At 45.7% G+C, this 72,089-nt stretch overlaps 1 protein-coding gene across 1 annotated transcript; it reads left to right on the top strand.

Annotated features, from left to right (window-relative positions):
• The first annotated feature begins 38,717 nt into the window (after positions 1-38,717).
• Positions 38,718-70,710, top strand: LOC141173161 (uncharacterized). The gene is made up of 4 exons (XM_073657796.1): positions 38,718-39,075; positions 46,375-46,850; positions 52,850-53,023; positions 67,400-70,710. Exons 2-4 carry the CDS (start codon positions 46,379-46,381, stop codon positions 67,603-67,605), a joined length of 852 nt encoding a protein of 283 aa, XP_073513897.1. The 5' UTR covers positions 38,718-39,075; positions 46,375-46,378; the 3' UTR covers positions 67,606-70,710.
• The last annotated feature ends 1,379 nt before the right edge of the window (positions 70,711-72,089 follow it).

The following is a 72,089-nucleotide window of genomic DNA, read 5'->3' as shown; positions in this document are numbered from 1 at the left end:
TTTAGTGTATCTACAGCCCACTATATGGCTGAACAGTTTTCTCTACTATTGCGTAGTTCTTCTCGCAGGACGAAACTTTACGGCTCAGATAGAGAATGGGATGCTCTTCCTCATTTATCTCTTGAGAGAGTACGGCTCCTAGAAGCGTCCGTCTAGACCACGAGTTCTTTCTTAAAGTCTGGTGCGACCAGGACCGGCTGCTTACACAGTGCTATCTTCAACTGTTGAAACGCGGTCTCTGTTTCCTCCATCCATTTCACCATGGTTGATCTGGTGCCTTTTAGGAGATCTGTCAGTGGCACGGCCATCATGGCAAAATTTGGGATAAACCTGCCGGTAATATCCCACCATTCATAAGAACGCTCTCACCTGCTTCTTGGAAAGTGGTTGCAGCCAGGTCTGGATTGCCTCCACTTTCTTGACTTGTGGCTTTATTTTGCCTCTCCCGATGACATAGCCTAAGTACTTGGCCTCCTCTTTTCCAACAGCACATTTTTTTGGCTTTATAGTAAATCCTGCCTTCCTCAGAGCATCCAGAACGGCCTGTAGTTTAGGTAGATGACTAGCCCAGTCTGGGATAAAGACTACAATGTCGTCAAGGTAGGCGGCAGCATACTTCTTATGTTGGGCTAGGATCCCATCCATAGCCCTCTTCAAGGTGGCTGGGGCCCCCTGTAGCCCAAACGGCATCCGATTGTATTGAAAGCTCCCATCAGGTGTCAAAAAAGCCATCTTCTCCTTGGTCATCTGGGACATGGGGATCTGCAATAGACCTTCGTCAGGTCAAGGGTGGTGATATATCTCGCTGGTCCCAGCCTCTTGATGAGCTCATCAACGCGGGGCATCGGTTATGCGTCGCACTTGGACTCCTCATTCAGCCAGCGGTAGTCGTTGCAAAACCTCCACTCTCCATTGGGTTTTGGCACGAGTACGATTGAGCTCGACCACCCACTCTTTGACTCCTCTATCACATCGAGGTCTAACATCCTCTTCACCTCAGCCGAGATCACCTCCCGGCGTGCTTCAGGAATCTGCTATGGCTTCAGGTTCACCCTTACATGCGGCTCTGTTAGCACGTCATGTTCTACTACCTGGATATGCCCCGGCAACTCTGAGAAGAGGTCCTGATTCTGCTGGAGAAGTTCCCGACACTGTTGCTTCTGGGCTGGCGAAAGGGTCTCCGCTATCGTGACATCTTCCACCTGGCCTTCAGGAGTGGCTCCTAGGCAAGGCGTTCCAATGGGTTCCCGATCTCGCTACGGCTTGAGCAGGTTTACATGGTACACCTGGTGTGGCTTTCTTTGGCCAGGCTGATGGACTCTGTAGATTACTTCACTGAGTTTCTCCACCATCTCATATGGGCCTTGCCACTTGGCCAGGAACTTACTTTCCACGGTGGGAATGAGAACCAGAATGCGATCCCCAGGCTGGAACTGTCTTAGTCTTGCTGACTAGTTATACACCCTCGCCTGGGCTTTCTGCACCTGGAGGAGATGTTTCTTCTCGATGGGCATCACCTTTAACATTCTCTCCTGTAACTGGGAGACATGTTCGATGATGCTCCAGTGGGGTGTGACCTCAGCCTCCCAAGTTTCCTTGGCGATGTCTAGGAGACCTCTTGGATGCCGTCCATATAGGAGCTCAAACGGAGAGAAGCCAGTGGAAGCTTGAGAAACTTCTCTGAAGGAGAAAAGTAGAAATGGGAGCAGATAGTCCCAGTCTCGCCCATCCTTTTCAACAACCTTCCTGAGCATCGCCTTTAAGGTCTTGTTGAAGTGTTCCACTAGGCCGTCCATCTGCGGATGGTAAACCGATGTCCGAATCTGGGCTATCTGAAGGACTCTGCAAAGCTCCTTCATCACCTTACTCATGAAGTGGTTTCCTTGGTCTGTCAAAATCTCTTTTGGCAGACCTGTCCGAGCAAAAATATGAACCAGCTCTCGGGCTATATTTTTACTGGACGAGTTCCTTAGGGGTACCGCTTCGGGGTACCGGGTCGCATAGTCCATGACCACCAGGATATATTTGTGGCCCCAAGCTGATTTAACTAAGGGACCCATGAGGTCCATGGCAATCTTCTCAAAGGGAACCTCTATCACAGGTAGTGGAACAAAGGGACTATGGAAATGGGAGGTGGGCGCGGTTATCAGGCAGTTGGGGCAGGACCTACAATAGTTTAAGATTTCCCGGTAACATCCTGGTCAATAGAACCTCCTCATTGCTCTCTCCTGGGTTTTCTCAACCCCTAGGTGTCCCCCCATAATATGTGAGTGGGCCATGTGTAATACCCTCCGACGGTATGGACCTGGAACTAACAGCTGTTACACTACCTCTTCACCTTTCAGTCTAGTCACCTGGTATAACAGCTCCCCCTGACCTGCAAAGTGTGCGTACCTGGTGTCCGCCCCCGCCTCTTGGGCAACACCATTACAAACAGTAACATTGTCCCACACCCCTTTCAAGGTCAAGTCCCGAACTTGAGCTGACACAAAGTTCTCTCCAGGCACCTTTAATTCAGGGAGGTCGGCCACTTCGGTCACAGTCTCATCCTCGTCGCCACGGACACACAGTGGGAACTCATCCCCTTCCGATGTGGACCTGGATATTTCTCTTGGCTCCTGGCTTTTGTCCACGTGACTCAGTCTGGATTCCTTCCCTTACAAGTCCCAGAACAAGGGAAAATCGCGCCCCAATATGATGTGATTTATCAGGTCCTTGACCACCCCGACCTCGTGGGATTGGGCGTCACAGTCTGTTCCAACTGTCACTCTGGCCACTGGGTAGTTCTTGGTGTCCCCATGTATGCAGCGGATGCCCACAGATATGGTAGGGATCATCTGGTGGGGAAGAGTTGCACTAATTAAGGTTACAAGGCTCCCAGAGTCCATCAGCGCCAGGACTCTCACTCCATTAATGGATTCTGCACACGCCTGTGGCCCCTCGCTAGATTGACAGTCCACACTGCAGGCTGGGAAGGTATAATACGAACATCGTCTGCCTAGGTTGCAGTCTATTGGCTCAGCAGATATGTGACACTGGGCGGCTACGTGTCCTGGATTGTGACACCGCCAACAGATCACCTCCTTAACAATAGTCCTTGCGGCACCTTCAGTGGAAGAGGGACGCTCCCCAGTTGTGGCTCTGAACCCCCTCCATGGTGAACCCCCCCAGTAAGAGGAGGTGACTATGTCGGGTTTCCCTTGGGATTTTTCGACTACTTGGTACCTCTCTACCAGACCCACGAGGTCATCTGCATTCCAAAGGGTCGCCCTAGGCAACCCAGGTCAGCACCGGCCTAGGTACGGAATGGATGAACCTGTCCATCACCACATGCTGAACCATCTGGGCAGGAGAGGAAGACTCTGGCTGCAGCCACTTCTGGACCAAATGCAACAAGTCGAACATCTGTGAGCATGGAGGTTTGTCACCAGCATACGCCCAGTGGTGGACACTTTGCGCCATAACAGACATAGTCACTCCTGAGTGTGCCAATATCTCAGTTTTTAATTTTGCATATTCCTGTGTGTCCTGTAAAGTCAGATCGTAATAGGCCTTCTGCAGCTCCCCAGTCAAATATGGCCCCAGAACCTCCGCCCACTACTCCTGCAGCAATCTCTCCTGTTCCGCCACCCTCTCAAAGACAGTCAGGAATGCCTCAACATCATCACCTAGGGTCATCTTTTGCATAGCTCTCCTTACCACCTTCCGGACATATGAGACATCACCTGGGGTTGCGGGAGGGTCGGCCTCTCTGCTGCAAACTTCCCCTGCTAGAAGTTCCATCTGCCTTTGTTGCTGCTGAATCTGCTGCAACAGGAGTTTATTAGTCTCTTGCTGCATCTGTTGCTGCTCCCGGTGCTGCCGTTGCAGGCTCTGCTGGGTCTGTAAGTGCTGCTGTTGTTGGCTCTGCAGCAGGTGTTTAAGGAGATCCGCCATACTGCCGGACATCTCTGGCTGGCTGATGGCCTTTACCCAGGATATTCACCGTTCTTTATAGCAGGCACATGCTTTTCTGGAATCTTGCTCACACTCTCACACCAACTGTAGTAAGACAACTCTCTCAGCCTCTGAGTAAACTCAGGAACCCCGGTTTTCTCTGCAGGCTTTATTATACGGCATAAAGCTCTGCTGCTCCAGCAAAATAAACACGGCATTACTGGCAAAACGACAAAACAAAAGATAAACTATAGCACAGTCCATATGCATGTGGGATTGTAGTCCCAGCCTTAGCTCCATCCTGAGCTGAAGCTTTCCCAGTCTGGAGACCTTGCCTCTCCAGACCACAACAACCGACAAACAAATATAGTGACTGAGCTTTTAAGCTTATTCAGCCACACCATGAGGGGAGATAGGGGAATGGCCTCCCACCCTCTTTGCCATTCCCATAAAACCTCACCCTTTAAGAGAGTTAACCCCCAGCATATAACATGCTGGCAGAAAATTAGTAGGTTTCAGTTCACACAGGAGAGCAACCTGAGTGACACATACCTCCCCTCGTACATCACACCAGTGGAGAAATTCTTCATTTTCTGGAATAATTTCAAGGATGCCAACACTTTCGTCCATGACTGTATATTTCAAATAAATGGCAGCACAGCATCTGTGGATGCTAGATTCTCAAAGGGTAACCGGCTTAGCAATCTCTCAGGTAATATCTAAGACAGAGCTGAGGCAGCAATTGGTACAATTTTTCCAATTGGTTAAAAATTGAAAAGGATTCATTATTTATCTACCCATTGTAAGACTGATGCCGACATCCCTGCATGCTCCACCTCGCTCCTCCCAGCAAGGACGCTGGCATGCTCACCGCCATGGCTGCTCAGCGGCGTCTCCCTGTTCTTCCCATCGTGCGCACGCATGCTCCCTGCTTCTTAAAGGGGCAGTGCGCACTCTGAATCTGCCCCCTGCCAATAGCTGGAAGGCATCTACTACTTAAGGAATCTTCCCCTGTAGGGAGGTGCCTGTACAACACCCTCTTTAGTGTTAATTTGAGTTTGTCTCTGTTAGTTATTTGTCAGGTCCCTGAACCTATGTCCACTTGGAGTTGCAGTCCAAGACAGTGTAGCATAAGATTCACCAATGTCTGCTGCTGTGAATGTCTGTGTAATCCCAGCAATTCCATTCTCTGTACACACAGATCTCACTACAGGTGTTACATGTATGCAAATGGAGAAAAATCAAGACCATTATTACCCTCCCCAGTAGTGGTCGATCAACAAAGATCACTCCAAGAATAAGGTGGACAATAGTCCACCGGGTCACAAAGGAACCCAAGGTAATCTCTAAGCAACTAAAGTCCTCTCTCAAATTAGGTAATATAAATATCTGTCCACCATAAAAAAAACTGAACAGCAATGATGCGCATGGCAGGATTGCTTGGAGAAAGCAACTGCTCTCCAAAAAGAACATTGCTGTCAGTCTGCAGTTTATTAAAAATCATTTGGAAAAGCCAGAAGACTATTGGAACAATGTTTTGTGGAAACATTACATTAAAATAGAACTTTTTGGTTTAAATGAGAATTATGATTGGAGAAAGAAAAAGACTGAATAACAGCATAAAAACCTCATACAAACAACGAATCATAGTCATGATCGTATCATGTTTTGAGGCAACTGGGCCAGCATGACTGTCATCATTGATAGAACAATGAATACTGAATTTTATCAACAAATTCTAACCAAAATGACAGGATATCTGTCCATGAGCGGAATCTCAAGAGAACATGGGTCATGCAGCAAGACAACAATTCAAATCACACAAATCATTTTACAAAATAAACAATTGTTAAATAAGAATAAAGGTAACATTTTAGAATGGTGAAGTCAAAGTCCTGACCTTAATCCTATAGAAATGTTGTAGAAGGACCTGAAGCGAGCAGTTCATTGGAGAAACCCACCTTCACAACAGAGTTGAAGCTGTTTTGTAGGGAGGAATGAGCTAAAATTCCTCCAAACTGATGTGCAGGACTCATCAACAATTACCGGAAATGTTTAGATGTAATTAAATTACTGCTGCACAAGGAGGTCACACCAGATACTGAAAGCAAAGGTTCATATACTTTGGCACTCACAGATATGTGATAGTGGATTATTTTCTTCAATAAAAAAATACAAAGTCTAATATTTTTTACTCTTTTGTTTGTTTTAATTCTCTTTATGTGCTCTTAAGATTTGTGTGAAAATTTGATGTAGTTTGTGGAGAAATATGGAAAATTATGAAAGTTTCACAAACCTTTGAGCACCACATGCAGTAGGGAAAATATGTATTTGATACTCTGCCAATTTTGCAAGTTTTCCCACCTACAAAGAATGGAGAGTTCTGTAATTTTTATTGTAGGTACACTTCACCTGTGAGAGACAGAATCTTGAAAAAATTCCAGAAAATCACATTGTATGATTTTTACATAATTAATTTGCATTTTATTGCATGAAATAAGTATTTGTTACAATAGAAAAACAGAACTTAATATTTGGTACAGAAACCTTTGTTTTCAATTACAGAGGTCAGACGTTTCCTGTAGTTCTAGACCAAGTTTGCACACACTGCAGCAGAGATTATGGCCCCCTCCTCCATACAGATCTTCTCCATAGCTTTCAGGTTTCGGGGCTGTCGTTGGGCAACATTGAGTTTCAGCTCCATGCAAAGATTTTCTATTGGGTTCAGGTCTGGAAAATGGCAAGGCCAATCCTGGACCTTGAAATGCTTCTTACGGAGCCACTCCTTAGTTGCCTGGCTGTGTGTTTCGGGTCATTATCATGCTGGAAAATTCAGCCACGACCCATGTTCAATGCTCTTACTGATGGAAGGAGGTTGTTGGCCAAAATGTCGCGGTACATGACCCCATCCATCCTACCTTCAATATGGTGCTGTCATCCTGTTCCCTTTGCAGAAAAGCATCCCCAAAGTATGATGTTTCCCCCACCATGCTTCACAGTTGGGATCGTGTTCTTGTATTCACCCTTCTTCTTCCTCCAAACACTGTGAGTGGAGTTGACACCAAAAAGTTCTATTTTGGTCTTATCTGACCATATCAAGAAAGAAAGAATTATGCGGTGTTAGGGAAGCGCTAGAACAACTAGACAGGGAGGGGATTAAGGTTATAATACACAAACCTTTTATTATTTAATACGCTCTCTAACGCCACGATGCGTTTTGATAGCAGAAGCTATCTTCCTCAGGTTGATTAGAGAGCAAATGAAAGATCAACCATTATATAGGGTAGGTGCACCAATCAAAAGACGCTAACAATTATGACTAGTGTTGAGCGATACCTTCCGATATCAGGAAATATCGTATCGGATTGGATCGGGCCGATACCCAAAAAGTATCGGATATCGCCGATTCCGATACCGGAAACCAATGCAAGTCAATGGGACACAAATATCGGAATGAAAATAAACCCTTTCTTTCCTTGTAGGTTAATTCTACATGAAGTAAAACAACTAAGAATAATGTAGAATGACATGAAAAGCCGGCAATTCATCAGTGGCATTCACCGGTACCCTGATACCTCAGCTGTTCATTTGAAATAACCGGCGGGAAAGCGCAGCACAGAACGGGAAAGCCGGCGGTGAAGTCTTTTCACTGCCGGCTTCCCCGCCCGGGTCCTTCGCTCCTTGGTGCTGCGCTCCCCGCCCGGTCCTAATTTACGATTGGGATTGGAGGTGGCGAGGGGAGCGGAGGATCGGGGTGGGAGGCTGCGGGGAAGCAGTATGGGGCTGTGTGATTGTTTAAAAGCCGGCGGCTTTTTACCGCGCGCCGGCTTTTAAACAATCAGGAGAATTCTCCCCCGCTGGGATGGCATTCTGATGACAGGCTGGATCGCGCTGCCATCCAACTTGTCATCCTTCACAGACACTGCAGAGCGCAGGCATTATGGGAACTTCCGATTCCGGTATCCGATATTGTAAAAGTATCGGAATTAAGTATCGGAATTCCGATACCGCGAATATCGGCCGATACCCGATATTACAGTATCGGAATGCTCAACACTAGTATTCACTGAAGACAGATTTTACCCGTGAATTGAGAATTTTAAGAATCAAAGTTTAGAGAAAAAAAAGAGGATTTCTCTGATAAGATATATTATGATTTTTTTTTTTCACATGCACTATTGATTTATGAAAATAAAAATAAATGAAGGTAACACTTTAAAAACTGTACAATAAGAATGTACAATCATTTAAAGAGGATCTTATACTTGTAATGGATGAGTTCCGTGCACCACTCTGTTCTTCATGCACACTTGGTGCAACCCTCCACATGGTTGTAACAATACAAAGAAATCCAGGAACCACGGCACCAAACGTCCTCCTTGTGGTAACTTTATTAGTACAGAAAAATCACAACGTTTCGGCTGTGCGTGGCTTTTACCAAGCCATGCATACCTCTCTCATTTTTAGGGCTTGCTAAAGACTCTGCTTGGTTAAAATGTTGTGATTTTACCCATGAATTGAGAGTAAAAGATCAGTCTGGTGCCCTGTTCCTGGATTTCTTCTATTTAAAGAGGACTTGTCACTTGCTAAAAAAATGAGTTGAAAACTCCCTGAGCTCCCCTGATACTGCTGTTCTTTTCCATTTTGTGCTGCGTCATTTAATTACAGAGATATTCACATTTGTTTCTTTTGGAGCGCAGTATGTGAAATCTCTGTTTGTCACCCACCTAGGTGTTTCTTCAGAGTCTTCTATGGAAGCGTGCGTTTTCAAACCTCCATCCCACATGCTGCCAATCACAGCTCAGCAGATAATTTAACAGTCTCAGAGACTGCTGAGCTATGATTGGCAGCGTCTGGGAGGGAGGGGCAAAGCACATACCCCCAGTGAAGACTCTGAAGAAATGTGCAGTTGCACTACCAGAAGAGTTTGCACATACTGCGCTCCAAAAGCAACAAATGTGAATATCTCTGCAATGGAGCGACGCAGCGCAAAATGGAAAAAAGCAGCAGAATCAGGGGATGTCAGGGATTTTTAAAAAAGTATTTTTTAGCAAGTGACAGGTTCTTTTTAGATATACCATAAACTAATTAAAATGAATTGCCAGATTTTACAGTTTCGAAGTTGAAACTTCACTTTATAGCACTCTTTTTTGTTATGAGACAGTTTATCTATGTTTTCACAATGATCGGCCTAACGGCAGGTGACCATTGACGTCCTTAAATTTATGTATAAATAGGAATAATTTGTAAGGCAATCAGGCAGCAGGATTAACGAGCCAGCTAATTTGCAGAGAGATATTTCTTTTCTATATATATGTTATTGCTTGTTAGTTACTGTGGCCTATGGCTTTCTTTATTAGGAAATCTAACATTTCACACTGTCCTCAGCCTATTTATGGCACATTATTTATAGCCATGTAGATCAACTGAGCCTAAAATAGACTAAATATACAGGATATTCTTTCATGATCCCTACACTTGACTGTCATTGATCAGTTGAGGGCCTGCAGCATAAAATATAGAGGTCATTGGTGTGACATTTCTGGCACATCTCAAATGTTCAAGTCTAGAGCAGCTTCACTAATCACTGTCCTTCTTCTCTTGTAATGGGTATCCGGGTGCTGCCTATCAGCTGCTGTGGAACTACAATTACCTACATGCTCTGACAAAAGCATATGCTGTTGGCCATGATGTTGAGCTTTTTGACAGCTGTAAAGCCAGGACTGTAACTTCATTAACCTCAGATGAGTGATAATGATGATCCATGCGCCCGATTTAAATTCTGCTTCATCAGTGTTGCGAAAGTTAGGCAGCTGATAAGAAGTAAGAGAGTGTTTGAGCTGGTTGAATACTTAGGCTAGGGCTAAACAAACCACAAAGAAGTCACAGGCAAGTCACAATGATGGAAAAGTTGTGTCACGGTACTGTTGCAAGATTTCTAGAGGCAAGGGGCTCCTTTCCTATCCTTCATGCTGGGGGGCACCCTAGTCTATCCCTGTCCCCCGGATTACCCCAGAAGGTGAAGATGCCGGGGTCACGTGCCTTGCTATGCTCTTGATTTACCCTTATCTGCTCCCTCCCCCACCCAGGAAGCTGTGAGGCCGAAGTATATAGGATTATACTAACCTGACAGATCAGGGAAGTCAGAGTGAGATAAATGAAAATTGCAATCATTTAAAATTCACTCACCAAACAACAGAGTAGAATACAGAGGTGGGTAAGGTAGGTGAAACCAAATAGGAGAGGATGAGGATGAGCACGCTAATAAACTTCAAGCAGAAATCTCCAGAACAACTCTCTAACCACCAACTCCAAACACAGAACTCCTCCAACTCCAAACCAGGCAGAATGAACTATCACTGGCAATTCCCAAATGCCAGTGACAAGCATATATACCAGAGGGGAGTGTCCAACACAGAACAGCTGAGGCAATCCATGATGGAGAGCTCCAGGAGATCAAATGAACTGATTAACCCTAGCAATGAGAGGATTAAGAAAACCTGCACTGTTAAGTATAATGGTGAAGCAGTTCTCTAACCAGTACAGGAGTTCGGGTAAACAGTGTAATCTTCTGGCCCCTCTCTGTCGCGGTATCCCGGTGACAAGTTGCTACCAAAAAAGCCAAAAAGTTTGGATTTTTTGTGACTGCTATGTTACAGGTCCCTATGCAACCCCATTGACAATTATTAGGTTGGATATTGCAATGCAACATTGTAATCGTACTGCCATCTGTCACAGGTAATAATTTTAGCCTAAAGAAACAGTTACAGGCTGTATTGTTTATTTTTATATCAGTGGAACAAAAAAACGTTGTGGTTGCAATTCTCATGGAGGGCACAGGAGCTTGATGGTTGCAGTTCCGTATAGAAGGCACTATGCGTAAACATTACCAGACATATCTTGCACATACATCAAAATACAACTGTTGTACAGTTATATCACTGTTGACATCACCCAGATCTCTGCACAGTGTTGATATCACACAGACCATTGCAGAGTGTTGACATCACACGGACCTCTGGAAAGTGTTGACATCACACAGACCTCTGCACAGTGTTGACATCACACAGAACTCTGCACACTGTTGACATCACACAGACCTCTGCACAGTGCTGACATCACACAGACCTCTGCACAGTGTTGACATCACACAGAACTCTGCACACTGTTGACATCACACAGAACTCTGCACACTGTTGACATCACACAGACCTCTGCACAGTGTTGACATCACACAGACCTCTGCACAGTGTTGACATCACACAGACCTCTGCACAGTGCTGACATCACACAGACCTCTGCACAGTGTTGATATCACACAGACCATTGCAGAGTGTTGACATCACACGGACCTCTGGAAAGTGTTGACATCACACAGACCTCTGCACACTGTTGACATCACACAGACCTCTGCACACTGTTGACATCACACAGACCTCTGCACAGTGTTGATATCACACAGACCTCTGCACAGTGTTGATATCACACAGACCTCTGCACAGTGTTGATATCACACAGAACTCTGGAAAGTGTTGACATCACACAGACCTCTGCACACTGTTGACATGACACAGACCTCTGCACACTGTTGACATCACACAGACCTCTGCACACTGTTGACATCACACAGACCTCTGCACAGTGTTGACATCACACAGAACTCTGCACACTGTTGACATCACACAGACCTCTGCACACTGTTGACATCACACAGACCTCTGCACAGTGTTGACATCACACAGACTTCTGCACAGTGCTGACATCACACAGAACTCTGCACACTGTTGACATCACACAGACCTCTGCACAGTGCTGACATCACACAGACCATTGCACATTGTTGACATCACACAGACCTCTGCACAGTGCTGACATCACACAGACCTCTGCACACTGTTGACATCACACAGACCATTGCACATTGTTGCCATCATATAGACATATGAACAGTGCTAACATCACACAGACCTCCGGAAAGTGTTTGCTTCATATATTTTTAGAACTCGCCTTAGCAAAAACTGATGATTCAACTTTACAGCACAACTTTCTGAAAGCAAGTAGGAAGATGGTCACTACTCTTCCTACCCATAATCTTAAGAGCCCTTGCTGGTCTGACCTTTCCTTCCATAATATGTTCAGTCTAGTAAACCAAAAGACCAAAACAACCAGACCCAACTCTAAGGATGAGTGCACACGTAGCGTTTTTGATGCGTTTTCACGGCAGTTTTTCCGGGCGGAAACACATCAAAAACGCTTGGCAATCGGTCTGCCAGCTAATGCAATGGCAATCCTGATGTGCTGTGCATATGATGCGGAAAGTTACGCTCAGGATTGCCATTGCGTTTTAAAATGCAGTATTTCCTTTCTATGCAGTGTTTCCGCAGCGTTTCCTGTTATTGACTTTAACTGAACCGCAGCAAATCCGCAGGTATAATATTTATACCTGTAGATTTGCTGTAGTTCAATTAAAGTCAATGGGCAGAAAACGCTGCAGAAACACACATAGAGGTGGTACCCGGGTCGGCTGGGGAGGACTACTACTTCCATCTTCTGACCGCCGCTCCCACTGATAGCAGTGAGAGCGGGCGGCTGAGGGAAGTAGTAGTGTCCTCAGCCGAGCCGGGGCTGTGTAAAAAAAAAAAAAAAGTAAAAAAAAAAACCACTGTCCTCAACTGTCCAGCGTCCCCTGCTGTCTTCCTGGTCCTTGCGATGTCTTCAGCCCGGCGCCCGGCGGTACACTGCTGGGAGCGTGCTCACTCCCAGCAGTGTACATCGCTGCGCAGCCAGGATGTGAGGTCACGTGAGCTCTCAGCTGAAGATCAGCTGAGCACTCACGTGACCTCACTTTACGGCACCGGTGCGGCGTGGGAACATTCTCCAAACTCACCTGCAGCATGTCAATTTCTTTAGTGGACACGCTAGTCTCCGCTGCAGATTTTGACCAATTGAACACAGAGTAAATACTTTATTTGAAATACAACAGACACATTTTTAAATTAACCAATATACTCACCCCAGTTCTGATTTTAATCCAAGGGCTAAAGCAATGCCCCACGTTCCTTTTCAAATAACTTTATTTGGCTCCAAAAAGCATTCATTGATGTGCAAAAATGCTTCAAAAAACGCATTAAAAAGTGCTTAAAAAAAGCTTCAAAAAATGCATAAAAAAAGCATCAAAAACGTGACTAAAATGCTTCAAAACGCAAGTTTTTTCAGCAGTGTTTTTCTTGCCATAGAAATGCAGAAACGTTGAAGAAATTTCTGCTTCAAATCCTGAACGTGCGCACATAGCCTAAATATTTTGGGCAGCCTAACTTCTGCAATATGATACTATCTAGTCTCTCCCAGGCTGATGTTCCACACCATTCTTTTTTCAAGTGTAACCTTCGGTTTGTATGAGTCTAGCCTGAACCAACCCTCCTTGGCTCCCTCCTAAGCCGATATCTCTCACAGCTCCTGCACACTTCTTCCCAACCCCTCAGCTTGTTGTCATCATGCTCAACCCACAATGCTTCAGCATCAGCCAGCACAAAGTTCTGCAAACTGCTCTCTTCCTTTGGTAGATGAATTCAGCCCATTACTTCCAAATGGTAATGAATTTCCAGGTCAGCTCACTATCTGGTCTATGTCTTCTAGCCTTGCTCAGCAAAATCAAGATGTCAGACCTAATGGGTCTCCCAAAGGTATGCCAGGTGACCATCATGCCTCAACTTCAACCGCCCCATATTACACACTGGGCCCAGTGGTCTATCAGCTCTCTTATAATGAGCAAACCACTCAAGCCTCTAGCTTATCAATGCCTCCCCAATGAACAGGCCCCAAGTTTTACAGCCTACATTGGCCACCTGTAAGTCTACTTCAAACCGCAAATAGTCTGTAAACTTTCCATTTCATGCAAACAAAAAATATCCTTTTATCAGCATTAGCATTGTTTTAGATCTGCACGGATGTTGGTACCTCCTCCTGTTCACTCCTAGCATCAAGCTATTATAATAGCCCATGAGCCAATATTAAACAATGCTCACACAACACATCACCTGTATACATTAACCATACATATATACTCTTCATGTATAGCCCAGGCAAGGGCAAAAATAAAAGGCAAGAAAAATAAAAAATAAACCAAACAACTACAGTGCCTACAAGTAGTATTCAACCCCCTGCAGATTTAGCTGGTTTGATAAGATGCAAATAAGTTAGAGCCTTCAAACTGCAAACGAGAGTAGGTTTTATGAACAGAAGCATAAATCTTACAAACCAAAAAGTTATGTTGCTCAGTTGAATTTTATTAAATTTTAAACATAAAAGTGTGGGTCAATTATTATACAACCCCTATGTTTAATATTTTGTGGAATAACCCTTGTTTGCAATTACAGCTAATAATCGTCTTTTATAAGACCTGATCAGGCCGGCACAGGTCTGTGGAGTTATCTTGGCCCACTCCTCCATGCAGATCTTCTCCAAGTTATCTAGGTTCTTTGGGTGTCTCATGTGGACTTTAATCTTGAGCTCCTTCCACAAGTTTTCAATTGGGTTAAGGTCAGGAGACTGACTAGGCCACTCCAACACCTTGACTTTTTCCCTCTTGAACCAGGCCTTGGTTTTCTTGGCTGTGTGCTTTGTGTCGTTGTCTTGTTGGAAGATGAAATTACGACCCATCTTAAGATCCTTGATGGAGGAGCGGAGGTTCTTGGCCAAAATCTCCAGGTAGGCCGTGCTATCCATCTTCCCATGGATGCGGACCAGATGGCCAGGCCCCTTGGCATAGAAACAGCCCCACAGCATGATGCTGCCACCACCATGCTTGACTGTAGGGATGGTATTCTTGGGGTCGTATGCAGTGCCATCCAGTCTCCAAACGTCACGTGTGTGGTTGGCACCAAAGATCTCGATCTTGGTCTCATCAGACCATAGAACCTTGAACCAGTCTGTCTCAGAGTCCTCCAAGTGATCATGAGCAAACTGTAGACGAGCCTTGACATGACGCTTTGAAAGTAAAGGTACCTTACGGGCTTGTCTGGAACGGAGACCATTGCGGTGGAGTACGTTACTTATGGTATTGACTGAAACCAATGTCCCCACTGCCATGAGATCTTCCCGGAGCTCCTTCCTTGTTGTCCTTGGGTTAGCCTTGACTCTTCGGACAAGCCTGGCCTCGGCACGGGAGGACACTTTCAAAGGCTGTCCTGGCCGTGGAAGGCTAACAGTAGTTCCATAAGCCTTCCACTTACGGATGATGCTCCCAACAGTGGAGACAGGTAGGCCCAACTCCTTGGAAAGGGTTTTGTACCCCTTGCCAGCCTTGTGACCCTCCACGATCTTGTCTCTGATGGCCTTGGAATGCTCCTTTGTCTTTTCCATGTTGACCATGTCTGAGTGCTGTTCACAAGTTTGGGGAGGGTCTTAAATAGTCAGAAAAGGCTGGCAAAAGAGATCTTTAATCCACACATGTGAAGCTCATTATTCTTGGTGCCTGAACTACTTCTTAATACTTTTGGGGGACCAAACAGAATTCTTGTGGTTTGAGGGGTTGAATAATAAATGACACTCTGAATTAACTTTTAACGTTTTAAAAAAATAAATAAATAAATAAATAATAATAAAAAAAATTTGCTGCAGTGCATTTCCCACTTCCAGGCTGATCTACAGTACAAATGTCACAATGCCAAGTTAATTCCGCATGTGTCAACCAGCTAAATCTGCAGGGGGTTGAATACTACTTGTAGGCACTGTATAAAGTATTTTATAATGAGACACGTAGAGCCAAATGTATCATTAGCAGTTTTTTAAGCCCCTTTTTTTTGGGGGGGTTCTGTTATTCATTAGTGTTTCTTGCGATAAATTCTTCAAAATGAAACACGTGGTTCACGAATTTCACGTAAAATCAAAAATGCTCTTTTTCTTATATGACAACACAGCTTTTCTTCTTAATTATGCCACACATACATTCAGTAGGCCAAGCGCCATACACCTTTATGTTGACTTTTGAATTTGTGTTCTTCTTTGGTTGATCAACACAGACTATTATTTGTATAAACCTGAATTTGATCATTTGAGTTAATATTTGTTAACTGATGAATGGCTGTTATTTACATCTTATATTAGCTCCTACAACGTATGTCTGCCAGTTTTGCAATACAGGGACTCAGGGTCTTTGAACAATGGATGTTTGCTAGATATGTTAAATACCATTGTAGGGTGTTTGCCAGTCAATATTGGGGGATGAGCTGTAAATACTGGAGCCCTATGGAATAATATCATTCCTTATCCTTGAACTGTGGATGTGTGCTTGAAAGGACAATTGTGAACTATTTAAGGGGCATAAGCCTCTGTATCAGAAAGCTTTACAAAAAGACAACCAAGAGAGACTCTTGAGGACAGCAACCAGGACACATGGCTCCGTGAAGAGGAATGCAGATCTGCTCCGTTGACTCCTCACTGAACTCTCAGAGACGTTATGAGGAAATCCAGGTTGGGACAATCAGGTCTCCTGGCCACATACCTCACTGCTCTATTCCTGGCAGGCCAACAGAAGGGTGAGACTCTGTAACTTGCACCATCTTGTGTATTTGCTGGGACTATTCTATACATTTATTGTCTGTTTGGTGGTTCAATAAAGTATTGCAACAACGTTTTACCCTAAAAAAAAAATGTTGACTGGCAAACACCCTACAATGGTCTTCAACATTCAGGTTTAGGCCACGGCCCCACTATCAATATTCAGTCAGTATTTTTTCTCAGGCATTGGAGCCAAAACCAGCTGTGGAACAATCAGAGAAAAGGTATAACAGAAACAAGTCACCAATTCTGGATTTATCACACACTCCTGGTTTTGTCTCCCACTCCTGAGAAAAAATACTGACCGAATACTGAACAAATACTGATAGTGGGGCCGTGGCCTGATACAAATAATACACTATGTTGATCAAACAAAGAAGAACACAAATTCAAAAGTCAACATTAAGGTGTATGTCTCCTGGCCTACTGAATGTATGTCTGGTACAATTAAGAAGAAAAGCTGTGTTGTCACATCTTATTTTTATCCTTTTTCAGCAACTTTTTAGCGCGTGTTACGCTAAAGTGACGCGAAATTTGTGCAAAAAGTTCAGACGTTCATACAATCATTCTAAGGCCACGACCCCACTATCAGTATTTGGTCAGTATTCGGTCAGTATTTTTTCTCAGGAGTGGGAGACAAAACCAGGTGAGGCACAATCAGAGAAAAGGTATAATAGAAACCAGGGCTGGGGCCCTGAGCAGGCGGGGGGGCCCACTTGCCGTCGGGCACCCCATCGCACTATGGGACCCGTGAGCGGTGCCATGCCGGTGTCAGCTCCCTCCCCCCCGCTTGCTCAGGGCCCCGGCAGCCGGTGCAATACTTACCTCTCCCCGTACCTCCGCAGCAAGTCCTGTCTCTTCCGCGGCTGCTGCACTGTGACGTCTCAGATCAGAGGGCGCGGTGACGTCTTTACATCGCGCTCTCTCCTGAGCCGTCACAGCGCAGAGCGGAAAGACGCCGGCGCCCGTGAGGAGTCCGGAGCAGCGGCAGCAGGTGAGAAGTGAGGTGAGTATTTGATTTTTTTTATTTATCGTATGGAGGCATGGGGCATTATAAGGGGGGTGTGACATCCTGCATGAGGCATTATAAGGGAGGGGGGGTGACATCCTGCATGGGGCATTATAAGGGACGGGGGTGTGACATCCTGCATGGGGCATTAAAAGGGCTGGAAGTGACATCCTGCATGGGGTATTATATGGGGGGAAGTGACATCTTGCATGGGGCATTATAAGGTGGGGGGACATCCTGCATGGGGCATTATAAGGGAGAGGGGGAACAGCCTGCATGGGGCATTATGTGGGGGGAACAGCCAGTGTGGGGCATTATGTGGAGGGAACAGCCTGCATGAGGCATTATGTGGGGGGAACAGCCAGCATGGAGCATTATGTGGGGGCACAGCCTGCATGGAGTGTTATTGGGGCCAGTATTCTGTATGGAGCGTTATATGGGGGCCAGTATCCTGTATGGAGCGTTATATGGGGGCCAGTATCCTGTATGGAGCGTTATATGGGGGCCAGTATCCTGTATGGAGCGTTATATGGGGGCCAGTATCCTGCATGGAGCATTTTATGGGGGCCAGTATCCCGTATGGAGCGTTATATGGGGGCCAGTATACTATATGGAGCGATATATGGGGGCCAGTATCCTGTATGGAGCATTTTATGGGGGCCAGTATTCTGTACGGAGCGTTATATGGGGGCCAGTATTCTGTATGGAGCGTTATATGGGGGCCAGTATCCTGTATGGAGCGTTATATGGGGACAAGTATCCTGGATGGAGCATTTTATTGGGGCCAGTATTCTGTATGGAGCGATTCGCCGGTTTCTGAGCTATTGTAGAATTTACAATAGATATCACTCATGTAATGTAAGAAGTGAAATCTTTGATCTTATACTATATATATATTTCTCTGCGGTATCTGTGCATCATGAATCGTGGTATGTGTTAAAGGGGCCCATGGAGACTCTTTCACCCGGGGCCCAGAAAAACCTGGAGCCGGCCCTGATAGAAACAAGTCACCAATTCTGCATTTATCACCCACTCCTGGTTTTGGCTCCCACTCCTGAGAAAAAATACTGACCGAATAGTGACCGAATACTGACCAAATATTGATAGTGGGGCCGTGGCCTTAGAACCAATAATGGACAGAGTTAATTAGCCCAAATAGTACATTAAAAATACCAACTTTACTGAAATAAAATTTTACACAAAAAATGATACAGTATATGAATGTAAAAAGTCAGAAACTCATTCATACATATAGCATAACCTCGAAAATAACCTTTTTTGCAACTTTTTAGAACAAAAAGTTGCATATTCTGCTAAAATGATGCAACATTTCTGCAAAAAATACAGCCAGGGGGGGCACTGAAGGATTTTTCTTTTTTTCTGTGTCCTTCTGTTCCAACCTTAAGCCCCCTTGTAACAAAGAGCATCCAATATGCATCCAATTCTGCAAAAGTCTCTTCCTGTTATTAGAGAGCCCAAACATAGGAGAGTAGTAGTGCTGGAGAGTAGGAGCACAGGAAAACAGCAGCATTGGAGAGCTAGAGCACAGTAGAGCCTCAGCTCTGGAAAGACGGAACATAGGAGAACATGAGTGCTGAAGATCCGGAGCACTGAAGAGCAGCAGCGATGAAGAGCTGGAGCACAGGAGAGCAGCAGCGCAGGAAAACAGCAGAGCTGGAGAGCTGGAGCGCAGGAAAGCAGCAATGCAGGAGAGCAGCAGAGCTGGAGATCAGCAGCGCTGGAGAGCTGGAGCGCAGGAGAACAGCAGCGCTGGAGAGCTAGCGCACAGGAGAGCAACAATGCAGGAGAGCAGCAGAGCTGGAGAGCTGGAGCACAGGAGAGCAGCAGCGCTGGAGAGCTGGAGCGCAGGAGAGCAGCAGAGCTGGAGAGCTTGAGTACAGGAGAGCAGCAATGCAGGAGAGCAGCAGCGCTGGAGCGCAGGTGAACAGCAGCGCTGGAGACCGGGAGCACAGGAGAGCAGCAATGCTGGAGAGCAGCAGCGCTTGAGAGCTGGAGCGCAGGAGAGCAGCAGCGCTTGAGAGCTGGAGCGCAGGAGAGCAGCAGCGCTGGAGAGCTGGAGCGCAGGAGAGCAGCAGCGCTGGAGAGCTGGAGTGCAGGAGATCAGCAGCTCAGAAGAGCAGCAGCACTGGAGAGCTGGAGCGCAGGAGAACAGCAGTGCTGGAGAGCCGGAGCATAATAGAGCAACAGCGCTGAAGAGTTGGAGAACAGGAAAAATATAAATATTTGTGGGGGGCACTGTGGAGGCATCATGCTGTGGGTTGATACATTGAAGGGAGCTGTGTGGAAGGGGCACTGTAGGGGCATCAAAATGTTTGTGTGCGGGGCTTAGGGGGCATCATACTATGAGTATAAGGGAGTAGTATAGGGGCATCACTGTCTGTGGGAGGCATCTTTAGGGCAGTATACTGTGTGGAGGGGCATTAAAAGTGTACTAAACTGTGTGGGACACTAAGAGGTTTTATGAATGGTACTATTTATGTGAGGGTGCAGAAAAAAGACTGGGTGGGGTAGGGTTGTGGCTTAGACGAAAAAAATAAATTTCTTTCCTGATCTTAAAAGTTGCAAAGTATGGAATAATATTTTTCAATTCTATCCAGTGACTCTGGAGCTCTTTCTCAGAAAACGAAAACTCTGACCACTGTAAAGACTTATGAAGAAATATTTTCAACTTCAGATCTAAAAACGACATGGCTGACAATATTATTTCCCATGTAAAGTAGTGATTTCTATCTTATCCACTAAGTGTCAGACTGATGACTATTTGCTCTTTCCTCCTGTTACTCTATATACTATATACAGCAATAATACCATGGCTGGTGTGGTTTGTATTCATTGCAGCCAGTAATGGATGGGCTGTAGGATCTAACCAACCATACTTGGAATTTTAGAGTCACGGATCTGTTTTTAAAACGGATTTGTGTTCTGATCAATGCAATTCTATGGGTTCGTGTGCTGTCTGTTTAAAAATTGGATGTATACAAAGATGGATGTGTGAATGCAGCCTTAGGGACTGAATCATCAAGTCCTTATAACTAGTGTTGAGCCACCCCCGTAGTGTTCGGGTTCGGTTCGGTTCGTCGAACACCGGGATGTTCGAGGAACTGTTCGTCGAACTGTTCGTCGAACACCTTAGAACACCGTCCAACACCGTTAAAACCAATGGCAGGCAAACAAAAACACATAGAAACACATAGAAAACACCTGCAAAGGTGTCCAAAAGCTGACAAACTGCTCAGAAGACACTCTGTTTAAAAAAGCCGGCCGGCAAATTCAGCAGCGGCATACACCGGTACCCGACAATTTAGACAAGAAGGAATAGAGCATCACACATAGATTAGATAGATAGAAACATGTCAGTCACACATATAAGAAGCACAGTGACAGTGTTGATTACTGCATTTGTCATTTAGTGTAAAGGATTTATTAAAAAAAATATTAGTGTTTTCATGCACCGTCTCTTTAAAAAAGCCGGCCGGCAATTCAGCATCTGTACCCGACAATTTAGAACAGAAAGAATAGAGCTTCACACATAGATTAGATAGATAGAAACATGTCAGTCACATATATATGAAGTACAGTGACAGTGTTGCTTACTGTACTTGTCATTTAGTGTAAAGGATTTATTTAAAAAAATAATAGTGTTTTCATGCACTGTCTCTTTAAAAAAGCCGGCCGGCAATTCAGCAGCGGTACCCGACAATTTAGAACAGAAAGATAGAGCATCACACATAGATTAGATAGATAGAAACATGTCAGTCACATATATATGAAGTACAGTGATAGTGTTGGTTACTGTACTTGTCATTTAGTATTAAAATAAAGGATTTATTATTAAAAAAATTGGCGTGGGGTTCCCCTTAATTTTAGGCTCTAGCGGAGGTTAAGCAGACGGCTGGGGCAGATGTTTGAAGCCTGGGAAGGGGGTAATACCCACGGAGCTTCCCAGGCTACTAATATCAGCCCCCAGCTGAATACCTAGCCTTTACTAGCTATTAAAATGGGGGACCCCCCAAAAAAAATGACGTGGGGTCCCCCCTAATTTAATAGCTAGCAAAGGCTAGGCAGACAGCTGGGGGCTGATATTAATAGCCCAGGAAGGGAGCCATGAATATTGGCCCCCTCCCAGGCTAGAAACACCAGCCGTCAGCCGCCCCAGAAATGGCGCATTCATAGGATGCGCCAATTCTGGCACTTAGCGTCGCTCTTCCACGCTGCCCTGGTGCGGTGGCAGGGGGTAATAGGGTTGGGGTTGATGTCAGCTTATAATGCCAGCTGACATCAAGCCCAGGTTAGTAATGGAGAGGCGTCTATAAGACACCCCCATTACTAACCCCATAGTCAAAGTTAAAAAAAACACAAACACCCAGAATAAAGTCCTTTAATTGAAATAAAGACACAATCCTTTATTGTTCTAAATTAAACCATACCTACCATCACGCCCATTCCAGCTGAAGCCAACGATCTCCTGAAATAAAAGAAAAATAATAAAGCAACCTCATCCTTACCTTTCCATGGTTCCCACGACAGCTTCAGCTCTGCTACATCGAGATGACAGGCTGGACCGCAGCAGAACGCTGCCATCCAGCCTGTCATCCCGCAGACACTGAGAAGCGCAGGCTTGCTTGCGCTGCTCAGCGTCTCTCTGTGACGACATCCAGATGAGCCGAGTTCATGTCCAATGAACTCGGCTCACCTCATGCACGTCACTGACAGCGTGGGAAAATTCTCACGCTGAAGCGCTGATTGCAGGAGAATTTTCCCACGCTGTCAGTGACGTGCAGGAGGTGAGCTGAGTTCATTGGACATGAGCTCACCTCATGCACATCACTGACAGCGTGGGAGAATTCTCCTGCACTCAGCACTTCAGCGTGAGAATTTTCCCACGCTGTCAGTAACGTGCATGAGGTGAGCCGAGTTCATTGGACATGACCTCGGCTCATCTGGATGCCGTCACAGCGAGACAGTGAGGAGCGCAAGCATGCCTGCGCTTCTCAGTGTCTGCGGGATGACAGACTGGATGGCAGCGTTCTGCTGCGGTCCAGCCAGTCATCTCGATGTAGCAGAGCTGAAGCTGTCGTGGGAACCATGGAAAGGTAAGGATGAGGTTGGTTTATTATTTTTCTTTTATTGCAGGAGATCGTTGGCTTCAGCTGGAATGGGTGTGATGGTAAGTATGGTTTAATTTAGAACAATAAAGAATTGTGTCTTTATTTCAATTAAAGGACTTTATTCTGGGTGTTGTGTTTTTTTTAAATACTTTACTAGAAATTCATGGCGGTCATGTCTAATACTGGCGTGACCCCATGAATTTTGGGCTTGGGGCCAGCTGATAATACCAAGCTGGCCCTAACCCCTTTATTACCCAGTGAGCCACCGCACCAGGGCCCTGGATGAGTTGGGTACAGCGCCAGAAGATGGCGCTTCTATGAACGCGCCATTTTCCGGGGTGGCTGCGGACTGCAATTTGTAGCGGGGGGGGGCCCAGAAAGCTTGGGCCTCCCTGCGCTGCAGATTCCAGCCCCCAGCTGCCTAGTTGTACCTGGCTGGACACAAAAATAGGGCGAAGCCCCACGTACTTTTTTTTTAATTATTTCATGAATTTCATGAAATAATTAAGAAAAAAAGGCCTTCCCTATATTGTTGTGTCCGGCCAGGTACAAATAGGCAGCTGGTGGTTGGGGGCAGCCCGTTCCTGCCTGCTGTACCTGGCTGGACACAAATATAGTGCGAAGCTCCACTTCAATTTTTTTTAATTATTTCATGAAATTCATGAAATAATTAAGAAAAAAAGGGCTTCCCTATATTGTTGTGTCCGGCCAGGTACAAATAGGCAGCTGGTGGATGGGGGCAGCCCGTTCCTGCCTGCTGTACCTGGCTGGACACAAATATAGTGCGAAGCCCCACTTCAATTTTTTTAAATTATTTCAGGAAATTCATGAAATAATTAAAAAAAAAGTACGTGGGGCTTCGCCCTATTTTTGTGTCCAGCCAGGTACAACTAGGCAGCTGGGGGCTGGAATCTGCAGCGCAGGGAGGCCCAAGCTTTCTGGGCCCCCCCCCCGCTACAAATTGCAGTCCGCAGCCACCCCGGAAAATGGCGCGTTCATAGAAGCGCCATCTTCTGGCGCTGTACCCAACTCATCCAGGGCCCTGGTGCGGTGGCTCACTGGGTAATAAAGGGGTTAGGGCCAGCTTGGCATTATCAGCTGGCCCTAAGCCCGAAATTCATGGGGTCACGCCAATATTAGACATTACCACCATGAATTTCTAGTAAAGTATTTAAAAAAAACACAACACCCAGAAAAAAGTCCTTTAATTGAAATAAACACACAATTCTTTATTGTTCTAAATTAAACCATACTTACCATCACGCCCATTCCAGCTGAAGCCAACGATCTCCTGAAATAAAAGAAAAATAATAAAGCAACCTCATCCTTACCTTTCCATGGTTCCCAGGACAGCTTCAGCTCTGCTACATCGAGATGACAGGCTGGACCGCAGCAGAACGCTGCCATCCAGCCTCTCATCCCGCAGACACTGAGAAGCGCAGGCTTGCTTGCGCTCCACAGTGTCTCTCTGTGACGGCATCCAGATGAGCCGAGTTAATGTCCAATGAACTCGGCTCACCTCATGCACGTCACTGACAGCGTGGGAAAATTCTCCTGCACTCAGCGCTTCAGCGTGGGAGAATTCTCACGCTGAAGCGCTGAGTGCAGGAGAATTCTCCCACGCTGTCAGTGAAGTGCAGGAGGTGAGCTGAGTTCATTGGACATGAGCTCACCTTATGCACGTCACTGACAGCGTGGGAGAATTCTCCTGCACTCACCGCTTCAGCGTGAGAATTTTCCCACGCTGTCAGTGACGTGCATGAGGTGAGCCGAGTTCATTGGACATGAACTCGGCTCATCTGGATGTCGTCACAGAGAGACGCTGAGCAGCGCAAGCAAGCCTGCGCTTCTCAGTGTCTGCGGGATGAGAGGCTGGATGGCAGCGTTCTGCTGCGGTCCAGCCTGTCATCTCGATGTAGCAGAGCTGAAGCTGTCGTGGGAACCATGGAAAGGTAAGGATGAGGTTGCTTTATTATTTTTCTTTTATTGCAGGAGATCGTTGGCTTCAGCTGGAATGGGCGTGACAGTAAGTATGGTTTAATTTAGAACAATAAAGGATTGTGTCTTTATTTCAATTAAAGGACTTTATTCTGGGTGTTTGTGTTTTTTTTAACTTTGACTATGGGGTTAGTAATGGGGGTGTCTTATAGACGCCTCTCCATTACTAACCTGGGCTTGATGTCAGCTGGCATTATAAGCTGACATCAACCCCAACCCTATTACCCCCTGCCACCGCACCAGGGCAGCGTGGAAGAGCGAGGCTAAGTGCCAGAATTGGCGCATCCTATGAATGCGCCATTTCTGGGGCGGCTGACGGCTGGTGTTTCTAGCCTGGGAGGGGGCCAATATTCATGGCTCCCTTCCTGGGCTATTAATATCAGCCCCCAGCTGTCTGCCTAGCCTTTGCTAGCTATTAAATTAGGGGGGACCCACGTCATTTTTTTGGGGGGGTCCCCCATTTTAATAGCTAGTAAAGGCTATGTATTCAGCTGGGGGCTGATATTAGTAGCCTGGGAAGCTCCGTGGGTATTACCCCCTTCCCAGGCTTCAAACATCTGCCCCAGCCGTCTGCTTAACCTCCGCTAGAGCCTAAAATTAAGGGGAACCCCACGCCAATTTTTTTAATAATAAATCCTTTATTTTAATACTAAATGACAAGTACAGTAACCAACACTATCACTGTACTTCATATATATGTGACTGACGTGTTTCTATCTATCTAATCTATGTGTGAAGCTCTATTCTGTCTGTTATAAATTGTCGGGTACCGCTGCTGAATTGCCGGCCGGCTTTTTTAAAGAGACAGTGCATGAAAACACTATTATTTTTTTTGATAAATCCTTTACGCTAAATGACAAGTACAGTAAGCAACACTTTCACTGTACTTCGTATATATGTGACTGACATGTTTCTATCTATCTAATCTATGTGTGAAGCTCTATTCTTTCGGTTCTAAATTGTCGGGTACAGGTGTATGCCGCTGCTGAATTGCCGGCTTTTCATGTTTCACTGTGAGCACTGTTCCCATCGATTTGGGCAACCACTGTAATGCCACAACCACCATGGCTGTGGCATTACAGTGAGTGGCAGACAATCCCTGCATGATTGGTGCTCTAAATAGCGCCAGACATGCAGGACACGCTTTTGGTGCACGAACAGTTATCGAACATAACCTCGAACAGCCGAATTTTTTGCAAATCGTTCGGGTTCGTGGAACAACTCGAACACCGCCCAAAACAGCTCGAATTTGAGATTGGCGAACAGTTCTAGTCGAACACCGCTCATCTCTACTTATAACCAGATAACTGGCATTGGAAAAATCTCAAATTCTTGCACGTTAGTTGATCAAACATGTTTCAACTTTTGGCATTTTTACGCCAGCTCCGATGAGTTCGTAAAAAGTGTGGTGGGGCACAAAAAAAAAATCAGATCGCATGCGGATCAATGGTATAGCGCCAAATTTGTATGGATACATTACAAATATTCACAGGGAAACCGTGTTTGCTCTTGCAAATTTTATTCCCTGCCGATGTCTAAAAATGAATGTCATACGGATGATGATAAAGATGAAAAATTGTTCGTTTTTCCTGGACGAGTTTTTATACGCTCGGGTCACCTTAGCCTTTGATGAATAAAAATTACTTTCGGTTGCAGAAATTTTTGCAGCTGAACCAAACCTGCCGTGTGTGAATCCACCCGTATGAGTGTGGGTGTGTAGACCAGATCAACAAGTCATCAACTTGACCAAGCGTATTAATTAGCAATCTAAGGAATTGAGAACAATCCCAGACACTTGGTTCCTGGTAACTCGGCAGAGCTGGGCCGTTCTTCTGGAGAAATGAGATCCATATCGTGGAGGAGTTTACTCAACGTCTTATTTCTTACAAGATGTGTGATCAGTCAGCAGGCGGCTTTACTTCTGGACAGTAAGATTCTTCTCCGCTTTATGTCTAGAATTAGCTTTTTAATTTAATGCTATATCAAATATGCTTGGAAGGAGAAGCCCAGCAAAGGGTGTACTCGTATATACTGCAGTGCGGACACATACATACTAGCATGTGCGATCAGCCACTTTCATGCTTGTGCACTTTAGTCTGTATTTCTAATGCAAAGTCAGGGTCGTCTGCACTACAAAAAAAATATAAAAGGAAGATGTGATTGCCTTACGTAATTTTCAAGTTTTGACTACTGCAAAAATTTATGTAAGTGTGAATGATGCCTAAGGGTGTGCTTGCATGGGGTGAATGCATTGCAGATTTTTTTTTTTTTAAATTTAGATTTGTTGTTTTCATTTCAATGGTTAAAAATCTGCATGTGAATCTGCAGCAAAATCTCTAGTGGAAAGTCTGTTCAGGTGAAAACTTCCTTCTCTAGCTTGAATCCACTCCTGATATTGGCTTCAAAATTACCATTAGCACCGGCTGCTCCATCCCGGCTGTTACATGTGGCTCTAGATCAGGGATGTCAAACACACAGAGGGCCAAAAAAAACGTGGCCAAAGTCCTGGGCCAACCAATATACAGAATGATGGGCTTGGCCCCACATAGCGCTCCATACGGAATGATGGGGGGGGGGTCCCCACATAGCGCTCCATACGGAATGATGGGGGGGGGTGTCCCCACATAGCGCTCCATACGGAATGATGGGGGGGGGTCCCCACATAGCGCTCCATACGGAATGATGGGGGGGGGGTCCCCACATAGCGCTCCATACGGAATGATGGGGGGGGGGTCCCCACATAGCGCTCCATACGGAATGATGGGGGGGGGTCCCCACATAGCGCTCCATACGGAATGATGGGGGGGGGGGTCCCCACATAGCGCTCCATACGGAATGATGGGGGGGGGGTCCCCACATAGCGCTCCATACGGACTGATGGGGGGGGGGTCCCCACATAGCGCTCCATACGGACTGATGGGGGGGGGGTCCCCACATAGCGCTCCATATGGAATGATGGGGGGGGGGTCCCCACATAGCGCTCCATATGGAATGATGGGGGGGGGGTCCCCACATAGCGCTCCATATGGAATGATGGGGGGGGGGGTCCCCACATAGCGCTCCATATGGAATGATGGGGGGGGGGTCCCCACATAGCGCTCCATATGGAATGATGGGGGGGGGGGTCCCCACATAGCGCTCCATATGGAATGATGGGGGGGGGGGTCCCCACATAGCGCTCCATATGGAATGATGGGGGGGGTCCCCACATAGCGCTCCATATGGAATGATGGGGGGGGGTCCCCACATAGCGCTCCATATGGAATGATGGGGGGGGGGTCCCCACATAGCGCTCCATATGGAATGATGGGGGGGGGGTCCCCACATAGCGCTCCATATGGAATGATGGGGGGGGGGGTCCCCACATAGCGCTCCATATGGAATGATGGGGGGGGGGTCCCCACATAGCGCTCCATATGGAATGATGGGGGGGGGGTCCCCACATAGCGCTCCATATGGAATGATGGGGGGGGGGGTCCCCACATAGCGCTCCATATGGAATGATGGGGGGGGGGTCCCCACATAGCGCTCCATATGGAATGATGGGGGGGGGCAAAGTCACGGACCAACCAGTATACAGTATAATGGGGCCCCACACGGTCCTCTGTACAGTATAATGGGCCCACATAGTCCTCCGTACAGTATAATGGGGCCCTACATAGGGGTGGTGGTTCTGGTGTCGAGGGCCAAATATAATTACCCTGCGGGCCAGAGTTTGACGTGTGCTCTAGATGAATGAGATTTTACTACAGCGCAGAGCAGATGTTGCATCACTTTAATGGCTCGCAATCATCAGCAGAAATAAAATCGCCCCAATGTTGTTCCTGAAAAGTAGGACGAGTGTTATGCCAGTAAAATGCTTTGTTTTGTTTTTTTTCCTTTTTTTTTTTTCCTCACATACCATCTGTATGCAATGCATTTTTTATGTCCTGCCAACAAATCTAGCCCACAGGAGCAATTCCTAAAGCCACAGAAAATAAATGAAACCTAGATTACATGGTGCCACTGTTATCCAATGTCCATTAGTACACTCCTTGAGAAACCCCTTAATGGACCTTGATGTCCTACTTGACTCCAGTAAAAGTTAGGTCATGTTCCCACTTGCAAAAAATGTTTTGCTTTTTTTTTTTGTTTGTTTTTTTTGTGTGCGAGTGGAAACTTTTGGATAATGCACTAAAAAAGTAACTATTCCTGTTTATTTCATAATCAATAATACACAAGAAAATAAGCAACTCTGTGCTATATCTTATCAGAGAAATCTGCTTGTTTCTCCTCCAGGACTGATTGATTATTCTCAATATTCTTAAATCACGAGTAAAATCTGTCTTCAGTGAATACAGACTTTCCCATTAGGCCACGGCCCCACTATCAGTATTTGGTCAGTATTCGTTCAGTATTTTTTTTTCTCAGGAGTGGGTGATAAATGCAGAATTTGTGACTTGTTTCTAGTCTACCTTTTCTCTGATTGTTCCTCACATGGTTTTGGCTCCCACTCCTGAGAAAAAATACTGATAGTGGGGCCGTGGCCATAGGTGTAATGGAAACACATGCACCACTTCTGTTTTTGGCTTACAAATACTAATGTGAAATACTGACCAAAACTACTGCCATGTGAACATGGCTTAATTTGAGATAAGGGATGACAGTTGGTGCTCATAATGTTCTATGTGGAATGGAGGGGTAGGAACTAGAGGCACAGTTGCTGCAAGTTCTTCTGAAATGACTGTTTTAAAAAACACATCAGTTCTGTAAGGATCCCCATAGAAACCAACAGGGGGTAAAAAAGGCACAGTTCAACAGTCTTTAAATGCACTTTGAAATCACCTCCACTTTGAATTGCTAAATGAAGTGGATTTTCTGCTCAAAAAACTTCTACTCTACTACAGATATTGTCTCCATCCTGCTCTCTATAATTCCTCTTGCTCATCTCTTTAGTATTTATATTTTTTCCCACTTCTATCTTTTCAGAATATGAAATTTCACTCTTTTCTGAAGACCTAATTTTGTCATCGGTCATCTGGTTGATGCCACCTTACTGCTTGTATGAGGCATGGATGCTCCAGGCATTGGATCTATCGGTGGCTACAAGAAGTACTTCCATGATAGAGGTGGAAGTCCAGATCCTGGGTGAGAAGAACCTCATTTTAGCTGTAGGTCTATGGAGCCCCACTCTACTTAAAAATGTCCAATCTCATGGACAAGAATCTCAAGTATTTTGGTCAGATTACTTAAGAATACAAAATATTATGTTACTCCATAATCAGAAATCAAACAATTTGTGTGTGTGTATAAACAATACATATTTTATTGAGGTATACAATAAAAATTGAAAGTTAATCATTAAAATCAAGAAGCAAGGGGAGGAGAAGGGGTAGCCAGCCATCAGATGGGTGAATGCTACCAAGTAATGAGGTAGGTACAGTACAGACCAAAAGTTTCAACACACCTCATTTAAAGATTTTTCTGTATTTTCATGACTATGAAAATTGTACATTCACACTGAAGGCATCTAAACTATGAATTAACACATGTGGAATTATATACTTAACAAAAAAGTGTGAAACAACTGAAAATATGTCTTATATTCTAGGTTCTTCAAAGTAGCCACCTTTTGCTTTGATGACTGCTTTGCACACTTTGGGCATTCTCTTGATGAGCTTCAAGAGGTAGTCACCGGAAATGGTTTTCACTTCACAGGTGTGCCCTGTCAGGTTTAGTAAGTGGGATTTCTTGCCTTATAAATGGGGTTGGGACCATCAGTTGTGTTGTGCAGAAGTCTGGTGGATACACAGCTGATAGTCCTACTGAATAGACTGTTAGAATTTGTATTATAGCAAGAAAAAGCAGCTTAGTAAAGAAAAACAAGTGGCCATCATTACTTTAAGAAATGAAGGTCAGTCAGTCCAAAAAATTGGTCAAACTTTGAATGTGTCCCCAAGTGCAGTTGCAAAAACCATCAAGCGCTACAAAGAAACTGGCTCACATGAGGACCGCCCCAGGAAAGGAAGACCAAGAGTCACCTCTGCTTCTGAGGATAAGTTTATCCGAGTCACCAGACTCAGAAATCGCAGGTTAACAGTAGCTCAGATTAGAGACCAGGTCAATGCCACACAGAGTTCTAGCAGCAGACACAGCTCTACAACAACTGTTAAGAGGAGACTTTGTGCAGCAGGCCTTCATGGTAAAATAGCTGCTAGGAAACCACTGCTAAAGACGGGCAACAAGCAGAAGAGGCTTTTTTGGGCTAAAGAACACAAGGAATGGACATTAGACCAGTGGAAATCTGTGCTTTGGTCTGATGAGTCCAAATTTGAGATCTTTGGTTCCAACCACCGTGTCTTTGTGCGACGCAGAAAAGGTGAACGGATGGACTCTACATGCCTGGTTCCCACCGTGAAGCATGGAGGAGGAGGAGGTGTGATGTTGTGGGGGTGCTTTGCTGGTGACACTGTTGGGGATTTATTCAAAATTGAAGGCATACTGAACCAGCATGGCTACCACAGCATCTTGCAGCGGCATGCTATTCCATCCGGTTTGCGTTTAGTTGGACCATCATTTATTTTTCAACAGGACAATGACCCCAAAAACACCTCCAGGCTGTGTTAGGGCTATTTGACCAAGAAGGAGAGTGATGGGGTGCTACGCCAGATGACCCGGCCTCCACAGTCAACAGACCTGAACCCAATCGAGATGGTTTGGGGTGAGCTGGACCGCAGAGTGAAGGCAAAAGGGCCAACAAGTGCTAAGCATCTCTGGGAACTCCTTCAAGATTGTTGGAAGACCATTTCCACTGACTATCTCTTGAAGCTCATCAAGAGAATGCCAAGAGTGTGCAAAGCAGTCTTCAAAGCAAAAGGTGGCTACTTTGAAGAACCTAGAATATAAAACATATTTTCAGTTGTTTCACACTTTTTTGTTAAGTATATAATTCCATATGTGTTAATTCATAGTTTTGATGCCTTCAGTGTGAATGTACAATTTTCATAGTCATGAAAATACAGAAATTTCTTTAAATGAGAAGGTGTGTCCAAACTTTTGTTCTGTACTGTATATGCAGCTATGTAACTACATATACATACCTCATTGGTTTTTAATATGTGGAAACCAATCACTTTGCAGTCACTCGCAATCTTTCCTGAATTGGCTTCCAGCAATAAATAGTTCAACGGTGTAACGCCAAACATCGCAGGGATCTTCAGAGCGCCATACTCTGGATCAGTGAGTTTCTCGGCAGTGGGATTCTCTATCTTGATTGATGGATGAAGACTTGCAAATTTTGGGACAGCCCTTTTTAAGGCCATCTCACGTAAACAATATCCGGACCTCCCATAGTACTAATGAACTGGATATCCCCATAGGGTGCTTTGATGATATACGGTAAGTTTGTGTCAGGACTCTGACCCAGCAGCTCTTGTGCACCAGGCGGCAGCTTTTCCCTCTGAGCTATTCAGCTTGCTGGACAGTTCCTTCCTAACCCAGGTATCAGTACTTGTGTTGTTCCTGAGTGGCTTCATCCTTTTGATTTCCTGACCTATATAAACCTGACCTGGCACCTCCTTCCCTGCGAGATTGAGCTCCCAGCTGTAACACGGGTACTTTAGATGCAGCGACACAGAAACAGAGCAGTCAATACAGGGTTAATAAATGGGGGAAGTTTATTATAACGGGAAAATATGGGGGAAAACAAGGAAAGTAGCAGGTAAAAGTCTTTAACTGACAGTTCACAGTTTAAATAGATATAGCAGAGTCGAACCAGTTGTAAACTACAGTTTTTACACTTAGCTGACTCTTTTCCTCCACAAGGCAGTTGCCAGCTGAGGCCGGTGTTGATTTCTTCAGGCGTCCCCGCCCAAACAATGCTCCGTCTTCTGGCGGCAGCGGGCGGTCTCCGATTTTACCCGCTGAGCCCCTAGTCCATAACACAGCACCTCATGTGCTCGGCTCCACGGACCCTGCGTCTCTTCTCCCTCTAGTCGGCTTGACTCCTCCGGTCCACTGCACTCGGCTCTTGCTCCCAGTACTGGAGCCAGGAGCCTGGACCCTCTCACACTGCTCTGCTGAGCCGTACCCAGCTCCGCTTTCCCGCGCAAACGTCCTCGTCACTTCCTCTCTCTACCCATGCCACCAGTCTCCTGGTCACCTGACCTCCCAGCTCTCACTCTAGACATGCCCCCAGCTTCCCAGTCACCTGACTCCTGTGCTCGCAGTCTGTCTTCCCCCTGCAACCAGAGGCACGGCCCCGGCAGTTCCGGATCCCTTGCTCTGAAAGTACTTACACCCCGGTCTTCCCCCTTACACAGCCTTTAATCAAGCTCTCCTTCCACCTGTTGCTTCATCCAAGACTATACTGCTGCTCTCGTGTACCGACCTCAAGCAATTCCTGACTACGATACCTGTGGTTGCAATACCACTACTCCAACCCAGGTCAGTTTGACTAGCCCCCTGAGCCGTGGAGCACCCGGAACCGGGCTTCAGTGCAATGTTGGGGGTAGTAGTGGCAACCCGATCCCGTGGCTCAGGGTGGTCAGACCAAATGCTGTGGCAGTCTATTTGTAGGGTTTTGAATGTCCGACTACGCCACCCGTGGATTGCGGTCAGGGATGACCGCCACTGCAAGGCAGACCGCTGAGGCTGATGTTGGTATGCAGCACAAGGATAGGATAACTCCCCACGGGAAGAGTGTAGCCTCAGGGCAGTGTAATAGGATGCTGGGGGTGATGGTGCAGGCCACAATAATAAGGGTTCAGAGTCCGCTTCAAACAGTCCAGGGTCTTTATTGTGGTTAGTACTAATGACCCGACATGAGTACAAGGTAGGAATGGGCCTGGGTGTCTGAGAGCATTCGGACAAGCCCCACTAGTCAGGGTGAGTGGGTAGGCCTACCGTTCTCTCTCGGCCCTTGCTGACTATCCCCATTTTCGTGGTGTGATAGCCCACGTCCCTGAGCTGGCCGTGTACTACGCCTGTATGGCTTGCGACTCGGGCCTTAGGTTCCTGTTGCTTCTCCGTGCTGTACCCGTCCCTCTGTGTGGCGGAGCCTCCAGGCTTCTCAGGCCAAGGGACCTGAAATCCCTCACGGGTTGGCTATCTGCTGCCGGACTTGCAACCCTGGCAGCCTCGAACCCCAGTGTCCGGTTGTGTAGTCTCTCTCTGCCAGGACCGGCTCTCGTCGCCTCTGTCCCTGGCTTTCTGTTCCTCCTCTGCCTCCCGGACTCCTCAGCTGCTGCTGACCTGTCCCTCTCTTCTGGGAACCCTTCTGGATGCTTCAGAAGTGGGTCCTGGTCTCTCTAACCCTGCCCTCAGTTCCAGCTTTTATAGGGGCAGCCAGCTCCCCCTACTGGCCTGGGACAGGAGGTGCTGTATGCTAATTGTCCCTGACCAGAGAACCTCCCTCCTGCTCTCAGACACAGCCTTTAATATTTGTGGCATCCAGGCCTGGGGTGACACAAGTTCATAACAGTTTGGTTCTGTAGAGTCATGAGGGATCAGGGGTTGTGGCTATTATACAACTGTCTAATAAACCTCAAGGCTGGATTAACATTAAACTATTGTGGATCTGTGCTATTCACCAGAAAATGTAGCATGAACTAAAAACCACACAGGTTTGCAAGTTTAATGAGCTTTCCATACGGCACACTTTATTTTTTTTCCAGCTATGCTAAAAGGTTTCTGCTTTTAGATGTGTCATGTGAAAATATTACATTTCTTTTTTTTTTGTACCTAGGAAACAATGAAACATATGCTGTACCAGACAGATTTAACTTACCGCAGTGCAAATCTATGTTTGGAGAACCTTCACCATTGGATCTCTATGTGTTTCAAGTAGGACCGGACATTAGTAATTTGAATGCCGACCAAGTTATTCGAATTCTACCAGGGACGACGTATTTGTAAGTGAGCTGTAATATATATATACATACTTCTACCTACCTCTTGGTGTCTCTGGACACCTGAAGCTGTTAAGACTCCCTAATATATTCTTTTTTTAATGCAAAAATAAACTTGCTGTGCATATGTTCATTCTTCTGAGTGCTTTTTCAGGCAGAATCCTCCTTATGGGTGCAAACTGAACAGTTAACCTCTTGCATTGTCTCTGGTTGTTCAACCAAGTGGATTCCTCTTAAGATGTCAGAGGAGCTAAAAACTTTCGCAACCAGTGAACATAATTTTACGATCTTCCCACGTGTGTGAATTGACGTCAGCAGGGTGATTTTTCCCCCTCCTCCCATGCAAACAAATATCTTCTGTAACATTACAACACCATTAAAAGTTTGTGAGACCAATTTGTGCCATCCGTTCATTAAGTTCCTTCGCGTCTGATGACCGGACTTGGTTTCTTAACCTTTTTGATTCGTTTCTTAACTAAAACATCTTAAATTAAACCTACAGAATTGATTTTCCTAGTTCTAATTTGGAGTTTGATGCGCGCACATGGATTTTTCTCATCCTGATACTTTAAACTCTACTCCCCGCATATTATAGATCACCCTTCTAATTAGCATGCATTGTGCTTGTGACCGATAAAACTTTTCTTCTGCAGCCATTTTCTGTCAGTTCTTTCTGGATTTAAAGCGACTGATGCTGTTTTTGTTGCAGGGTACGTTTTATGTTGTATAATGCTGACAAACAGATCGCCTACACAAACTGGTCCCAGCCCTTCATGACACGAGGTGAGTGAAACTACTGCCTTCTATTTCTCCGGTTAGAGCTGGAAATGGGACTAAAGTTTGGGTAAGACCTCATTCAGATGTGTGGGTTTTTTTTTTTTTGTGCATAGGAGTAAGATGCCACACTGAGCGCAGACCAAAAGAAAATGGATCCTACACATTTTTTTTTTTTCACTTATCTAATATACAAAAAAGTACATCTGAATTAAGCCATAGGGTAAATGAGCTGAGACTGAGAGTATTGTGAATGTGTTTAATACTATACAATGTTTCAAGTGTATACATAGTACAATATACAGCTCCTAGAATGTACTGTCATCCACTGGGTCTAGTGGGAGTTCTAGTATAACAGCTAGAGACCCACAGATAATTGGGGACATTGACGCCAATTTAAACCTTCTTGCATGAACCCTTCTAGTAGCCGTATATTTTTGGACTTGACTACAGTACAGACCAAAAGTTTGGACACACCTTCTCATTTATAGATTTTTCTACATTCACACTGAAGGCATCAAAACTATGAATTAACACATGTGGAATTATATACTTAACAAAAAAAGTGTGAAACAGAAAATATGTCTTATATTCTAGGTTCTTCAAAGTAGCCTCCTTTTTGCTTTGATGACTGCTTTACACACTCTTGGCATTCTCTTGATGAGCTTCAAGAGGTAGTCACCGGAAATGGTTTTCACTTCACAGGTGTGCCCTGTCAGGTTTAGTAAGTGGGATTTCTTGCCTTATAAATGGGATTGGGACCATCAGTTGTGTTGTGCAGAAGTCAGGTAGATACACAGCTGATAGTCCAACTGAATAGACTGTTAGCTGCTTTTTTCTTGCCATAATACAAATTCTAAGTAAAGAAAAACGAGTGGCCATCATTACTTTAAGAAATGAAGGTCAGTCAGTCCGAAAAATTGGGCAAACTTTAAATGTGTCCCCAAGTGCAGTTGCAAAAACCATCAAGCGCTACAAAGAAACTGACTCACATGAGGACCGCCCCCAGGAAAGGAAGACCAAGAGTCACCTCTGCTTCTGAGGATAAGTTTATCCGAGTCACCAGCCTTAGAAATCGCAGGTTAACAGCTCAGATTAGAGACCAGGTCAATGCCACACAGAGCTCTAGCAGCAGACACAGCTCTACAACAACTGTTAAGAGGAGACTTTGTGCAGCAGGCCTTCATGGTAAAATAGCTGCTAGGAAACCACTGCTAAGGACAGGCAACAAGCAGAAGAGACTTGTTTGGGCTAAAGAACACAAGGAATGGACATTAGACCAGTGGAAATCTGTGCTTTGGTCTGATGAGTCCAAATTTGAGATCTTTAGTTCTAACCACCGTGTCTTTGTGCGACGCAGAAAAGGTGAATAGATGGACTCTACATGCCTGGTTCCCACCGTGAAGCATGGAGGAGGAGGTGTGATGGTGTGGGGTTGCTTTGCTGGTGACACTGTTGGGGATTTATTCAAAATTGAAGGCATACTGAACCAGCATGGCTACCACAGCATCTTGCAGCGGCATGCTATTCCATCCGGTTTGCGTTTAGTTGGACCATCATTTATTTTTCAACAGGACAATGACCCCGAACACACCTCCAGGATGTGTAAGGGCTATTTGACCAAGAAGGAGAGTGATGGGATGCTACGCCAGATGACCTGGCCTTCACAGTCACCAGACCTGAACCCAATCGAGATGGTTTGGGGTGAGCTGGACCGCAGAGTGAAGGCAAAAGGGCCAACAAGTGCTAAGCATCTCTGGGAACTCCTTCAAGATTGTTGGAAGACCATTTCCGGTGACTACCTCTTGAAGCTCATCAAGAGAATGCCAAGAGTGTGCAAAGCAGTCATCAAAGCAAAAGGTGGCTACTTTGAAGAACCTAGAATAAAAGACATATTTTCAGTTGTTTCACACTTTTTTGTTAAGTATATAATTCCACATGTGTTAATTCATAGTTTTGATGCCTTCAGTGTGAATGTACAATTTTCATAGTCATGAAAATACAGAAATTTCTTTAAATGAGAAGGTGTGTCCAAACTTTTGGTCTGTACTGTATATTTTTGGACTTGATGTTTAGTTCCACTAGACTAGGAATTTCTTATTACTATAAATGTTAATGTGTTTCTGTTTGGATTACAGATCTGCCTCCGAACCCAAGAGAGATGCGCTTCATATTTGAGGGACGCTCTGGAGGAATGGTGGTCATCACTGTGCTGCTCAGCATCTCCATGTTCATGCTGATGGTTGGCCTTGCCGTGACTTTCGCAACACACAAGTAGTTCACCTCCTGATATTTAATGTCACTTGTCAATATAGAAAGTGTTTTTACTGATGAATAAAGGGTTTTGAAATTCTTGTAATTTTTCCTTCAAGACTTTATTTTACTCCCCCCCCAAATGGAGAGGAGTTTTCAATTTTCCCATAGCCACCTGTTTTTATTAAAGTTTACAACGATCCCTATTCTAATCTGATTGTGAAGCATGGATAATTAAATTGCCCCATCTCTTTTAAGAGTAACTTATAAGCATGCTAGGAACTTTTAACTTTTATTTCATAAATGAATAGTACACATAAAAATCAGTAAGTTTGTAGTAATCCATCAGACATCTGATTCTTTCTCAATAGATTTTACTCATGAAGATCAATATTTAGTTAAATGCTGGGATGACTGTTGGTGCTTTTAAAATTCTATGGAGAGGAAAGTGGGAGGAGGAAGACAGACTTTCTGCTGCAAAGTCATGTAGAAAAGGAGGAAGTGGTGCAGCACGACCACACAGAATGCAGAATCCTTTAATTTGAAAATCTTTAAAACCAGAGTTCTGCTGCAAGTTCTCCTAAAACGGCAGTTACAGTTCTCCATAGAACTTTATGAGCACCAACTGTCATCTCCTATCTCAGTAATGAGAGAACCTGTAGTCACTAAAAACAGATTTTTATCAGTGAATTGGGAATCTTGAAAATGGAAGATCAGTCCAGGAAGAGAGAAGCAGATTTCTCCTGTAATGAGGGGGCCATGTGGGCATTGTCCACCTTTCCTAGCGCCTACTGAATGCCAAAGATGTTCTCATTGGTCTGTCAACGGGTCAAGACAGGATCAACTCTCGCTCTTCTCTGATAATCTGGCTGAAATTGGTCAAAGCACACCATGAGGCTAAATTTTGACATCCGTATAACAAGGGTGCGCTCAGCTCCTGCTCTCCTGTCTGCAGCGCCCTTTTGCTGCCGATAGGAGAACAAGGCTGTACCCTCACTGTGTTCACGCTTGTGCAAGTGAATCAATTTCAGCAATGCTTAGCGAGTGCTGTCAATCAAACGAAGGGTATGTTGATTAATGGTGCACTGAAAAGTCTTTACTTGCGTGTGAACTTTTTTTACTGTCAAAGTATAGTAGTAAATTCTATTCTGCAGGTATGAGTTTTATAGGGGCTAAGTCCACGGTACAATTTTGTCAGTAGATAGAACCGGGTTTCGGGGTGGACAGACTCCCTTTTAGAATGAATAAGGAGCCTTGAGGTAGCGGGTAGGAAATAGGATCAGACGGCAGCTGTAATACTCCGCACAGCCGGTACTGTCTGCCTCCTTGCTCCGTGCTCATGGGACAATGAATCCAGGATGTTGGTATCCACAACAGGTTCCTGTAGGTTGGGAGTGTCAGATGTACGTTCTTTTCTGCAGAAGAAGGAGCCTTGGGAGGGTAAGAGGTGAGAACACCTGCACATCGGCTCAGCTCTTACATTAGACGGAATAATTGGCAGCGAACGGATAAGACCTGTGGAGAAAACTAGGTAAGGATGATGGCCTCCTAAATTTGCTTACCTCTGGTGTTTGTACCTGTTGGCAAGGATGAACCTACCATAAAGTCATTATTATAACCTGTAGGCAATGTCAGATTGAAGAACATTGTGCCCACCAGAGGATTTGATTCTGAGGGCCCACCTTTCTCCCCCACCCAAGAGCCCTATAGCTGCTGCGAAGTTTGCGCTATGAACTCTCTTGAAGGAGAAGCCAGGGCCCACCGGAGAATTCTCCGGTTTTCTGGTGGGCCAGTCCAATTCCGCTTGTAGGTCAAAATGAAAAATCTATAACCGGGTTCCTGCTTGCCATGGGCCATTTTTTTTTTTTTTGTTGCAGAGTGAGCCCTTCAGAGTCTGTGTACGCTGTTAGGGTCCATGGATTGGAAACGCCGGGCTCAGACAACACTAACATAGACCACAATGACCCAACTAACGACAGGCCTCTAGATCTGAGCTCATGGCCTCACGTGTCTGAGGCTGCATGTTCAGGTTGAGAGATCCTTGGTCAGTACGGGTGTTGCAAACTGTGTACTTGCCATAAAATACGCTCGTCTGAGCTCGGCCTTGAAAAGGAGAATCACAGTTCCCTGCAGATGCTTTCTTTTTAACAAATGTAGGTGTTATCGGTCTTATTCTATTTTTATCATTTTGGGACCAGATATAATTTTTACAATTGGGTTGCGTTAATAATTGTGCACTTTTAGGCTTTTACAGCACATCCAATGTGGTCTTTTTTTTTTATCGATCAGCGAAGAGGCAGCAAAAATATCTATAAACTCTCCTGAACGAATGAGCTCACTGACTGATTCTCAGTTAACTCATTCTGCAGCAAGTAATACAGTACAACACAGAGGTGATGGAAGGCAAACGGTGGCAAATTTTTAAAGGCACCCAATTGCAAAAATGATTTTAATCCCAAAATACATGCATTAAAAAAAAAAAACTGTCCCCATAGATGGGCAACCCATTTAATTTCTGATTGAATGACTTAGAGCATATTAAAGGCAGGTCCCTAGTAATGGTCATTGTACATGATAATAAATTGATAAGAGAATGAATATAAATTGAAAGCTTTTTGCATGACCACAAAGCCATTAATGCAAAATAATTAATTTGCAAAGGCCACGATGACCATTACGTGGGGTTACGTGGGACCCTACCCTTTGCTAATTGGTAAAGAAAACCAAATGGATTCCAATAATGTGTTAATTGATTTTAGTATGTGGGTTTAATACCATCTTCTGCATGTAATTGATATGTTACTGTACAGACAAGGGACTACTGTGGGGTCATATAAGGCGAAATGTGAATTATAAATGTAGACAAGTAAGTCTACTGTATCAGAGCTGCCACTATACATAACGGTGACAATATATTCTTCAAGGGGAACTCCATAATTAAAACAACGCTTACTTTCATTTAAAGAGGACCTGTCATTAGGTGAAAAGTACCAGCTTTTGTTTTAAGTTTTCGGGGCTTCAATTTTTTTTAAATCCAGAGATAAGTCATTTATAGGCTCCTCAGGGGCGGGTTTTAGGCTCCTCTGCATTATTACACAGACACGCCCCATAAAAAATAGCACTAAATAAAAAAGTCCATATTTCTGGAACCGTATGGCGGATTTAAAAAAAACCCAAATACTCAGCGGAGCAACGGGAATAAAATAAGAGCAGAACATGATTACTTTTGACCTGGCTTCAGGTAATGTTTCTGACTCCAGGTTGATCAATTTTTTCCATTTTGATCAATTTTTATTGCATAACATCTATCTAGTAAATCCTTATTTGTTTAGTCTGATGCTTAGTAACCGCAGAAATACAGACAGGAGTGGGAGGAAGCAATAAAGGCATATGTCCTGGGTGCTGGGGTGGGAGCAAGAAGTGTTTTTTTCATACCTTGATCAGGGTATTTAGATACAGAGGACTAAACCTTTTCCCTGAATTAATGGAGGCCACGTTATGGCTTGGTGTGACCATGCTACATCTCCTTGGTGTAATGTCACTTGTTCATCAGGTAGAGTCAGACCTGCGTTTTCAGATCTTGATGGGCAAAATCTAAATATGGAAACGCCCCTGATCCACCCAGGAGGACCCTCTTTGGGTTGAATTTGGCTAAACATCACACTTTTTATTGCTGGAGCTCAGCAAAAATTGGACAGTGAGAAGATAACTGCTTGCCTAGAAGTAAGATTCCTGGGTAAAGAGATTTTTTTTTTTTTTAATTTTTGGATTTTTTTTTTTTTTTTTTTTAGAAAACATTTTTATCTTCATGATCAAGTTGTTGTATTTTAAGTGTTAGGCTATTTTCACACATCATGTTTTTTTTTTTTGTTCAGGATTTTGTGCCTTGCATGTTTTTTTGAAAAATAAAGCATGTCACTTCTTTCAGCGTCTGTTCCTCGTTTTTACACCCATAGGAAGTAATGGGTGGTGAAAAAAACGCATCAAAATTTGTATCAGCGTTTTTGATGCCAAAATAGAATGGGGTTCTTTTTTTTCACAGAACTTCATGTGCATGCATAAAACGAGACAGAAGGACAATTAATAAAACGCATCAAAAAAAGCACCAAAGTTGCAGGAAAAATCCTGAACAAAAATGCCCTTGAAGATCAGGTTTTGCTGAAGAAAATTTAAGCAAAAAAAACCATGATGTGTGAACATAGCCTCAATCCTCCTAGTTATCTGCAGGGCATAACCAATGAAGAGTGTTGAAAGTTATTTACAGGCATTGTTAGCATAGAACTATCTGATTAGTGAAGCATTATCAGTAATTGCTGTGTATGAATGTATCTGTTGGCTGCACAAATGGTACAAAACAAGAGCTTTTATAAGTCATTGAGAACGCCTAGGAGAAAACAAGCCGTGAACAACAAGGGAACTGTCAGGGGAAATGGAACAGCTGTCACTTTAATTCCTGGTAGACTGAATCCGCTTTAAGATTTATTAACTCTCATTTGTTGGGAAAAACTAAACCTGCAGTTATTGCTACTTAACTCATTAATTCTCAGACATGGAGCTTGATGATACATTTCTTAAAAGGGTGCGTGAACACCCTTGGGGACAATTTTTTTTAATTTTTACTTAAATGCATGTGTTTGGGGCTAAAAATAATGTTTTGCAATTGGGTTTCATTAAAAAATTGGCTTTTTGAGGCTGTTCTCTTGCATATTTAACTTTTGGATGTCATAAATGATGATGAAAGAAGCTTAGAAAAAGACAAAAAAGTTAGAAATGACACTCAAAACGAGCTCACTGACATATTTTCAGTTAACTCACTCTGCAGCCACCATTAGATAGTGTAACACATAGGCTTTAGAAGACAAACAGTGCACAATGTTTAATAAGAACCGATTGTAAAAATAATTTCTATCCCAAAATACATTTGTTTAAAAAAATTTGCCTCCAAATGTGGACAAACCCTTTAAGAGATGCTAAACTTTGATTCTGTTTTCTTCACATTTGCAATTAATACTATCTATAGTTTACCAGCCATTTTTTATTGAGAGAGCCCCTACTAGATATCCTTATTGTTCGGTTTTAATTAAATACTTGTCTATTTACCCAAAATGTCTGGAAGACTCCCAGAAAGGAGAAGACCTTTTGATGGATTTGGCAATTTCCCATGGTGCCTCTAAAGCCGACCAAAACCTTTTTTAAAAAGCAGTTTTCCGGAATTTCTGGTTGCAGCTTATCAGAATTTCAGGGGGCCTGGATGAAGTGGCTGAGAAAAGTGAAGTGGTTACACTGGAAAGTGTTAAGAGTTTTTTTTACTTATATGCATATATTTGGGGAAAAAAATTGCATTAAAAATGTTGGTCTGTTTTGCTTTTACAGGCTCTTTGTTTCGCTGCACATTCATCCTTGATGTTGTCTGTGGTCATAAATCAGCAGAGAGGAGCTCATAGAAAGGGAGATAAGAGTTAGAAACTCCCCAGTTATTCAGTCTGAATGAGCGCACTGACCAATTTTCAGTTAACTCATTCTGCAGCCAGCCATAGACAATGCAACACAAAGGCTATAGAAGGTAAATGGTGCAAAATTTACAATGAAAACCAATTTCCAAAAATGATTCTTAGCCACAAATACATTCAATTAAGTGAAAAAAAAAGTCACCTAAGGTGGACAACTCCTTTTAAGTTTCATACAGCTCTCAAGAACAAAGTCACAATGGTTTTCCATGCACATGTGACGCGCCCCCAGAGCCGTGGGGAACTCGGCAGCCGGGCCTGTGGATGCTGGTGGGGGATATCACGGTGGCTGGCCCGGTCCGTGGCCCAGGGCAGTCAACAAAAAGGGGAATTATTTCTAGAGGATTTGTAAAGTGTTCGTGACGCCACCTGTGGAATGCAGCTAAAGGGTGCCGCTGCTGCGGAGCAGTCCTCTGAAGCTGATGTTATTGCAGCAGGGATGGTGTGGCTCTCCACAGGAAGAGCTAGCTCCAGGGCAGTATAGGTGTTGTTGGTTGCACTGGGTGTTGTAGTGCTGGGGGGGGAGATGGCGCAGGTGAAATAATGGACGGAGGCAGTGCGGTGCAGTCATCCGAGTCTTTACTCACAGTTGTTAAGTACCTCAGGTTGCACTGTCCAGCTTACAGCCTCCCACGTCGCGCTGCGTTCACCAGAACGAGGGTTCAACTCTTCCTCAGGGAGTTTAGGAGCACCTGACGGAACCCCGCTTTCTTGTGTTCCTCTCTAGACCGTCTTCACGCTGGGTCTTCTCTCTCCTGCCCTGCGCTTCCCCACTCTCAGTCCCGCTTGGGTGCTCTGAAGTCCCTCCTGTCTTACTGGAGTTCCCGGTCCTGCTTGACCCTCACGGAGATTAGAATGAGGCTTTGGCAACTGAACTATATAAGCCAGAAGCCTCCGGTTTTTCCAGCCGAGACCTGAAGTGACACGGCTGGTCCAAAGAGACTCTGCTCCCTGACTTCACTCTCTGACTAAACTGTCACCCTAAGATGGCTTCCCATTATATACCTCCTTCTATGGAGCTCCCCTAAACTGCTTCCTCCACCCACACCCACTACCGGTTCCCCCTATCTTTGGGTTCCCCCCACTCCAGCCAGGGACAGGGCTCAGCACTGTGCACATGCATCTTGCCCTCCAGCCGGCCGGGAGTAGTGTAGTGTTGAATGTGGGTGTTGGGGTTCCGGGCAGCACTCCCTCCTCACCTGAGAGAAGGGGATACCACACCTCTGGGTGAGGTGCAGTACCTCTGTGACGACTGAACCCTCAGGGGTGCCACACTCCCCCCTGGTAAAACACAGCACGTCCGTGGGCTGGAACTGAGCAAAACACGGCAAATTAGACATGCATTCGCAAATAAGATAATACAACTTTCTTCCCTTTATGGGAGGCACTTCACTTTAACGTTACAGGGTATCATAACATTATAAGAGCACTTTTAATAACATTCCTTTTCACATAAACCGTTTTTCTGCAGGTTACAGCACGAGCTGCAACCGGGTGTTCTTTTTTTTTTCTTTATTAAACTGGTGCAAAGGTAGCAGCATGAGGGACCCGTCCGCAAACCCTCAACGTAGGCCCTGGGCGTGGCTGCAGGGCATAAGTGATCCTGGTGCTGGGACACGTCTTCCGCCACGCCAAACGGGTTTTTCTTCTGAGGTCATTTGGTTACACTTATAAAACCAATAGGGAGCACTTTAAGAAGTGCAGAACTATGTATACAATCAGTTTTTGGCTGTTCACAGTCCCCAGCCTGGAGTCTGTATACCCTGATGGGTAATTATGCAACACACTAAAACAAAATACTGGTGATACCCTTACGGGTGTCTATATACGTTTAGTCCCACCTACTAGACTAGTACTGGGGTCCTCGCCTGGGGTACTTCTGGTTCTTGCTGGACCCAGCCGGGTCATCAGCTATGTCCTGCGGGGGTGTGTCCTCAATTACACGGTACCACCCGCGTTCCCCGTGGTGCCGAGTGTAAGTGACACGGTCACCGGGGTAGAGATTCCGGTCGGGATGGCCCTGTTCTAGCTCGGGCTCAACATCCCGCCGGTTCACAAAAATGTCCCTCGCGAAGTCGGGATCTCGAATGAAGCCCCACCCAGCCTTCAGGTCAAACTTCACCACGAGTCCTTCTTCACGGGGGCTGGGGTGGGCAGACTCCGCCTGACGGGCTTGAGCCTTTGCGGCCTTGTTCCGGGCCTCCAGTCACTCACAACGTGACCGCCGAGCGCGCTGCTCCTTCTCCAGCTGCTGGAGCTCCTGCCTGCAGAACTCCTTCCTCTGCAGGACTTCGGCTTGGGTCTCCTGCGGGAACCCCATCAGGTCCCCCCCCCAGTTGTCCCAACTAAACTCTTCTCCGCTGGGGCAGGCAACTGGGAGCGCTGGTGTCGGGAGTAGCGGGCACGGCTGCTGGTCCTCGAACCGGGCGTACCAATCGAAGACCGGCGCGCCATACACCCACTCGGGTGCCGGAGGTGGAGGCTCTGGGAGGGAACCGAGCAGGAGGCTCCTGGCTTCAGCTCCTGGGAGTGGAGGTTCCGGGAGGGCGCCAAGTAGAAGGTCCTCTGGGTCAGCGCCCGGGGGTGGAGGTTCATAAGGCTGCTAAGTGAGCGTCAGGAGACTCATGACCAGTCCGTCCTAGGCTAGATTCATACATCCGTTTCTCATGGACCGGTCGTGGGTCATAGACATATACTGTATGAGGCTGCTAAGACCGGATCAGAAGACCCGTGACCGGTCCGAGCTAGGCTAGATTCACACATCCATTGCTCACATTCTGAGCACAGACCGTTCGCAGGTCATAGGTGTAGATGAGGCTGCTGAGTCGAGTCACGGCATCTGCTGCTGGTCCGTGCTCAGACCATGACAAACAGATGTGCGATGACCCATACAGAATGTCTTAAGCCATCTTATTTTATGGGTAGATTTTTGTGCCTCCAGAACATTAAGGGGTCACTTGTAGTAGCTCACTGTTCACTCCCCATAATAACCTTCCAAACCTTACTTAGCAAAGAAGTTGAGCCTCTTCCCTTCTACCCGTTTGTCTGCCGTATTCCTCCTCAGAAGCTCCTCCTGTGTCAGATCCTTCTTCGGGAGCTGTTTCATGCCTCCAGCCTAGTGCTCAGCTCATTACACAGGATCCTTAAGTGACATGTGGCTTACACGCTCTTGCTCACTTCCTAACTGCAGCTCTTTATATATATCCATCTAACTGCAGTTACAGAAGTTCACAACAGTTCTGATATTTGATATATTTTTTGGCCTTGCCATATGCTTTGCATAAATTATTTCCTTTAGTCTATATATTTGTTTATTTTTGCAGAACAATGAAAAACAAAAACACAATGGGCTCCAAATGGACATATTCCATCTCGTGTTTCTACTTCCTATCCTGCTACACAGTGTCGGGCTTCACAGCTAGCATTCTACCACCTGCAGGACTATCCATTGCTTCTACTGCCAATGACACAATCACTATTGATAGATCTAATTCTTCACTTGAGCTTGACAATGATGAAACCAAAATTGGCCACCTCATCGCCAATGAGTCCACCACTGCAGGTGTCCTTCTCCATCAGTCTAACATCTCTCCAGATTCCAAAGTCGATGGTAAACCCAGCAAAGATTTACTGGATGAAGATGAAGACGTCTATACCTTCACCAATCTCACCTCTGCTGCAAACCTATCAACATTAAACCTACGAAATTCAACACATTATAAAATTTGGCAACATCTCTTAAACTTCCCGAACTATGTAATCTGTCAATTTTATCAAAGGGATGGCTACATAAAAAAAGGTAAGAAACCATGATCTTCCACTCATAACTGTAATGTAATACGCAGGTTGTGTTGGGTAAAAAGTGTTGTAGATATTTTCTTTTCCTCTTCATAATTTTCCTTTTTTTTAATAACCTTGGAAGCGTCATACCCTCATTTATAGAAAATATTAAAATAAAATATATACTGTGCATAGAGATGAGCGGATTGATCCATGGAGGATTGCATTCAAGTTGAATTTCCTTAAATTTGCGTTTTTATGAAAATTTAAACACCTTGAGATTTGACGTGCAATTTGCCCCGTTTCCCACACTGCTGAAGCATCAGAGAATGGGTTAGTGTGCCCATTACCAGCAGAAACCAGCATGTGTACTCACAAAGAAACATGAATATACATTGGAAATTTGACATTCATTGCCTGACATGGCAGTTCAGGCTTCCGATGATGCCCTGTAGCTAGGACATCTAGAGGATGATCACACCTTGTACAGTGGTGGTCAACACTGGAGCCATCACAGATCAGCGGTTCCCAGAGGAGCACAGTTTGTACAGCAGAGTAATTTTCCATCTCCAGAATCACTGAGTAAGTCTCTCTCTCCTATAGAGTGTAAGCTCTTATGGTTGGCGGGGTCCTCTCTCTCATAGAATGTACATTGGGTACGGAAAGTATTCAGAACCCTTTAAATTTTTGACTCTTTGTTTGTGACTCGCCCCCTGGGCCGTGGGGCACTCGTGACCGGATTTCAGGGCAATGCTGGGAGTAGTAGTGGCGACCCGGTCCCGTGGCTCAGGGTGGTCAGATCAGTGGTAGTCTACTATGTGCTTTGCAATGTCCGACTACGCCACCCGTGGATTGCGGTCAGGGCTAACCGCCGTTGCAGTGGAGACCGCTGAGGCTGGTGTTGTGGGTGCAGCAGGGAATAGTACGGCTCCCCACGGGAGGAGTGTAGCCTCAGGGCAGCGAGGTGTAGTAGATGATGGGGGTGATGGTGCAGGGAGTCCTAGTACCGTTAGTGCTGGCGAAGTAAAAAGCACAAAGACAACATGTTGCAGTCCAGGGTCTTTTACTCACAGTTCGTATACTCCAAGCCACTTCTGTACAGGTAGTGACTACCCAAGCCGTGCGGTGTCCACCAGGTGAGGGGCTCGGTCAACCCCCAGGCAATTCAGGAGTATGGCACAGGACTCCTTTCTATCCTTCCTCTGGCTCGTGCCCCACCAGTGACCAAGCTTTTGTCCAGCTGCTGCAGATCTATGCGGGTAAACGTGGGCCCCCTTTCCCGCTATCCTATATGGTGCCTTCCTAGCAAGGTTTAGCAGGGGGTCGCACCAAGTGATGATCACGACCTCCGGTTCTTGGCTGAGGATTATTTGCCTCCACCAACTTGGGATCCGGTACCCTTTTCTTACCTGACCCGTCACCCGTAATTTCCTGGGTCCTTAGGGTCCCTTCTGCCTTCTTGTTTCTGAGCCCTTCTGTTTCTCTGTCATTCCTTCTCCTTTCCTGTTCCTTCTTCTCCTCCTTCCCTCAGCCTCTTCTCCAGGCCTACTTCTCCTTCTCCTCCCAGGCTCCGGCCTTCACCCTAGGCCTGCCTTTGAGCGGAGCTCCTACAGAGCCTCCGCTCCCTGTCTTCTCCTCTCTCTGACTGTCTGACTGAACTGAACCCTGATCTAAGATGGTGCCCACCTTTTATACCTCCCCCTCTGAGAGTGAACTCAGGTGACCAGCACCCAATGAGCTCCTACCTATGCTCAGAAACCGTCCCCTTCTGCTCCTACATCACTGGATTTTCCTCCCCCCTCCCCACTCCAGCCAGGGACATGGTCTGTCGTGCCTGCATTACTGTATAAATGGGAGCACCGTTGAGCTGTCCCCCGGAAATGGGGTGTGTGTGATGCATGCAGCTAACTGAGCCCTGGTCCATACTCCATCCTTACCCGGGAGTGGAATATCACACCACTGGCAGAGGTGCAATACCCCTGTAGCGGCCGAACCCTCGGGGCGCTACATTTGCTTTTTAGAATTTACCAAGTGGCTGCAATGAAACAAAGAGTTAACATTTTTAAGGGGCCTGAATACTTTCCGTACCCACGGTAAGCTCTTATGGTCAGCGGGGTCCTCTCTCTCTCTCGTACAGTGCAAGCTCTTATGGTCAGCAGGGTCCTCTCTCTTTCCTGTCGAGTGTAAGTTCTTATGGTCAATGGGGTTCTCTCTCTCCTCTCTCCTGTAGAGTGTAAGCTCTTATGGTCAATGGGGTTCTCTCTCTCCTCTCTCCTGTAGAGTGTAAGCTCTTATGGTCAGCGGGGTCCTCTCTCTTTTTCCTGTAGAGTGTAAGCTCTTATGGTCAACAGGGTTCTCTCTCCATCCTGCAGAGTGTAAGCTCTTATGGTCAGTGGGGTTCTCAGAGTAGAGTGTAAGCTCTTATGGTCAGCGGGGTCCTCTCTCTCTCGTAGAGTGTAAGCTCTTATGGTCAGCGGGGTCCTCTCTCTCTTTCCTGTAGAGCTTAAGCTCTTATGGTCAATGGGGTTCTCTCTCTCCTCTCTCCTTTAGAGTCTAAGCTCTTATGGTCAGCGGGGTCCTCTCTCTCTCTTTCCTGTAGAGTGGTAGAGTGTAAGCTCTTATGGTTAGCAGGGTCCTCTATATCTCCTGTAGAGTGTAAGCTCTTATGGTCAATGAGGTTCTCAGAGTAGAGTGTAAGCTCTTATGGTCAGCGGGGTCCTCTCTCTCTCTCGTAGAGTGTGAGCTCTTATAGTCAGCGGGGTCCTCTCTCTCTCTTTCCTGTAGAGTGTAAGCTCTTATGGTCATCGGGGGTCTCTCTCCCTCCTGTAGTGTGTAAGCTCTTATGGTCAGCGGGTTCCTCTCTCTCTCCTGTAGAGTGTAAGTGACTCGCCCCCTGGGCCGTGGGGCACCCGGAACCGGGCTTCTGTGCGATGCTGGGGGTAGTAGTGGCAACCCGATCCCATGGCTCAGGGTGGTCAGACCAAATGCTGTGGCAGTCTATTTATAGATTTGGGAATGTCTGACTACGCCACCCGTGGATTGCGGTCAGAGATAACCGCCGCTGCGAGGCAGACCGCTGAGGCTGGTGTTGGTGTGCAGCACAGGGGTAGGACAACTCCCCACGGGAAGAGTGTAGCCTCAGGGCAGTGTAGGTGAATGCTGGGGGTGATAGTGCAGGCCGCAATAGTAAGAGTTCAGAGTCCGCTTCAAACAGTCCAGGGTCTTTATTGCAGATGTTATTACTGACCCAACAGGAGTACCGGTTAGGAATGGGCCTGGGTATCTGAGAGCATTCGGGCGAGCCCCACTGGTCAGGGTGAGTGTGTAGGCCTACCATTCTCTCTCTATGCTCTTGTTGACTATCCCCCTTTTCGTGGTGTAATAGCCCACGTCCCTGAGCTGGCCGTGTACTTTGCCTGTATGGCTTGCGACTTGGGCCTTTTGCTTCTCCTTGCTGTACTGGTCCCTCTGTGTGGCGGAGCCTCCAGTCTTCTTAGGCCAAGGGACCTGAAATCCCTCGCGGGTTGGTTCTCTGCTGCTGGGCTTGCAACCCTGACAGCCTCGGACCCCAATGTCCGGTTGAGTGCTTCTCTCAGCCAGGACCGGCTCTCGTCGCCTCTGTCCCTGGCTCGCAGTCTCTCCTCTGCCTCATGGTCTCCTCAGCTACTGCTGAACTGTCCCTCTTCTCTGAGAACCCTTCTGGACACTTCAGAAGTGGGTTCTGGTCCCTCTAACCCTGCCCCAGTTCCAGCTTTTATAGGGGCAGCCTGCTCCCCCTACTGGCCTGGGACAGGAGGTGCTGCATGCTAATGGTCCCTGACCAGGGAACCTCCCTCCTGCTCTCAGACACAGCCTTTAATATTTGTGGCATCCAGGCCTGGGGTGACACATAAGCACTTATGGTCAATGAGGTTCTCTCTCTCCTCTCTCCTGTAGAGTGTAAGTGTAGCGCCCCGAGGGCTCGGCCGCTAGAGGGCTATTGCACCTCTGCCAGAGGTGTGATATTTCACTCCCGGGTAAGGATGGAGTATGGACCAGGGCTCAGTTAGCTGCATACAGCACACACACCCCATTTCCGAGGGACAGCTCAACGGTGCTCCCACTAGACAGAAGTGCAGGCACGACCGACTATGTCCCTGCCTGGAGTGGGGAGGGGGGTGGAACACCCAGTGCTGTAGGGGCAGATAGGGGTTGGTTCCTGAGCATAGGAAGGAGCTCATTGGTTGCTGGTCACCTGGGCTCATGGTCAGAGGGAGGTATAAAAGGTGGGCACCATCTTAGATCTAGGAGAAGTTCAGTTCTGTCCAGAGAGGAGAAGACAGGGAGTACAGGCTCTGTAGGAGCTCTACTCCAGAAGGGCCTAGTGAGAGGCCGAGGAGGAGGTGAAGGGGAGCTGAGATTGTGGCTCATCCCAGCTCCAACAGAAAGGAACAGGAAGGAACAGAAAAGGAGAAGAAGAGACAGAGAAACAGAAGGGCTCAGGAACAAGAAGGTGGAAGGGACCCTAAGAACCCACGAGAATCCAGGGTGAAGGGTCAGGCAGATTAAGGGTACCGGATCCCAAGTTGGTGGAGGAGAAACTACCCTCAGCCAAACACCGGTCGTCTAGGAAGGCACCATATAGGACAGCGGAGGACGGGGCCCACGTTTAACCGCACAAGTCCGCGGCAGCTGGACAAAAGTGGGTCACTGGTGAGGCAGGCCAGAGAAAGGACAAAAGGGGGTCCTGAGCCATACTTCTGAACTGCCTGGGAGTTGACCGAGCCCCACACCTGGTGGACGCAGCACGGCTCGGGCGGTCACTACCTGTACAGAAGTGACCTGGAGTACCTGAACTGTGAGTAAAAGACATTGGACTGCAGTACGTTGTCTGTGTGCTCTTTCGCTCCTCCAGCACTACCGGTACTGGGACTCTCATCACCATCACTCCCACCATCCACTACACTGCCCTGGGGCCGCACTCTTCCCGTGGGGAGTCACACCATCCCAGCTGCACACATCATCAGCCCCAGCGGACTGCCTTGCAGCGGCGGTTCCTAATAACCGCAATCCACGGGTGGCGTAGTCGGACATTATCTAAAGTACAGTAGCAGACTACCATTGGTCTGACCACCCTGAGCCGCGGGACCGGGCCGCCACTACTACCCCCATCGTTCCCCTATCGCCCGGATCCGCGTGCCCCACGGCCCAGGGGGCGAGTCATAGGCTCTTATGGTAAGCGGAGTCCTCTCTCTCTCCTGTAGAGTGTAAGCTCTTATGGTCAGCGGGGTCCTCTCTCTCTCTCTTTCTTTCTTCTGGAGAGTGTAAGCTCTTATGGTCAGTGAGGTCCTCTCTCTCCTGTATAATGTAAGCTTTTATGGTCGATGGGGTTCTCTCTCTCCTCTCTACATTGGTATTTTCCATGCAATTACTAGCTTTCCAGTATTCAGATTTGTTTGAATTTAATTTTGGGGGGAAAATTCAATGATGTCGCAAAATTATAATTTCAAAAGATCCACTCATTTCTCCAAATGGCGTTTTCCAAATATTTCCAAATTGTAATTACAAACCTAAGTCTACATTTAGAAGAGGAATATTTAGCGGTGGGACATTCTGAATAATCCACAGCTGCAATAACTGCGCTCAACCACCTACAGGAAATCTCCAAGGGGATAGCAAAAGATGTATATACAAAACATCCAAGATATATAACGATAACCATAAACTTGTATTATATCAAATTCTAGCGGAGAGAGACCCTTCCTGCCCATACACAGATGGACACAAGAGTAGAGTTTTCATGTTGCATTTTCAGTTGGATTCTCTCTTCTTCATCCAACACACACTTTTATGCGCCTGTAAGATTAGGACAACCCACCCAGAGATATTGACGCCTCGTTCTAACAGTGGGCTGGTCTTATCAGTCTGCGAAGACCTATGAGTTTCAGAAAGGCAAGTGGGTTATAGTCAGGCGAGATGCTGTGACAAGCCAAATGGTTTTCAGACCCTTAACATATTATGACATTGCTTCTTTACTAGATCCAGAAGTGAAGAAGACATATTTTGGAGGCCACAAGCTGCTTGCCATGTTCCTGGCTATGGCTGGGGTTCTTGCATGTCTGCTTATTCTGATCTACTGCATCTACATTCGACAGCACAAAGAGGAAATGTTTTCCCACCACAGACTCTACGGAGAAGGTTTTGAAGATCCTGGTATGTGCATAGATTATTGTTTTTTTTTTGTTTTATAAATAATAACCGATAAGAGGTTACAACTGTTGTGTTACATCACTGGGGTCCTAAATTGAAATCCCATCAAAGCCAACTTTGATTGGCTATTCTGGTTTCCTCCCACACTCCAAAAACATACTGATATATACTGATACCATGCTGATAATTACAATATTTTCTCAAGTCTTGCACGCATCATCAAGATACTCGAAGGACAGGTCATGAAAGTCATTAGTTTACAGGCATGTGCACAATGCTCAATCTTCTCTTTCCAAAGACGTATCTCAGTCCTTAGGTCTTGTTCTCACCGGTGTGTCTGCACACATGTTTTGTCTTCTATCACTACTTTGCAATATCAGGTTCGCTCAGCGTCTCTTTGCCTCACCAGTCCTGTAAGGGACATATACTCCAACATTGATGCTCCCTGACTCCACTGGTGGCACAACGTTGTGAAAGACGAAGTGATATTTGAGCTCACACTCCAATGTGAAGAAGACCCAACGATTTAGTTGCACTTTCGGAAAGAGAAAATTGAGCATTGCGATAAGTCCATAGCTTTGCCCACAGAACTATAAACTAACTACTGCTTGGTATTTGATTTCTTATGAAATTGTACTCAGTTTTTATAATTGCCACTCTCATTCGTTGTGGATTTGTGATGCAGAATCCTGGCCATCTGAACCCCGCCATCACCATAAGGGAAGAGTCAGATGGTCGTATAACTCAGATGGTGATTGCAACAAAAAGCTTGGACTGGCCGACGGCTCTCCCAACCCTAGCTTGACAGTTGCATAGAAATACATGCTGTCACACTTGGGTAAGGAGAACCGGCGTCTAATCTGAGCATTGTGTTGCTATCCAAATCTGGGTTAAAAGGCAATCTGACTCTTCCCTAATACAGATGACTTTTTGGGTCAGCTGCTCCTTAAGAGTTCTTTTTCTATGTATAGATCAATTAAATGGAGTTGACTCACCCATAAAATAGGAGATAACTTGCTAATAGCTGGGTGTCCAACCACTGGAACCCCCACCAATCCTGGCAACTGGGCTCTGAAATACCCTGTTAGAATGAAAATTGCATGACATAGCTAAGCTCTCTATATGTGTCTCCTACAGTCCTGTTAACAAGGAATGGAGAAGTGATGCACATGCTCGGCCACCACTCTGTCTGATGGAGCAGTTCAGAGCCTCTTTATTTAAGTTAGAACAGCAACATAAATATAGAGTAGGTGAAACTTTGCATTTCTGAAGGCCAATGCTAGACCAACCATCTAATGTGTGTGTAGGCCTCTTTGCTCTCCCCTATTAGATAATTTTTTCGGGAGAAAAGGATTGGGTAGATTGAAAGCAAATGTACAATACGTTTGTTGCTCAGCTGCATAAACTACCACAAGAGCAACTTAAGCTCCACAAATACTGTATATTAGATTAACGTCAGCCGAGCCATCTGATATCGGCAGGTTTCGCCGACAGTCTAATGTGTATGGGGCATCTGCGCACATGGCTCCACAAATATATTAGATTAACGTCAGCCGAGCCTTCTGCTATCGGCAGGTTTTGCCAACAGTGTATTGTGTATGGGGCATCTGGGCAGATGATTGTCACTTGAGTTAAGGATTGGGCAAGTCCAATGTCGGACTGCTAATTATTTTGTTCTCCCAGAAATATGGTAAGTCTCCTCTAGAGATATCTGGCAGTGGCTCTCTCATCGAGAATACAGGAGCCCTTCGCCAAGCGAATGACGCGCCCCTGGGCCTGCTGTGTCGTGCGGCATCGCACGCACGGGGGGTTACCCGGAGCCGGATCAGATGGGGGTAGTAGTCTCGTGGCGGTGATCCGGTCCGTGCCCAGGGAGTCAGACTAAGTGGCGCTGTATTAGCGGTAGATGTTGGACGACTACGCCACCCGTTGAGTACAGCTAAGGAGCTGCTGCTGCAGGGCAGACCGCTGAGGCCGGTGGTAGGATTGTGCAGCGTGATAGTATAACCCCCAACAGGAGGGGTATGGCCTCAGGGCAGCCGACGTGGATGATGGGGGTAGCAGGAACCACTCTGAGACGGTACGGTGTAGTTCAGGGTCTTTACTGGTGACAACGATAGACCCTCCCGGAGTACTGGCTAGCGATTGGGGCCTGGTCAGTCCTTGAGCAGATGGGATCCCCCTTGGCCAGGCGGAGTTGTAGGCCTCCCAAACTAACGATACTCTTCTGGCTACCTTGCTAGAAGCGGGTATAAGTAGCCCACGTCCCTGAGTGTACCGTGTGGTGCTCACCCGTATGGCCGGTGACTCGGGGCCTTCTAGTAGCTTCCGCTCCACGACGGCGGTGCTGGTCCCACGCGTGTGACCGTGCCTTCGGGTTTCTGGGCCAGAGGACCTGCAATCCCCTGCCGGTCGGTTTCTGCTGCTGGATAGGAGTTAGTCCCCACAGCCTCGGACTCCGGGTCCGGTGATAACTTCTCAGTCAGGGCGAGCTCTGCAGCTGCCAGCCCCTGACTCCTTGTAGCACTGCTCCCACAGAGCTCCTGATGTTCTTTTCCTATATCTGCTTCTCTTCTCTGTCTCTACTTCTGGCATGGCCCGGGAGCTGGGCCCAGCCGGAGCCACAGCTCCCTGTCAGCCCTCCTGGCTGAACTCTCCCTCTGAACTCTCTAACCCTGCCTCAGCCCCAGGTTTATATAGGGGAAGTTCTTCCCCTCCCAGGACTGGGCAGGAGGTGTGGCATGCATAGGATTCCTGACCAAGAGACCTCCCACCTGCTCTCAGACATAACATTGCTGTTACTGTGGAAACCAGACCCCTGGCGTGCCACACGAACACTTCCTGTGCATTGGACATGGCCGAGATAGGCTGAACAACTGTGTGGCTGACAGCCATCTGAGGAATATCAAGGGCTTTATTTTGCTCTCCCTACAGAAAACCCAAACAAGAGGATTTCTTAGTGTGCACCTCCCTAAAAAAACAAGTATTTTTGGGTGCTCATTGGATTTTATTGAACTCATGAACCAGGACCAGTTTTGCACTCTGATTCAGAATAACTTGGTCGGCTTCCATATTACCAAGGACTCGGCTGCAAAACATTTCTACCAATGAACTAATTGTGGACGGCACAGCATCTTCTTAGTATGGGAACACAACCAGGCTCGGTCTGGCCTGGCGGGGCGCCGGGAAATTTCCCGGTGGGCCCCGGGCCCCTTGCAGAGAGAACAGGAGAATTTAAAAAAAAAAGTGGTCGTGGGCCCTTTAAGGGCGCGCGCACGCTCTTTCACCGACGCGATGCCCAGGACAGTAGTGGGAGGGGCCTGGGAGCAGGAGCGCAGGGGCTGCACTGCAGCGTCACACTCAGCAGACAGGGCCGCACGTCTGCTAAAAGTGACGTCACAGCGCGCCCTGCACTGCAGTCTCCCACATTAGGAGCCTGTCTGTACACTGTATGGGCTGGAGACAAGCCAAGGTACTGTAATATTTGTGTGATTGTATGGATTTTTATGTATATGCTGCCTGCATGTGTGTGTGTACAGTGTGTGTATATGCCTGTGTGTGTGTGTACAGTGTGTATATATGCCTGTGTGTATATTCCTGTGTGTACAGTGTGTGTATATGCCTGTGTGTGTGTGTACAGTGTGTGTATATGCCTGTGTGTATATTCCTGTGTGTACAGTGTGTGTATATTCCTGTGTGTACAGTGTGTGTATATGCCTGTGTGTACAGTGTGTATATGCCTGTGTGTACAGTGTGTGTATATTCCTGTGTGTACAGTGTGTGTATATGCCTGTGTGTACAGTGTGTATATGCCTGTGTGTACAGTGTGTGTATATATGCCTGTGTGTACAGTGTGTGTATATGCCTCTGTGTACAGTGTGTGTATATGCCTGTGCGTACAGTGTGTGTATATGCCTGTGCGTGTACAGTGTGTGTATATTCCTGTGTGTACAGTGTGTGTATATGCCTGTGTGTACAGTGTGTGTATATGCCTGTGCGTGTACAGTGTGTGTATATTCCTGTGTGTGTGTACAGTGTGTGTATATTCCTGTGTGTACAGTGTGTGTATATGCCTGTGTGTACAGTGTGTGTATATACCTGTGCGTGTACAGTGTGTGTGTATATGCCTGTGCGTGTACAGTGTGTGTATATGCCTGTGTGTATATGCCTGTGTGTACAGTGTGTGTATATGCCTGTGTGTACAGTATGTGTATATGCCTGTGTGTGTGTACAGTGTGTGTATATGCCTGTGTGTATATTCCTGTGTGTGCAGTGTGTGTATATGCCTGTGTGTACAGTGTGTGTATATGCCTGTGTGTACAGTGTGTGTATATTCCTGTGTGTGTACAGTGTGTGTATATTCCTGTGTGTACAGTGTGTGGATATGCCTGTGTGTACAGTGTGTATATGCCTGTGTGTACAGTGTGTGTATATTCCTGTGTGTGTGTACAGTGTGTTTATATTCCTGTGTGTACAGTGTGTGTATATGCCTGTGTGTACAGTGTGTGTATATGCCTGTGCGTGTACAGTGTGTGTATATTCCTGTGTGTGTGTACAGTGTGTGTATATGCCTGTGTGTACAGTGTGTATATATGCCTGTGTGTACAGTGTGTGTATATGCCTGTGTTTACAGTGTGTGTATATGCCTGTGTACAGTATATGCCTGTGCGTGTACAGTGTGTGTATATGCCTGTGCGTGTACAGTGTGTGTATATGCCTGTGTGTATATGCCTGTGTGTACTGTGTGTGTATATGCCTGTGTGTACAGTGCGTGTATATGCCTGTGTGTATATGCCTGTGTGTACAGTGTGTGTATATTCCTGTGTGTACAGTGTGTGTATATGCGTGTGTGTATATGCTTGTGTGTACAGTGTGTGTATATGCCTGTGTGTACAGTGTGTGTATATGCCTGTGTATACAGTGTGTGTATATGCGTGTGTGTATATGCCTGTGTGTACAGTGTGTGTATATGCCTGTGTGTACAGTGTGTGTGTATATGCCTGTGTGTACAGTGTGTGTATATGCCTGTGTGTGTGTACAGTGTGTGTATATGACTGTGTGTGTGTACAGTGTGTGTATATTCCTGTATGTGTACAGTGTGTATATGCCTGTGTGTGTGTATATATGCCTGTGTGTGTACAGTGTGTGTGTGTACAGTGTGTGTATATGCCTGTGTGTATATGCCTGTGTGTACAGTGTGTGTATATGCCTGTGTGTACAGTGTGTGTATATGCCTGTGCGTGTACAGTGTGTGTATATGCCTGTGCGTGTACAGTGTGTGTATATGCCTGTGTGTATATGCCTGTGTGTACTGTGTGTGTATATGCCTGTGTGTACAGTGTGTGTATATGCCTGTGTGTATATGCCTGTGTGTACAGTGTGTGTATATTCCTGTGTGTACAGTGTGTGTATATGCGTGTGTGTATATGCTTGTGTGTACAGTGTGTGTATATGCCTGTGCGTGTACAGTGTGTGTATATGCCTGTGTGTACAGTGTGTGTATATGCGTGTGTGTATATGCCTGTGTGTACAGTGTGTGTATATGCCTGTGTGTACAGTGTGTGTGTATATGCCTGTGTGTACAGTGTGTGTATATGCCTGTGTGTGTGTACAGTGTGTGTATATGACTGTGTGTGTGTACAGTGTGTGTATATTCCTGTATGTGTACAGTGTGTATATGCCTGTGTGTGTGTATATATGCCTGTGTGTGTACAGTGTGTGTGTGTACAGTGTGTGTATATGCCTGTGTGTATATGCCTGTGTGTACAGTGTGTGTATATGCCTGTGCGTGTACAGTGTGTGTATATTCCTGTGTGTGTGTACAGTGTGTGTATATGCCTGTGTGTACAGTGTGTATATATGCCTGTGTGTACAGTGTGTGTATATGCCTGTGTGTACAGTGTGTGTATATGCCTGTGTACAGTATATGCCTGTGCGTGTACAGTGTGTGTATATGCCTGTGCGTGTACAGTGTGTGTATATGCCTGTGCGTGTACAGTGTGTGTATATGCCTGTGTGTATATGCCTGTGTGTACTGTGTGTGTATATGCCTGTGTGTACAGTGTGTGTATATGCCTGTGCGTGTACAGTGTGTGTATATGCCTGTGCGTGTACAGTGTGTGTATATGCCTGTGTGTATATGCCTGTGTGTACTGTGTGTGCATATGCCTGTGTGTACAGTGTGTGTATATGCCTGTGTGTATATGCCTGTGTGTACAGTGTGTGTATATTCCTGTGTGTACAGTGTGTGTATATGCGTGTGTGTATATGCTTGTGTGTACAGTGTGTGTATATGCCTGTGTGTACAGTGTGTGTATATGCCTGTGTGTACAGTGTGTGTGTATATGCTTGTGTGTACAGTGTGTGGATATGCTTGTGTGTACAGTGTGTGGATATGCCTGTGTGTACAGTGTGTGTATATGCCTGTGTGTACAGTGTGTGTATATGCTTGTGTGTACAGTGTGTGTATATGCTTGTGTGTACAGTGTGTGGATATGCCTGTGTGTACAGTGTGTGTATATGCCTGTGTGTACAGTGTGTGTATATGCCTGTGTGTACAGTGTGTGTATATGCCTGTGTGTGTGTACTGTGTGTGTATATGACTGTGTGTGTGTACAGTGTGTGTATATTCCTGTATGTGTACAGTGTGTATATGCCTGTGTGTGTGTATATATGCCTGTGTGTGTACAGTGTGTGTGTGTATGCCTGTGTGTGTACAGTGTTTGTGTGTGTGTGTGTGTACAGTGTGTGTGTGTATATGCCTGTGTGTGTGTATATGCCTGTGTGTATGCGTGTGTGTGTCTATATGCCTGCGTGTTTAGGTGTCTTCACATATGTGTGTGCTTCCCTGCGTGTCTGCATTTTTGTGTGTGTGATTGTCTGAGTGTGTCTGTGCATTTCTGTGTGTGCTTGCCTGTGTGTGTACTTGTCCCCATTTCTGTGAGTATGTGTATCTGCTTGTGTATATTAGGGCTCTTTCACATGTCCTGATATTTACGGGACTGGAAATATCCGTGTCCACCTGTGTGTCATCCAAGTGACACATACTGGCGCTTGGGAATCAGTATACAGTTAGCGCTGTTCCCAAGAGCCGGGTGCTGAGCGCTGCCCTCATCATAGATCCCTGCAGGCGCTGTGATCAGCAGCAGCGGGGTCAATGATGAGAGTAGTAGTCTACTCCCACCGTGTCCGTGTCCAACTGTAAAAATAATAATAAAATAAAAAAATCCTAATACTCACCTCTCCTAAGTGTCACCTGCTGTAATCCGTGCGAGCGCTCACGCCGAGGAGAATGACTCCTGCAGCGAGCTTGCTCCAGAGCTGCGCTTATTGAATCACAGGGCACCGCTTGTTGAGCGCAGCTCCGGAGCCCACTCGCTGCAGGAGACATTCTCCTCGGCGTGAGAGCTTGCACGGATTACAGCGGGTGACACTTAGTAGAGGTTAGTATAAGGATTTTTTTATTTTATTCTTTTTACAGTTGGACACAGCGGGTATAGACTATTACTCTCATCATTGACCCTGCTGGTGCTGATTGCAGCACCTTCAGGGATCTATGATGAGGGCAGCGCTCAGCGCTCTTCCCAAGCACCGGGTGCTAACTGTCATCAGTGTGGGGGACATTTCGCGGTCTGGACAGCAGGTAAAAAACAGACATGTCAGCGTGTTTTGCCCACGGACACCACATGATCTGTGGAAAGTGGAAACACACTGACATGTGCACATACGCATTCATTTGAATGGGTCTACGTGTGTCAGTGTCTCTGGTACGTGTGAAAACGGTCACCACATGTACTGACGTGTGAAAGAGCCCTTAGTATGTGTCCGTGTGCGCTTGTTTTCGTGTGTGTAAGCGTGCTTCTGCATGTCTGTGTGCTCTTCCGAAGATTTATTATATTTGGAGAGAGATGGGAGAGAAATTTTAGGAGACAGAATGGGGAGATGTGTGAAGAAACAGTATGGTGAACTAGAGGAGGGGTAGGAATGAGTGCAGAAACAGAATGGGGAAGGGGGATGTATGAGGAAACAGTATGGAGAGTGGGGAAATAGTGTGAGGAGACAGTATGGAGGGAGAAAAGTGTGAGGTGACACAGCACAGAGACTAGGTAGTGTGGGAGAAGGTATGGAGATGCGGCAGTATGGGGGGAACAGTGTGAGGGCACAGCAAGGAGGGAACAGTATGCTGAGGAGGGGGAGTGTGATGAAGGGGCACGTTATAGAGACTGGGCACTATAGGGGGGACACAGTGTGAGAGGACAGTGTGAAGAGGGGGCCCAGTATGGTAAGGAGAGGACAGTGTGGAGAGGGGGCCCAGTATGGAAAGGAGAGGACAGTGTGGAGAGCAGGTACCATAAGAGGGGTAGAGTGTATGTCATGTTTTGTGCAGGGAGCATTGTAAGAGTTAGGTTTATTCAGGGGATCAGTGTAGATATTTTTATTCAGGAGCATTATAATGACACTGCTATCTTTAAGGGCATCGTGTCGGGATGTGCTGCAGAAGACCGGAGAAGATGGAAGTCTGCAGAGACGAGCTGTGGATGAGAAAAGTCATCATGGAGACTGGACAAGAGGGAGACGAAAAGAGAGAGAACGACTCTAATCAGAGAAGACGTCTCAGGTAAGACACCTGGATGTAAATGTTCATTTGTGATCCTGCCTGTGTCTCATCAGTACTGTGGTTCCTGTATGGTCCGCAGTCTGATGATGACTGATAACAACTCCCAGTATCTCTATTGTTAATTACATACTGGGAGTAATAGGTTTATGCGATACAAAGATATATGGGGCTGACCTGACATTACAATTGATGGTGGTTCAGATGATGTATTCATGTACTGATGTATTTGTGCGCGTCTGCGTGTTTGTATGTGTCTGCGTATCTGGAATAATATGTATTTTTGTAAGATGCGTGTATGTAACTGTGCATTGTGGTGTGTAATAACATTCATATGCTTGGCGCACCTTTACTAAATCTATTAGGACTTGCTCACATGTGTTAGGGAATTCCATTTGTCTTTCCACATTTAGGAACAGACAAGTGAAATTTGCTAACCCTGACATAACCATAGGGTTGTACTTGTATGGAGCGGGTTCAGGAGCTAAGCCTGCTCCATACCAGGCAGATGTCGGCTGTGTTACATAGCCGGCGTCTGCCTGTAACAGCAGTGATCAGAGCTCGCCTTGATTGCTGCTGTTTTGAGTATTTAAGTGCCCTTGTCAATCACTGACAGCGGCATTTAGATAGCACGATGGCCGGTGCATGCAGTCACCTGCTCCCTTCAGCCCCCTGTGACGCAGTTGCAGGTTGCTGGTGGGTTGCCAGTAGTGCTGAGTGAGCGTGGTCGGATAAGGTGTGATCCCAGCATGCTCGGGTGTTATCCAGGTATCTTGTAGTGCTCTGCTAATATGCTCAAGTCCCTGCGGTAACATGTTTTGCGGCGGTAGACAGAAGCAACACATGCAGTGATTACCTAACAAACAGGCAATTCCTTAATGTGTTGCGTCTGCCTACCGCCGCAAAACATGCTACCCTGGGGACTCGAACATATTAGCAGAGCACTACAAGATACCTGGATAACACCTGAGCATGCTGGGATCACACCTTATCCGACCACGCTCGCTCAGCACTAGTTGCCAGGTGCTGCTGCCATGTTAGTCGTTCAATGAAGCTCAGCGTGAAGTTGGGCTCCATGGAAGTGTCACAATCCAGGTGCCGGACGTTATTGCAGCACCCTCACTTTGTAGTTCGCGTTGACTGTAATGTCTCCCTCCTTGCACCGACCCAATAACAGGAAGCGAGTGTCGGCAGGGAGAATAAAACGTAATTTTCTCCGTGTAGCCTACGCTTTTCCATTAAGCCGTCTAACCAGGCTTTAAACCCTATTTACCTGCAGATTACCCCTATATCTGCAGATAAATAACGTTTTTCAAGGTGACAAGTTACCATTAAAGGGACTCTGGCAGTACGGAATGACTGTTCGAACAAAGTCCTGCCGCTCAGTGCTTCACAGCTGGTGGGCTGTAGTGTGGGCCCCTAGAGTCAGTTCCCCTGGTGGGCCCTAGGCACCCCAGTCCGACCCTGAACACAACGAATCCAATGACCGAAAGACCAAAATAAGGAGATTTCACAGTAACAACTGGCTCTCCATTGCTGTTATCATTCTAAAGATGGCATCAAATACAGGCACACAGGATATCTCCTAGCCTCTAACCTTCTCAGATAAACCAGGGTGAACTCTAACATCTAAGGATTTAATGAGCTTCGGCTATTAACGGTGCTGGAGAGACATAACGAAACAGAGGTTAACAATATTCCTTCAGCACGGCTTAAAATAATGAACGGTCGTGATATACGTATTCTGTGTCTGTTACCAATATTAATATTAGCATTTTTTCCCATAATTTGGCTCTAATGTGGTTTTATAAAAAGACTATAATTTTTCTAACATGCCTGCGCTAAAGTCAAGACTATCTGGACATTAAGCCCATGCAATAATTTGTATTGCCAGGGGCTTACATCGAGGCAAACGGGGCCCATTTTGCAAAGAGTAATCAGCAACAAAGGAAAATATTATTTAATGCAAATATTCTCCAAAAACTGGAGCCCTTGGTGCTTGTTTGTGACGATACCCGGAACCGGACCCGTTGCGGATGCTGGGGGTTGTAGTCCTCGTGTGGCGGGGACCCGGTCCCGTGGCTCAGGGTGGTCAACTCAAATGGCAGTCTATTTGTGTGGTTTTATGATATTCAAATGTCCGACTACTCCACCCGTGGATTGCGGTCAGAGTGAACCGCCGCTGCAGGTCAGACCACTGAGGCTGGTATTGGGAATGCAGAAGAGAATAGTATAACTCCCCACGGGAGGAGTATAGCCTCAGGGCAGTAAGTGGGGATTTTGGGGGTGATGGTGCGCGGGAGCAGCAGTAACCACACGGAGTCTGTCATGCAATGCAGGGTCTTTACTGTTGGTGGTATTAAGGGACCCGTCCGAAATACAGGTTAACAATGGAGGCCTGGTCAGTCTGAGAGCAACTGGGAAATCCTGCTGGTCAGGGGGAGTTTGTAGGCCTACCGTGCTGACTTCACTCTTTCTTGGCTATCCCGCTGTAGTGTAGTGGTAGCCCACGTCTCTGAGTGTACAGTGTTGTTCTCACCCGTATGACTGGCGACTCGGGCCTTCCGTGCATCTCACCCCTCCAGGGCAGTAGTGGTCCCTCTCGTGTGGCTGAGCCTCTGGGCTTCCTTGGGCCAGAGGACTTGAAGTCCCCTGCGTGGTGGTTTTCTGCTGCTGGGCTTATAACCCTCACAGCCTCGGACTCCAGTGTCCGGCTTTGTAAGTCTCTGGCCAGGACGAACTCTGCTAGTTCCCCTCCTAGCCTAGTGTTCCTCCTCTGCCTACAGGGACTCCTCAGCCTGCTGCTGACCTGTCCCTATCTGCAACTTGTCTCTGGCTTGTCTCTGGCTTGACTAGACTGTCTAACCCCGCCCCAGATCCAGTTTATAAAGGGCAGGTTTCTCCCCTCCCTGGACTGAGGCAGGAGGTGCTGCATGCTGAATGTCCCCAACCAGGGAACCTCCCACCTGCTCTCAGACATGACATTGCTGCCACTGTGGCGACCAGACCTGGGGTGCCATATTTGCCTTTTGTCTTCTTTAAAAGGTCCCTTGTTTGCAAACTTCTTAAACCCTGACGAGCCATGAGCAGATTGTCATTACCTAGCAAAGTTAAGGATGGTTCCCATGTAGGGTCCCCATGGCGGCCATATACTGTAGGTGTCTACTATAGTACATGCCTGTGTGTCTAATACCTTTTCAGAGGCAATGCATTTGGAAACATTTTTTTGCTTTTAAAGGGGCTTTCTACTTTCAGAAAGTCCCGGTCCCTTGCTGCAATTTGTTTAAAAAAACAAACAAACTATGCTTCACTCTGCCTTTCCAGGTACAACACTGAGTCTCCACCACTACTACCGGTGCCTGTTATTATTAACACTGACATCACTTCGATAGCGCTGCAGCCAGTGACTGAGCTCAGCGGTGCTGCCTGAGTTGACTGTACAAGCCGCAGAGAGCCGCTGACCTCAGTTACTCCCTGCAGCGCTGTTCAAATGCTGCAGATACAGAGGAGAGCTCTCCCAAATACAATGTCAAAATGTGAGTCCCCCTTAAAAGCTACAGTACCGTACAAACATTTTTGGCAGGTGTGAAAAAAATGCTGCAGAGTAAAAATGACTTGAGAAACAGAAGTGTAAATGTTTTCTTTGTATCAAGTAACAAAATAAAAAATGAATAAACAAAAGTGAAAGCAATCAATATTTGGTGATCGCCCTTTGCCTTCATCAATTCTTCTAGGTGCTTGCACACAGTTTTTGAAGGAACTCAACAGGGAGGTTGTTCCAAACATCTTGGAGAACTAACCACAGATCTTTTTTTGGATGTCGCTTTTGAAAATCCTTCTGTCTCTTCATGTGATCCCAGACAGACTGGATGTTGTTGAGATCAGGGATCTGTAGGGACCATATCATCACTTTCAGGACTCCTCGATCTTCTTTATCCTGAAGATCATTCTTAATGATATTGGCTAGATGTTATTACATGATGGATAAATATCTGCTTGTATTTCTTAGCATTGAGGACACCAAGAAATGGGCAACACTGAGGAACGTAGACGCAGAGTCTGTCAAGGAATCTTAGTGCAGCAGATGAAAGACACATAATTCTTACTTCTCTTCATAATTGGAAGATATCCAGCAGTGCCATCAGCTCAGAACTGGCAGCAACCAGTGGAACTCAGCTACACCCAACTACTGTTCAGAGAAATATGGCTGAAGTGGTCTTCTTAATGAAAAAAATTGTGGCCAAAAAGCCAGACCTTTCATAAGGTCAAGTGACACAACTATGTAAGAAAACATAGGAACTGGGGTGCTGAAAAATGGCAATAGGTGCTCTGGACTGATGAGTAGAGATGAATGAACCCAAACTGTAAACTCCGAACATGGACTTCTCCTGGAACTCTGTTTTACAGTTCGGGAGTCCAAGGAGGAGAGAGAAGGAGAGAAATTTTCCAGCTCCAAAGTTCAGGTCACCATTGATTTCTATGAAGTCTGGGTACAGTTCTGCTACCCAAACCAAACTTCGGATTGAAGTTAGGTCAAACCAGACAAACCAGAAATTGCACGGGTCCACTCATCCCTACTGATGAGTCAAAATGTGAAATATTTTGTTGTAATAAAAAGCAATTTGATTTAAGTTCTGGAGAGCAATACAATAATTGAAGCTCGGTGGATGGTCCTGGCAAGTCTAGGGCTGCATTTCAACAAATAAAGTTGGAAATTTGGTCAAGATTAATGGTGTCCTCAATGCTGAGAAATACAGGGAGATACTTATCCGTCATGTAATACCATCAGGGAGAAGTCTAATCTTCTCCAAATGTATTCTACAGCGGGACAACGACTCAAAACATTGAGCCAATGTCATTAAGAATGATCTTCAGTGTAAAGAAGAATAAGGAGTCCTGGAAGTGTTGATACAGTCACACAGAGCCCTGATCATTGAGTCTGTCTGGGATTATATGAAGAGACAGAAGGATTTGCACAAGTGACATCCACAGAAGATCTGCAGTTAGTTCTCCAAGATGTTTGGAACAATCTCCCTGCCGAGATCCTTCAAATACTGTGTACAAGTGACATGTACCTGAAAAACTGATGATCTTTTGAAGGCAAAAAGCAGTCACCAAATCTATTTAATTTCTCTTTTGTTCATTCACTTTGCATTTTGTCAATTGATAAAAATAAACTATTAACACTTCTATTTTTTAAAGCATTTTTACTTTGGGGATTTTTTTCCCACACCTGCCAAAAACTTTTGCACAGTACTGTATGTTCACAAGAAGTTTTTTTTTTTAAGTGCATTCACAGCTTCGAAAACACTTGATAAACGTTTCCAATTTTTTTTTCTGGGAAATCCACTTCCTGTTCATATGAAGAGGGTTTTATTATTCTTCCTGAAGGTTTTTTTTTAAATAGTAAATAAAAATCGTTTGGTGAAAAAAACAACAACTGTGGAACCTGATGGAACTCCTTCCAAAGAAGGAACTGTCAAATCAAAAGGCTGCAAAAAACACTTAGGGTAAAAAAGCTTTCAAAACTCATTTCAGGAATATAAAAACTCCTTCAAAAATTCTCCAAAAAGGAGAGTTTCCTGAACCGGTTTCCACTTAAAAAACTTGAATGTCTCAAAACACTTCATGTGAACATAGTCAAGTGTTTAATTATATTTACATTCTACGTCAGATTACCTAAATGAAGTACACTGCTGGTTAATGGTTACCTCTGTTTTTATCTGAATTCCTACTAACCTGTCACCTGTGTTCTTTCTGGGCAGTGCTTCACCTGGACACTCCCGTAGACCATCTTGACTTCTTCTCCTTCAGAGATACAGAGTTGACTCCCGCTCCGACACCACAACACAAATGTCATAAAACAGAGACCTATGAAACTAATGGAGACTACAAGGTAGATGCCCCCAAGGGCATCTCAACAGACGATTATCTACATCAGGTGATCCAAATGGGCTCCATTAAGCAATAAATGACCCGTCTACCGAGCTACAGCTACATTTGTCTTGGATGAAGAGTGTGAAAGTTGGTTTCTTGAAGTCAAATGAATGGACACATTCAATAAGTTCCTAATTGGAATCGAGTTTGTTGGACACCAAACTCATATATCCAAACCTATTGATGGGACTCATCCTTACTACAGTTCCGAGTGTTTTTATTTTGTCTTAACTAGATATGAGCGGATTTCACAAGTTTTGAATTCGCGAAATTGCGCAGATTTTAGCAGGAAATTGGACTCTGCAAACTAAATGTGCCTTATTATGATCTGGGGTCTGGAGAGACCCTAGAGAATAATAAACGTAAGATCTAGTGCTCACCTCTTCAACCAGAACCGCTGCTCCCTGACCCCTGTACGGTCCTCAGCTCCTCTTCTTACCACCGCCGTGCACTGAATCCTCAGGCTTCTTCACTCAAGACCAGAATTTCCATCAGCGACCAGTTTTTGGACATGTAAAAAGGTTGGACGGGGTCCAACATCCACAGGTAAGGGGTAATTAAAACTCACCATCTTATTTTGAATTAGTTTAAAAGAAAAATAAATCAAAAGCCAACAGCATAGGGACGCCGGGTCTATGCCTTTCGAGTCCAGCAACTCATGATTAAGAATCTCTGCTGACTCGAAATGCATAGACCCGGTGTCCCTACGCTACTATTGGCTTTTAATTAATTTTACTTTTAATGCCTTCATGACAGTTACGTCATGCAGGCTCGTAAATGAGGCTGACAATCTCTGACCGTGTCACTTAACACACGGGGCGTCATTCCATGCACCCATTGACTCACCCTTAACATGATCGTAAGGGGCCAATTGATTGCCATTACAGCCAACAGTCTGCTGAAGACCTTTGAGCCTGTCATTACAATTCTCCTGTAAAAGCCATCCCGTGGCCATCATTCATAGGAGACAGTGATTTTAGCTATATATACTAGTGTTGAAGCACTTCTATGTATAGCACAGACGATCGCAAGTTCAAGTCCCCTAAGGGGACTATTATATACAGTAAAAGGTGAAAAAAATGTCTCTGAAAAAAAATACAAAAGTTCAAGACTCCCTCCTTTTGCCCCATTAAAAATAAAAAAAAAATATCGACACATTTGGTATGAAAATATAAAGTAAAATAATCCGATAGGTTAACGGCGTAATGAGAAAGAAAATCGAAAAGCCAGAATCAAGTTTTTTTGCCCGCTGCAACATTGCTATAAAATGCAATAAGAGGCGATCAAAACATTGGATCTGCTGCAAGATGGTATCAGTAAAAACGTCGGCTCAGTGCGCAAAAAATAATCCCTCACACAGCTCCATATCCCGAAAACTGAAAAAGTTATGGGTCTCCGAAAATGGCAACACAAGCACAAATTTTTTTTTACAAATTTCCGAATATTTTTTTTCCCCTAAAATAAAAAAAAAACGCAATGGTGTCATTTAAAAGTACAACTCGTTCAGCAAAAAACAAGACCTCATACGGTAATGTGGACAGAAAAATAAAAAAGTTATGGCTCTTGGAAGAAGGGAAGGTAAAAACGAAAATGAAAAAACGAAAAATGGCCCCGTCATGAAGGGGTTAAACTAATTCAAAATAAAATGTAAGTTTAAATTACATCTTATCTGCGCATGCTGGTCCCTACCTATCTCTCCATAGCTATTTGTAGTTGTTTGTGCATGTGTTGCAAAGTTTTGACCCACATATACAGAAAAGCTCCGGGATTGGTCCTGGCTTAGCGTGAAGAGTCCTGGAGTTTCGGCACGTACGGTGGTGGTAAGAAGAGGCAATGAGCATCTTGTAAAGTGAGTATTTTTTCCATCCCACAACAGTTCAGTAAAATGATCAACCAGCTGACCGAAATTTTGCTGAATTTGTGTGGAGAAAATGACAATCAAAATCCATATTTTGGAGAGTGCAGAATTTTGAAAAATTCGAGTAGAATTCGATTCCACTTGAATAAACTCGCTCAACGTTTGTTTTAATAATATCTGGAAATATGTATGTAGATGTAAAATTACTTATGTAAATATTTGCTTCTGGATAATTCATCTATACACTAAATAATTCCGGCTTAGTGATTAACTGTTCTTCACAATGCCATTTTAAGCAACAACGGAAAATCCATAACAAAAATTTACATAGTAAATCCGCACCAGAAGTCAATTTCTGTAGCAGTTTTTTGCCTCATAAAATCTCATCCTCTTTACTTATCCTCTAATAAGCGACACATTTTCTATACTTAGATATGTATCGTAATGTCACAGGTGTATCAGGTTTGACAGTTGTTCTTGATCCGGCTGTAGAAGGTCGCTGCGCTTGGCTTTACAGACACCATCTTGATCTTTTCATCATCCTTCTCTCACTAGGACCCAGCAGTGATCTCCACCTTCTGCTGCTAATTAACACACCCTTGATTGATATTTAAAAACCCTCAGTGTCTCCAGAGAGTCGCCGGTGATAGATGTATCTTCCTCTGTTCAGGATTAGAGTTCTAGCAGTCGGCTAGTTTCTTCTTGGATTTCCTTGGTGGATGGCTGTCGTGATCTCTGGGGCTGACTAGTACTCACCCCTTCCCCACCCTACCTAGGGCCTAGCTCTAGGGTGAGTCAGAGATTTGGTATCCTGCTCGGCCATAGGTGCAGAACCTATTTAGGGATGATAAAGGAGTCAGGGTGTTGTAAGATCTGCCAGAGGGTCTCCACTCTACCTTCCCCTAGTTGTTGGACTTCCCCCCTTTTCCCATTGTTGTACGCTTGGTCCTTCCCATACCTAGCATGATACATAAATTCAACACATTTCAGTCCCATGTGGCTGTTACCTATAGGGATATGTTAGACAAAGAATTACGCAGACATCACTGGAACATAACAGGCTGTAGCCGAGGATCAGGACAAATTACGTCATGCAATTTATTTCCAGAGTTTTACAACTTTTCATGTAGATTATTTCCGTACATATGATGTAAAATGAGGTGAACTGACGTCTGAAATGACGAAGCATTTTGCAAAATATGTTGCAGTATCTCGTTTCGTAAAGCAATATGTAATTGTTTACCACTTCGAAAAAAAATAAAGCCGCTTCCTTTTCTTCAGGCTCGTTCCGCAGTGTTTGTTCTTGTCTGAGTCATTGGTTGCAGCTCTTGAGATTCTTTCTGTGAATGTAACAAGGACAATGTCTGGCTGGGGATTTAATTACTCTCATTATTTACATCATTTTCTATAGGTCTACCTTTATGCCAACAAAACAATTTTTAAGCCATAAACTCCCCAAGGTCCTTTAAAATGTAACTGTCCATTTAATTCTTTTTCCATAAATCATTATTGCACGTGAAAATAAGAAACTTTGTGATATATCTTATCGAAGAAATCTGTTTCTTTCTCCTCCTTGACTGATCTTTCTCAATTCAAGGGTAAAATCTGTAATCGGTGAAGAGAGATGATCCTATTACTGAGAAAGGAGATGACAGTTGGTGATTTTTAAATTCTATGGAGAGGGGAGAAGCTACATACAGTGTGGGGGCTACTGGGGGCCCTGCATACAGTGTGAGGTGGGGCTACTGGGGGGCCATGCATACAGTGTAGGGGGCTACTGGGGGCCCTGCATACAGTGTGAGGGGGGGCTACTAGGGGGCCATGCATACAGTGTAGGGGGCTACTGGGGGCCCTGCATACAGTGTGAGGGTGGCTACTGGGGACCCTGCATACAGTGTGAGGGGGGGCTACTGGGGGCCCTGCATACAGTATGAGAGGGGGCTACTGGGGGGCCATGCATACAGTGTGAGGGGGGCTATTGGGGGGCCATCCATACAGTGCAGGGGGCTACTGTGGGCCATGCATACAGTGTGGGGGGCTACTGTGGGCCATGCATACCGTGTGGGGGGCTACAGTGGGCCATGCACACAGTGTGGTGGGCTACTGTGGGCCATGCATACAGTGTGGGTGGCTACTGTAGGACCATGCATACAGTGTGGGGGAGCTACTTGGGGCCATGCATACAGTGTGGGAGGATTACTGGAATACTGGGTGCCATGCATACTGTGTGTGGGGGGGCTACTGGGAGCCATGCATAGAATGTGGGAGGGCTGCTGTGGGACATGCATACAATGTGGGAGGGCCACTGTGGGTTTGTAATGACCAGAGGTCCGAGAGAGATCCAGTGAGTCACAAACTGAGACAGAGACAGAAATAAACAACACTTTCTTTACTAAAACAGGGATTAGACTAAAATTCAGTATTGCATGAATCAGTCTCAGGTTCTACCTGGGACACTGTCTCTATTAGCTACACACAATCAGCAAAAGCTGAAATCAATGCGCCAATCTCAAGGTTTCCAGTTTATGTGAATTATACTAAAGATCTGGAACAATTTTACCTAAACACAGTGTCAGTCTAGTGTGGGTGTTCTATAGGGACCCCCTGAGATGGCACACTGAGTACAATCCTACCAGTATTAACAATAACAATGCATGAAA

Source organism: Phyllobates terribilis, unplaced genomic scaffold (genome assembly GCF_046119375.1).
Source record: "Phyllobates terribilis strain yellow unplaced genomic scaffold, ASM4611937v1 Scaffold_12__6_contigs__length_324123572, whole genome shotgun sequence".
Taxonomy (NCBI): domain Eukaryota; kingdom Metazoa; phylum Chordata; class Amphibia; order Anura; family Dendrobatidae; genus Phyllobates; species Phyllobates terribilis.
The sequence above is the reverse complement of the archived record's forward strand: the minus strand, read 5'-3'. Positions and strand labels throughout refer to the sequence as shown.

Bases quoted from the DNA above. Each gene is read 5' to 3' on its own strand.
- LOC141173161 (XM_073657796.1), top strand. From the start codon at position 46,379: ATGAAAAACAAAAACACAATGGGCTCCAAATGGACATATTCCATCTCG. The intron at 46,851-52,849 runs GTAAGAAACCAT...CTTCTTTACTAG, and splicing joins GGATGGCTACATAAAAAAAG to ATCCAGAAGTGAAGAAGACA. The intron at 53,024-67,399 runs GTATGTGCATAG...CTTTCTGGGCAG, and splicing joins AGAAGGTTTTGAAGATCCTG to TGCTTCACCTGGACACTCCC.